General features: G+C 58.0%; 1 protein-coding gene across 1 annotated transcript; it reads right to left on the bottom strand.

The window, feature by feature from the left end:
* Positions 1 to 7,301: 7,301 nt before the first annotated feature.
* On the bottom strand, positions 7,302 to 36,554 carry LOC116863050 (adhesion G protein-coupled receptor B2-like). Its single transcript, XM_032850541.1, is given in 30 exon segments — positions 7,302 to 7,775; positions 8,345 to 8,443; positions 8,785 to 8,820; positions 11,111 to 11,727; positions 12,353 to 12,392; positions 12,724 to 12,819; positions 13,091 to 13,262; positions 15,368 to 15,466; positions 15,760 to 15,845; positions 15,991 to 16,057; positions 16,444 to 16,513; positions 16,694 to 16,844; positions 17,507 to 17,609; positions 17,713 to 17,816; positions 18,268 to 18,394; positions 18,627 to 18,670; positions 18,837 to 18,942; positions 19,274 to 19,604; positions 19,943 to 20,051; positions 20,129 to 20,197; positions 20,347 to 20,541; positions 21,348 to 21,454; positions 21,628 to 21,729; positions 21,807 to 21,974; positions 22,067 to 22,231; positions 22,838 to 22,913; positions 22,915 to 23,003; positions 24,210 to 24,374; positions 24,627 to 24,710; positions 35,741 to 36,554. Coding segments are annotated over 30 exon segments (4,677 nt in total). The 3' UTR covers positions 7,302 to 7,589.
* Positions 36,555 to 61,762: the final 25,208 nt, after the last annotated feature.

A 61,762-nucleotide genomic window follows, 5' to 3' on the forward strand; every position in this document is an offset into this window, starting at 1 on the left:
GCCGAAGGCAGACACTTAGCGACTGAGCCACCTAGGCGCCCTCTTGGTATCCTTCTTAAAGACTATGTCTTCCTCATAATCATATCATCAGTTCCCAGCACAGGGCTTGGCATGAGCTGGCATCAGACAATGTTTGCTGAATGAATGAATGGCCGGTTCAGGCTGTCCTGACTCAAGGCTTGAATGAGTGAGTGGCTCAGAGTGGGTGAGCTGGGCCACTGGGGAGTCATCAGGCAGCTCAGATGGGAGTCATCTGAGCAAGATTAATATATTTAGGTGCCCTGCCCACTGAAAAGAATCTGGTATTCTTCATACATAATTCATAATAGAAATAATACTATTCTGTGAAGCATAATACTTACAAGCATGCTGAAATGGAAACAACTTCTTTTTGGGGATTTTTCAATTGCAAAATTCTGGATAAGTTCATCGAAGCAGAATTTCTTCTCTCTTTCTCTGTGTGTGTGTGTGTGTGTTGCTGCTGGCTTGCAGGTGCCCCAAGCTGGATTATCTGACCCTTGGGTCAACCATGCTAGAAGGCAGGCCTGACCCAATGGTCCCCTCAGTGATATGGTCTTGGCTTTGAGCTCAGGACAACGTCAAATGCCAAAGTGGCCCCAGTGGCCCAGGCCTGATAGCAAGTGGCCCACAGAAGCACTATTGGCAGTTCCTCAAGGCTGTGCCTGATGTGGCAGGGGCTCAGTGCATGAACCCATGCCACCCCCTGGGCCACCAAGGCTTTGATGCCCCTGCCCATTTCTGACCCTCTGAAAACTGTACAAAGTAACCAAGGCACCGAGAGACTTCTTAGAGGAAGAATCTAGGGCTCAGAAAGGTTGTTTAACTTGCAGTCACTCGGCAAGTGGAGATCAAGTTGCAATTTAAGCATGAGACTGGCCCCCAAGCCGACTTCATTCCCCTCCTCCTCTGGGTGGGCCAGACAAGGCAAGAGCACCAAGGGGCACAGCCTATCTGTCCAGATCTGATTCCCAGAGATGAGAAGAATGAACTGTGGTGCTGAACCCAGCTCAGCCTTGCGGTGGGCTCTACAGTGGGCTCATCCTCTTTGGATGCCCAGCTGATCTCTAAGCTCAAAGCACTCCTAAGCCATTCCCAGGGCTTATCCTTGTCTCCAGGTCTCCATGTGGATCCCACAGCATTATATAGACACAGTGCTAGGGACCCAGAGGGGCTCCAGAAGCTTGAACAGAAGCTCTGGGCTTGGGCTCTGGGTCCCAGGATTCACTCTTACTTCTTACTTACTCCCACAGTGGCGGACTTCACAGTTTCTATCCATCATTCAATGCCAACCACACCTGCTCTGCTTATGGACCCTGTAGGGAGTTAGACTCAGTTCCCGAGGGGGAGGAAGGTTGACCTCCCTTCCCCACCTCAATGCACTCCCTGGAGACAGGGCTCTGGAAACTCAAACAAAGCAGATCAGAGATTCTCAGGGAGAATGGGAAGGCGGGTGGCTCAGGGCAGCACCCCCACGTGCAGTCCAGTTTCCCCAAAGCAACCCCGGAGTAAGCTCTGCCTCCACTGGGCTCTAGCACACTCCACCCGCACAACCCCCAGTGGGTGGGAAGTGACAAATGAGCCTGAGGAAGCGGAGAAGGGGAGGCAGCGATCAATAGCATTAACATGATGCCCAAATTAAATATTGACTTTCCTGGTTGACTCTAGGGATGCCTGGATTGATGGCTGGGGCTCTGCCATGCACTGCAGGGAATGGGGACATACCAGTCTGGAGCAAGCCCAGTGGGGAGCCCAGTGAGGAGGCTTGCTCCCCCTGACCAGGCAGAGAGGGCTGCAGAGAGCCCCGGGCACGTGCCTGTATCTCCATCTTGTACCCTGGGAACTCCCCGGGAATCCAAAGTTCCCTCCTCCCAGAGGTCTTAGGGCTGAGGTTTTGTTGAACACCCACCTCTACCCTCCATCTGCTCTGCAGGACTTGCCGCTGGCCTGCAGCCCAATAAATGAGTAGAATCAATCTCCATGATGATATCCATTCCCGGTCTCAGGACCCTGCCTCCCCGAATGGCAGAGCTGGTTATTTTTGGTCTGTTATTATGTAGGAACTTGGGGACGGGGTAAGGATGACCTCTTCATTGCTTGGAAATATTCCATCATCCTTGACAGCTAATTTACCTTCAGACCCTACAGTGGACCCTAAGCTTCCTGTCCCTTTTCGTAGCCCCACTGCAAGAGTTGTCTATACCGTCTTCATTTCTTTACCTCCTGCTCACTCTACAGCCTACTCCAATATGGCCTCTTGCCGCACCCATGACCCTAGTACAGCTCTGTGTTCCACTTCCGTGAGTCTGACCACCTACTTCCTACTTGAAATTCCCCTTTGACTACCTCCAAGGTATTTCCAGGTTAACACATTCAAGGCCAAAGTCATAATGTGTCTCCCCCAAAGCTGGTTCTCTTCTGGTGCTCCATATCTAATGGCACAATTGTCCATCATAAGAAAGAAGCCCATGAGTTGTCCTTGGCTCCTTCCCATACTGTCCTTATCAGGGGCCGACAACTCCACCCACTACATACATATAGATTCTGTGCCCCCTCTACTCTAAGTTCCCTTCATGTATGGTCCCCTCACTGGTCTCTCTGCATCCATCCTTACTCTTTGTTAATAACCCACCCCCATCCATTTCCCATCCACTCAGTGCAATCCTGTTAATAAATAAATCTGATCATGCTGGTCCCTGGCTCTACACTCTTCTTGACTTCCCACTAGCCCGCATGCCAAAGCCCTTGTGGGAGGCTCCCCTGTCCTGGACATTAAGATGTATGTTGAGGGCCTGAGAGGGTAGGGATCTTCCTGGGGTTGGTGGCCTTGGAGAAGTGCAGGGAAGAATAATAGGGGGTGCTAGGGACTGGCCCTTAAAAGCCCAACTGTGGGACCTCATGAACTGCCACGGTAGGCAAGAAGCCTTGAGGAAACTAAGTCCAGAGAGGCAGAAGTTCACAGCATCCTGCATCCAGGGTCTCCCTCAGGCCTCCTTGGTCACCTAATTTCTTTTTAATTGGTGCCTAATGGAAGCGAATTAAACCCTACTGAGTTTTATTATGTCTGTTCAAGTGCCAGTCCTAACCTGCCTCCCTTCTCCCAGGGTCTGGGGCTGCAGGTAGAAGGAAGGAAGACAGGCTGTGGGGTGAGGGAAAGGTCTCCTTGGGACACCCCCCTCCCTGTCCACCTATATTCCCTGAATACCTAGATTCTAGGAACACTGACTTAGGACCTACTTCATGCTGGTACTGTGCTGGGACTCTTCCCTGCGTCACCTTCTTGAACCCTCACCATGACTCAGTGAGGCAAGTGGTACTTGTGACCTCCTTTCCACAGATGACACTAAACTGACTTGTCCAAGGTCAATGTCTTTATTCTGTCTAGAGCTGTGCCATCCAGTATGGTAGCCACTAGCCACACATGGTTACTGAAGACTCAGAATGTCACCAGGCTGAATTGAGATGTGCTGTTCATGTGAAACAAACACTAGATTTCAAAGACTTAGTATGAAAAAGAACATAAAGCATGTCGTTGGTAATTTATGGAGTATGTGTTGAAATGATGTCTTCTACATATTGGGCTAAATATATTATTTTTTTAAAATCTCGGGTGCCTGGGTGGCTTAGTTTGTTAAGCATCTCCCTTTGGCTCAGGTCGTGATCCCCGGGTCCTGGGACTGAATCCCCCATCAGGCTCCCTGCTCAGCAGGGAACCTGCTTCTCCTTCTGCCTGATGCTCCCCTTGCTTGTGCTCTCTCTCTCTTTGACAAATAGGCAATAAAATCTTTAAAAACAAACAAACAAATAAAATAAATCTCACCTTTTTTCTTTTTAAAAATGGCTACAAGAGAATTTGAAATTTACAATTGTGTATGTACATTTCATTTTCTTGTTGGACATTGTCCCAGGGTCTGTTCTTACAAAGGTAGGGCTGGTCTGCTCACCCGTGACCCTGCCATGGCCCGGAAGGCAAGGGAAGCTGCGGCTGAACTTGGGTGAGCCTCTGGGGCTGTCCTATCTCTCGGGAGGGCGGCATGTCCCCTTCAGCACCCCGGACAGCGCCCTGGCTTCCCTCTGAGCCTGGTACTGTGTACAGGTCACTGGCAAATGCTCCCCAGGAATAATACCAGCAAGGAAGGCTGGGTAGGAATTATAGATATCTTCATTCTGCAGATGAAGAAACCAACGCTGGTTTGTGCATTCCCTCTGTTCAGTTAGTAAAGATCTGCTGATGCCTACTCTGGAGCCCTCGACTGAGCTCACAAACATGAACCACATCAACGTGACTATCACCAGTTCTGCGAGCAATGTGACAGAGAAAGTGTGTGCCAGGGCTGAGATGGGGAGTTCAGGGATGGCTTCATAGATGGGCCACTTGGGCTGGATCTAGAAGGGTGAAGGGATTTGCTGGTGTGAGCAGGAGGGGAGTTCCAAGCAGAAGAAATAGCATGTGCCTAGGCACAGAGGTGAGAGAGACAGGTTAGGAGAGGTAGACAAGGGTCACATCACCAAGGGTCTTGCATTCTAGGCTAATTCTAGGATCCCTAGGAGGCTTCTGGGCAGGGCAATGGGCAGGCCAGGTGGACAAAATCCTGGAGACAGGAGGCAGAGAGAATAAGGAGGATGATGAGCAGAGAGATTCAAGTACAGGAAAGAAACGATAGGTTGATTGCTATCAGCCCTGAAAGAAGGACTAACAGGCCTACAGATAAGGAAACTCAAGGCTGATAGGGCTTTGCTGATAGGGGGCAAGGCTGTCTAAGGTCACACCTGCTGCTGCTAGTCAGTGCCTGGGGGAGTGAGGACTGTGGGGCCAAGAAACACAGAGCTTCAGCCCAGGAAAGCTCTGGCCCTGACCACAGATGTGAGTTTCTTGCCTCGGGAGCCTCTGCGCTGCTGCTGTGGTTGCTGCTTGAGCAGAATCAACAAGGTGAATACTAAACTGCCTTAATCCAGATGCACAGTGAGAAACCGCGAGAGGGGAGGGGAAAGTGCATGGTAGCTCAGCCCCAGAGAACCCCGTGGTGGCCAGCGAAACCCAAGGCCAGGAAGAAAGGAGATAGGAATATAGGAAAGACACTGAGAAGGCACTAGGTGGTAGCTCAAAAGAAAGCCTGGCCCGTGGCTGGGGGCGGGGGTGGTGGTTGTCACTGCTGGCCCAAGGTCAAGACCAGGGCCTTTGTTTATGCTAATTGCGCCCATCACAGCACCCAACCTCTACCTGGGCCATACACAGCCCTTTCTTGGGGAGTTTCTGATTGGAATTTAAAAGAAAGTTTCTTGGGGTGCCTGGGTGGCTCAGTGGGTTAAGCCGCTGCCTTCGGCTCAGGTCATGATCTCAGGGTCCTGGGATCGAGTCCCGCATCGGGCTCTCTGCTCAGCAGGGAGCCTGCTTCCCCCCGCCCTTCCTCTCTCTCTGCCTGCCTCTCTGCCTGCCTCTCTGCCTACCTGTGATCTCTCTCTGTCAAATAAATAAATAAAAACTCTTAAAAAAAAAAAAAAAAAAAAAGAAAGTTTCTTCCTCTTTGGGGGCAAAGCCAGTGACAGGAGCTAGGAAGCCTAGTTGGGGGCAGTGAGGAAGCTTGCCTAAAAGAATGAAGCTGACACAGAGCAGCTGTAAGGGACAGATCATCTGGAGGCACCCTCACCCTGGGTCCCAAGACCTATGGACAACCACACATGCCCACCGCTATCTTCCCTGAAGCTTGCAACTCCTGAATGAACAAAGTTCCCTTTTATGCAGGCTGGCTGGGATCAAGAGTCTGCCCCTCACAGCCACAGGCCCCAGTATAGTCATTTACAAGGTGTGTGTTTGGGAAAGTCATGTCCCCTCTCTGAGCCCTGATTTTCTCATCTGTCAAATGGGGGAGTCACAGTACCTACCTTCAAGTCTCAAATGAGGTCGTTCCTGAGAGAGCCCTGTGCACTGTGCGTGCCTGGGCTGCCGGGGGGGTGGGGGGTGGCAAGGAGGCCTGGAAAAGCCCAGGGCCTAGAGGCACAGGTCTGAGGACTCTGCTGCTGCTCCTCTGACCAGGCCCACAGCAGGCAGGATTCAGAGAAGACTGGGGGAGCCTGGACCTTGTGGCCAGCCCCTCTTCCAGGGGCTTTTAGCTGTGACCCCTGCCGCAGCAGCCAGTCCCTTCCCCCTTCTCCCCCATCTAGGCTCCCACAGCACCTAACCCCTCCCTCTGAAGGGTCAACCACCCGAGACTGGGTCCCTGGAGAGTGGCCCAGGGGTGCCTGTGCTGCTGAATGACCAGGCCGGCAGCCGCACCTGTGGCCCTGCTCACAATGCTGCCTGACCACAGGAGCGCCACTGCCCACCCTCTAAGACATTTCCATGTGCCAATCCTACACCTCTTCTTCCTGGGCGCCACCATCCACTCCAGCGTGTGAGGAATACACCCCAGCATAAGCCTCCCACCCTGGCCCTCTGGCCCCTCTCCTCTACACCCACCCTGAGCCCTGGACCCTGAGGCTCCATGGCCATCCAGCGCCCTGCTGCTCCCCTGCTGCCAGGAAGCTCAGGTCCCAGGGAGCTGAGCTCCAGCTTCCTGTCCTGTCAGGGGGAGGCTGATAAAGACGGAGGCAGGCAGCTCCACTGCCCACCGAGCCTGGGCTGCAAATCCCAGCTCTGACTCTGATAGTGGCCTTGAGCAAGTCACTTCCCAATTCTGGCCTGATTTTCCCACCCACAGACCTAAAACCTTCCAGTTATTCTGAGGGATCAGGGGTTGTGTGTCCAAAGCTCCTAGCACAGAGCACAGCTCGAAACCAAGTGCCAAGAGATAATAGATAAAAGCCTTTAGAAGTGTCTCCCGTGCCAGGCCTTCGCTCAGCACTTTGCTCATATTAACATGCCTCATCCTCTCAACAACCCTGTGAGGTGGGTACTATTACCAGCCCTATTTCACAGAAACCAAGGTCACTAAGCTCTGCCTTGGCTCCAGCCCTGGCAGTCTGGCCTGTGAGTCCCAGGGAATAGCAACCATGACCATCACAGCCAAGGGGGAAGGTCAGCTGCCAGGGGCCCCCTCCCACATTCCCAATCTGCTTACCCCAACCCAGGCCCTGACAGGAGACAGGATGTGCCCAAGGTCACCCAGGGAGTCAGGGGCAAAGACAGAGTCAGAGCCCAGGTGCCCCCTCCCAGTCAGGGTAGGCCTGACCCCATTATACAATTCGAGGAGACCCAGTGAGGTGAACCAAGGAGACAGGGGAACAAAATTGGGGTCCCGGGGCTGGGCCTTCACCCACGGGAAGCAAACAGCTCAGCAGCAAAATCCACAGAGTGAAGTTTATTCCCGACAAAGTTTCCCTCCCCCCTCCCCAGCCCAGGACAGGGACAGACAGCTGGGGTGAAGATGGGGGGCCTCTGAGAAACAGGGAAGGGCCCTGGCCCCCCCCAGGCCATGCCATGTCTGGCTCCCCCAGCCCGGCTGAGTCCACTGCGCCTCCCTGCCCAGCCCTTGGGAGAGGGGAGGGGGCGCCGGCTCCTGGGTGGTTCCAAAGTGGAGTGTGAAAATAGAGAGATATATATATTTATACGCAGTGGGCAGTCCGGTGTGCACTCACACCTCTGTCTGGAAGTCACCATCAGGTGGCTCTGCGGGCTCCCAGGCGGCTGCTCGGTGCAGGCCCAGCCGTTCTCGGGGCTTGGGGGGAAGCGAGCCCAACGTCATCGACTTGAAGGTGCTCCAGCTCTGGTGTCTCCGCTGTTGGGACAAGCCGGGATGCTCCCCAGGGCTGGGCTTCTCCTGTGAGAGGCAGTGGGAATGACCCGTGGAGATGGACCCATACCCTCTCGCTCATTGGGCAGGACAAGCAGAGGAGGCCCAGAGAGGACCAGAAAAGCCCAAAGTTACCCAGTATCCAGGTGCCTGAGTAGGGTTCAGACCCAGATCTGCTTGGCTCCAGAGCTGGAGGAATGAGCCCTGTGCACTGAGAGGCCCCTAGGGTTCATGTCTTCTATGTGCCCATCCTCCTCGAGATCCTGCCGGAGCCCCAGCAAGGCTCCCCATGCCCAGGCAGCCCCAGAACTGTCACTTATGCCATGGGTAGGCCCGTGGTGAGGCGGGCTGAGGTTGCCCAGGAAGGGGAGGAGGGCTGGGAGGGCAGAAGCCCCTCACAGCCCGCCTGACCCTGACTCTGACCCAGCCCGGGGGACTTATACTACACATGCTCCACTCGGCTGTCCCACCTGAGGACGCACTCCACTGCTTCTCCCTCTGCAACGGGGGCCACGGGTCCAGGTCCGACCCTTGGGGGCCCTGTGTCGGGTTGGGCCCGGAGCTGTGGACAGGGAACACTCGGGAGGGGCCCTCACCTTGGCTGTGGACTGGCTGCGGTAGCGGTCGAAAGTGTGGAATTTCTGGTTGAGCTCGTGGTAGAGTTCCGAGTGCCGCTTCCGGGTGTGCATCACCTTCTGGGAGCCACAGAGGGTCAGAGGAGGGGAAGGGCACTGCACCGGGCAGCACGGTGAACTAGCCTCTACCCCTGCTCCCCAGCATCCTGGCACTCCACATCTCTGCCTGCCGCTGGCCCCCTAGGACAAGGCCCCACTCTCCCTCGACTTCCCAGATCTGAGCTTGGGCTCGGACTGGAGAATGGTAGGAAGATGCCCACGGAAGCCATGTGCTTGTGGTCCTTGGGTCAGGCTCTGCAGGGAAGCTTTGGCTCATGTTAGGAATGGACCCTCTGGGGACAGACACCATGGAACAGATGCCCCCCAACACACTCACACGCACACACACACGCACCACTTACCTCAAAGTCCAGGTCTGAATATCGCAACTTCTTTCGCTGGGAGAGGACAACAAGGAGACAGTGAAGGAGAAGAAAGTGTTTTAACTGCACGTGGGGGCTTTAGAGCAGGAGCCCTGGTACTCCACATCTGCCCTCACACCCCACTGCCAGCCCGGGCCCAGGAGCCAGGAGCTCTTAAGGGGAGCCCTGGGACTGGAGCAATAGGACAGAAGCCTGGGGGATGAGGAGCTGAGGTGTGACCCCACTGCAGCCCCGCATTCCCACCGCTCCTGCAAGGCCCACACACACCCAGACCTGCAGACAGACACACCACAGACACCCCAGCCAAGTGTCACCGAAACATGGATTTCTACATGGGATCACAGAGTAGACCGTCCCTCCTCTGGGCCCCAGACTTTACCTTTCACCCCATCCTGCCCCATTCTCTGCCAGCCATAGGCGCCCCTCTCCTTGGAAACTTCCACTTGCCCGGTGAACACAAGGACTCAGTTTTCAGTCCTTCCTTGGACCCCGCCTTGCTGACAAACCAGGTCTTGCCTCCCTGGCCTCTGTACCCCTCCAGCCCCTCGCTTGCCTAAGAGCACGAAACGTTCAAGGCCCTGTGGACCTATGCAGTGTACAGTACTGTTCAAGGATGAGGCCTGAGAGTCTTAGTGTTGGCACCAGGAGTACTCATGAAAGCAAGGTCAACTGTCCTGGGTTACCCTGGGGAAACTGGGGTCTGGGGAGGGGAAGGGACTTCCCCCAAGGCCCTCAGGGATGATGCTAAGACCACCAGCTAAGATTTCCTAAGTCCTGGGCCCAGCAGACATGATCATCGCCACTGGCCTCCATGACACCACGCCCTCCTGATCTTCCCACCATCCCTGGCTTCCCCTGGATGAGGCCCTCCATGCTCAGCCCTAGACTTTCTCGTGCCCTTGACCAAGCACCACCACGCGTGTGCCCTCCCTGTTCTGGCCACATCTCTCTTTCTGGAGGCAGCAGGACATCTCTTCCTGTCCCCTGTTGCCCACAGGCACCACACACACAGCTGTGCCCAACTAAAAAAACTCCGAATTCCCCACCCCAAACCCATTCCTCCGCCTCCACTCCACTGCAGTTGTCTGCACCAGAATCCTGGACGTCATCCTTGACCCCTCAAGACACCACCACATTTATTGCTACCTCCCACACACAGAGCCCAAAACTGGCCCCTCCTCCGTGGCCCAGCCCCGGGCAGGTGTCCACAGAACAAAACCTGCCGTGACGCCGACTGAGCTCCTCCCTGGCTCTGGTGTCGTTTTGTCTTTGTTATGCCTTCCTGTTTCTGCCATCTGCAGCAGGAGCGGGCACCAAATGTTCAAGAAACATTTTTGGGAGAGAAACTAAACTTGCAAACCTCTAGCTGCTAACTTAATTTCCTTTGTGCGGAGGATGAGGAGAGATGTCGGAGGCCAAACACGAGCAGCCTACGGTGTCTGAGCTGTGACTCCAGCCCATCCTTATCTGTATTTCCATCATCCCTCCAGAGTTCTAGAATGTCTTAGAGTTCTACAGTGGCTCACTGCTTGTCACCTGCTTGTTCCCAGTAATTCCCTGAGGAAGCTGGAGGGAAGGTGGGGCATCCACAGAAAACACACAGGCAGGGAGACAAAGGGGCTTTTCTCAGGAAGAGAGGCTTTTCTCAGGGGCGTTTTTCAGGAAGAAAGGGTCCACGACCAGAGGCCTAGGGCCAGTGCCTGAGGCTGATTTCAGGGATGTTAACAGCATCAATTTCCAATTATCTAGCACTTTCTACTTGCTCCACAAATACACAAACATTTATACCACTCAATTAGTCCTCGGAACAACTCTACAATGAGGCTGCCCTCTTTACAAACAAGGAGACTGAGGCCTGGAGAAAGATGACACTCGGGACCTCACGGCTGATCGGTGGTGCTCAGATCCAAACTCAGACCTGCCAGACTCAGCGACCTGGGCTCCCAGCCCCTGATGTGGCTTCCCTAACAACCCAGCACTGCGCCCCTCCAAGGAAGACCCGTCCTAATCAGTCGCCTCAAAGGAGGAACCGAAGCAAGCAGGAAAGCATGAAAAGTGCGCCCTCTGCACACGGAGTCCCAGCCCATCTGAGTCCAGAGAAGCCAGAATTCCTTTGTGCCGGTAGGAGCAACAGCGAGGAAGAAAGGCATGGTGTACACACTCCCAGCCACTTGGCACAAAGGAGCCGCTTGGCAGGGGGCAGCGCCTGCTGTCCCTCCCTGGCTGCTGCCTGCTACTCAGACATCATCTGGGGCCCATGGGGGCAGGCCTCCCCCAACCCACCCCACGCCCTATGGCCCCTCACCTCCAAGGAGCCCAGCTTCATGGTGGAGCCTGGCACAGTACGGGGCATGGTCCGGCTGCGCTCCCCTGGCTCAGGTATTTGGCGAGCACTGGGCGTCGGCGGGGGTGGCTGGAAGGTCATCCCGTAGGGGTTCTGTAGGGACCCATAGGCAGGGCCCAGCCCCAGGCCTGAGTGGTCCACAGACAGGAAGCTGGGGTAGCCTTCAGGGTGGGGCAGCGTCTTGGCAGCGCGCCGAGGGGTGCCCTCGGGCCGGGCCCTTGGGGGTTCTTCGCCAGCTCCACCCCCGCTGCCGGGCTGCAGGCTCAGAGTCCGCCGGGGCAGCACCATGTAGTCCCCCTCGGAGCCCGGCTCGGGCCGCAGCCATGTGAGATCCAGCTGCCGCAGGCCGCCTTCACCACACATGTACACGGGGTTGGCCTCCTGCGGGGGCGGGGGCTCCCCCAGCCCTGGCGAGGCCGCCATGGGCACCAGGATATTCCCGGGCAGCGGTGAGAAGCTGAGGCCGCCCTCAGGACCCACGAGGCAGGACTTGGGCTCCTCGTCCTCGTCCAGGGACAGGCGGGAGAGTGTGCCCGTGATGGTAGATGGGTTGCAAGTGTTGACCTCCTTGAACAGAACTGAGGGCAGGAGTGGGAGAGAGGTAAGTCCTGAGGAGGAGGGGTCCCCGATGCCCTGGCCCAGGCTGGATGGGTTCCAAGCTCCTGAGCTTGGACTGAGTCCAAGGAGAGGAAACAGTCCTGGAGAGATGGCTATGCGGGAGGCACTCTCTCACATACCAGATGGGTTGAGAAGAGGGGTCAGACCGGCCCAGAGCCCCACAGCAAGGCAGGGCGAGGGATGAAGCCAAGGCCTAGCTCCCACGGTCAGCTCCCAGTGCAGGTCCTGACCTCTGACCCCCACAGCCCCAAGACTGTCAAAATGGCCTTGCTCCTTTCCCTGCCTTGGCCCGGTAGCTCCTCCCCAGGAGCCAGAAGTGGAAAGTGGATTCTGGTACGAAGCATGGAAATGATACAACAACGTGACAGCCACTGCATACCAACCATCCTGTTGGGCATTTGATGTCCCCTAATTCAGTTAAGGCTCCGAGAAATAAGCCCTTTGCCCAAAGTCACACAGTAAGTGGTGTTCACAGCTTTGACTCCAACTTCGGGCTCTCTGACTAAACTCCACAACCAGACCGTTAACAGGCCCTCCCTTCCTGCCCACTCTCAGGGGCCATTCTCGGCTCTCAGGCAGACTCACCTGTCTGACAGGCCAGATCCACATCCTTTTCAAAGTCTGACTATAGGCAGAGAGGAACAGAGCAGATGGGCAGAGAGAGGATCCATGTATCAGGGTGGGGGCAGGGGGCTCGCCCCTCCCCAGCCACCCAGAGGGGCTGCCCTTGGCATAGTGCCTGACAGAGCCCAGACGGGGTCTTCTCCAGCCTCACCCAACAGGTGGGAAAACTGAGAGGGGAGAGGACCTGCCTGATGCCACCAAGCTGTCAGTGACTGGGCCTGACTCAGACCGGGTCTCTGTCCCCTCCCTGTCTCTCATCCCGGGGCAGGAGGACTGGAGCGGGGGAGCATGTTCAGAACCCACCCACAGCCTGCTTCAGCCTCCTCGCTCACCAGGATCTGCAGCTGCCCGTTCTTACAGGAGTCCGGGGAGTCTTCACTTTCATCCGCCCGGCACACGCCCATCTGGCACTTCACCACGTCCTGGACCTGGGGGCAGCGGGCACCTGCTGGGCTTCAGGCCACCACAGGCCCCCTGGCCACAGCTGGCTGTGCTTCCCACCCCAGGCACCCAGGTGGGTGTGGAAGGTCAGAGGGGAGAAGGAGCCCCGGAGGCCCAAAGGCCAAGGTCAAGACCTCCCCAAGCAACCAGCTTCCGCACCCAGCTAGGAGCGCCCCCTCCCCAAACCTTGGGGCTTGGCTCCGCCCCGTCCGCACAGGTGAGGCGGATGGGAAGGGGCGGGGAGAAGCCCAGCCCCACCTCCCGGCGCAGGAAGCAGTGCACTGCTGTGATGACGAAACCCTGCGCGGAGTTGAAGACCGCAAAGAGAGCCTGGAAGAGGACGGAGCGCCGGTCTGTCATGGCCAGGACGGCCGACATCCAGGTGAGCGCCAGCAGCGGCAGCACCACGCAGGAGCTCCAGAGCGAGGCCCTGAGAACGGCAGCAGAGGGCCCATCAGAGTGACCCTCCGGGGACGGGGTTGCTGAGTCCAGGCCCGCGCTCGGCCTGGGGCCCGTAAGACGCCCAAGACTGGCAGAGGGCCAAACTCCAAGACCTCAGCCATGTCCCCAAGCAGACAGAGGCCAGGAGACCACGGCAGAGAGACAGAGACCAGAGACAGAGCGGAGAAGGGCTGCAGCGGGGGCCAGAGCGTGGCGGAGGAGAGGTGGGAGGGGTCGAGAGGGCGGGGCTCAGCCAGAGCCAGCGTCCCGGCATGGAGACCCGAGCAAGTAAGTGGACAGAGCTGGATGGGAGAGAAGACCGGGAGGGAGGCAGATGCAGATGCTGTTGACTTTCAGCCCCAATCTGCGTGGAATCACAGGCCTGGGATGCACCCCCAGAGATTCCAGGAGAGGCGGGAGGGGGCCGGATACGGAGAGACAGCAGACGCAGGAGGGAGAGAGCATGAGGCAGGCCGACACAGAGATCTAGCAGTCAGAGAGCACGGAGGACGTGAGCGCACACATCTTTGGGGATGGGCCCAGGCCCGGGGCAGCAGAGCCTCTTCCCCCTCAAGGAGGCTGTGCCAGGCTGCAGGGGGGGGGGGGGGCGGTGCTCAGAGCCCTGGGCAGAAAGTGCATAGCTGGGGCTGGCCAGAAAAGCTGGGGTCATGACCAAACCCACACCCCCCCACACACTCCTTGAGCAGGGACAGCCAAGGAAAGAGGTAGACGTGCCCTGGCATCCAGGCCCCAGAGCCAGCCCACCCTCACCAGCTAGGGCCCACGTGGGCACAGCAGGGCAAGTTTGCCCTACTGGGCCAGGTGCCACGCCCAGCCTACTCTGCCTCGTGAACACCCCGGCAGGAGAGTCAGGCAGGGGTGGGAACAGCCCCAGACAAGGCAGAGAGATGGGCAGGGGGCCAAGACCTGTCCTAGGAAGAGAAGCTGGGGGCTATTCAGCCTGGCAGGGGGCGGGCACAGTGGTCTCCACAGCCCCTGGGGGCGCAGCCAAGACTCAGAAAGGGCCTAATCACAGTCATAAGAGCTACCATTGATTAACCACCAATCCTCTGCCAGGCCCTACACTGAACAATTTACATACATTAGTTCACACTGTGATCAAAACAACGCCAGTAAACAGGCATGGGGATTATTATCCCAATTTACAGATGAGGAAACTGGAGTGTGCCCAACTGGGAGAGAGAGACAGAGCTGGAATGCAGACCCAGCCTGGCCGCCTCCAAAGCCCAGACTTTTAACTGCTAGTTCTGAGAGACTGGGTCAGGGAGGCAGACGGAAGCCCGAGGGAGAGGGAGCTTTCTACCACACACAGCTTCCCAGAGATGGTGCCAGCTGCTTCCAGAAGCCGTGAGCTTCCCTGACCCAGGAGGTGTGCAAGATAAAGCTGGACCCCCACTGGTCAGGGAGGCTCCAATGGATTTCTGGCCCTGGGTAGGAGGAGGTTGGGCCCAAGGCCCCTGTGGATTCATTCATTCACTCATTCTGCTCTTAAGTGGCTCTGATTTTAGGATTCTCCGCCTCCGGGGGTTATGTTGGTGAAATAGTTCTCCGTCTGTTAGATTCTCTGTCCCCCCAATTGATTGTGAGATTCAATGTCTCTAAAATTCTAAACCTCAGATTCTGTGACAAATGATAAGACTATGATTCACTCATTCTAACATTCTTAGCTTCTGATTGTCTTATTCTAAGATTCTATCATTCTAAGGTTCTATGAGCTCAAGAATTCTAAGGGCCTAAGATTCTAAAAGCCTCTGTAGGTTGGGGGGGTGGTGTAAGGAGGGCTCTGCAGCTGTGCCTGGATAAAACATAAGCTGGGAGTGGGGGGCAGGGGTGGGAGCAAGGGGTGGGCACAGGAAACCCAGCATTTTCCAAGAGGCACAGACATTCACTCCCCGTTGCCCTTTGCTGCATCAGTGCCAAGCCCTTGAGAGTGTGTGGCAGTTGGCAGGGCAGGGCAAGCTTTTCAGGGCACTGGGCTGATATCCCTCCTCCCCCCCAACCATGGGCACTGCCCCCCATTTCTTTTGCCCCCGCCCGCCCCCACCCCCTCCCCCCCCGGGGGGCACAACTAACATGGCGTTCCTGGCCGAGGCTGAGCTGAGCAGGGGGCTGGGGACCGCTCCACACGCTGAGCAGGGGAGGAGCAGGCTGGCCCAGGGGCACCGCTCCGACCTCGGGGGCGGCACAGACACGGGAGAGGGGGGGGAGACACATGGGAAGCGGGAGGAGACGGGGCAGCATGAGCCCCAAGTGGGGTGGGAGGGGGGAGGGCAGACGAGAGAGAAAGAGGTGGGTTAGGGTGGGTGAGGGGATGCAGTGGAGCACTCCAGGTGCCCACCTTGCCTGCACCCTTGATGCACCAAGGTCAGGGAGCCCCGGCTGCATCGGCAAGCCCTGAGTCTCTGAGAGGCCCGGCCTGCCCTCCCTGCACCATTTCCCACAAGGCCAAGTCGCAGCCCCCTTACCCGGCCCTCTGCTTCTTGGACTTGTCGGAGATGCCATCACGTGCCATGAGTTTGTTGAAGACGATGATCCCAATGAGCATATTCACCTGGGGGCCCAGTGAGGGGTGGGGGGAGAGACGGGATCACCAGGTGCCCTCCTAGTAGGGAAACCCCCAGGTGGGAGCTGGAGTGCAGGGAGAGGATAGAGCCCCTACGGCCACACCCTTCCCAGGAAGCTAACGGGGCACATACCAGGACAATGACAGCTGCAGGGCCCACAAAGGCATAGAGCAGGCCGCCCTCCAGGGAGAGCCAGCAGCTGGGGTGGAGGGAAAAGAGGGGGCGTCAGACACACCACCGCTCAGTGCCCCCTGGGCTGTCGGTGGGGCAGAGCCTCCAGCTGGGTGACAGTGAGCCTTGGGCTCCTGCTGAGCCTGTTTCCTCTCTAACAAAGACCCAGCCCTGAGCCCACCATGGGTATCTAACGGTGATCTGACCCCTAAGCTAAACAGTTCTTTGGATTGGATTATCCCCAATCCCAGCATATCCTTCTACAGTCAGGGATACAGAGGCTCAGAGGCAACATTTTGCCCCAAGCACAGCAGGCAAGGGCTAGGACCGCGGCCTGAGTATACCCCACGCCCAATGTGATGCGCAAACAGGTCCACTCATCGCCCTGCTGCCCACCGCAGGAGGCCCACGTACTAGCTGGATGTACCGTATCCTTTGGTGCGGGTAAAGCCGACAGACACAGCCACCACCAGGGCCGGCAGACCTGGAGGAGCAGGGGAGGGCCACAGTGAGATGGCTGCGGGTTCTCGGCGTCCTCTCAGCCTCCCAGCCCCAACACAGCTGACCCTGGGCCCAGAGAGCCGGGCCAGGGCCAAAGCTGACCCTGTCCCGTTGCTCCTGCCCTCAAAGCCCAGCGACAGAGTCCGGCACAGGCCCTGCTCACCCCAGCCCAGGCAGAGGAAGCGCTTGCGAACGAGGCGGGTACGCATCCGTCCGATGACAGCCAGGTAGGATTGCCAGGCCTCCGTGAGCACCCAGCAGAAGGAGGAGAGGAAGAAGAAGTGCAAGAAGGCGGCAGTCATGGTGCAGACACCCTGCAGGGAGACGGGAGGGAGGGAGTGGCCCTGAGCAGCCACCAGGGCGGGAGGCGCCGGGCTTCCCACATCCACCGCTGGGCGCTGCCATGGCCGCCCACCTGAGCTCCATTCCGTCCCCCCACAGAGCCCTGTCAGGCACCCCCGCCTCTCTGTACCCACACACAGCACGACACGGGCCCAGTGACATGCACACAGCACTCGACATCCGGGAGGCGGGCGGGCAGGCCACCCACACGCAGACAGGGCTGGCAGGGAGGGGACAGGAGCCGCTGCCACGTCATAGCCAGACGGGCCCCCGCCTGGTGCTTCGCAGAGCCGGCCGAGGGGGCAGAGGGGACAGCCAGCCAAGGTCACCCACAGGCAGGTGGCATGAAAAGCCCTGCTCGGGCTCCCGCAGACCCAAGGCGGCCCAATGCATGAGCACAGGAGCTCAGCTCACAGACGTGCTCCCAGAGGCACAGGGACAGTCACCCCTCGGGTACACACCCCTCTCCAACGGCCCCACATACACTCACACACACTCCTTCCCGCTCAGTCCCTCCCCCAGCACAGGGCTCGGGTGTTTACAAACAGCTGCCACTGCACGGTCCCCAGCAAGCGCTTTCTGCCCTCAGCCCTTTCACTCCTCCCTCACCCTGGCACCCGTGACCTGCACCTGCCTTGCTCAGCACCCGGGACTGGCCCACGAGGATCAGGATGTTGGAAGCCAGGATGGACAGGCAGAAGTTCAGCAAGATGATGGAGCGCTCGGATTTTATGAACCTGAGAGGGCATGGCAGGCAGGGGCAGAGGAGCTAGCCACCGCGTCCAAGCGAGGCTGGCTGGCCACCCCCCACCGCCTCACCCCGCCCAGCGTCCCACCTACCTCCAGAAGGCGGCGTAGATGGCAAGGAGGGTGAGCAGTGCCATGCAGGACACGGCACAGCCGATCACGAGGGGGACCGAGGGGGAGCCTGCCAGCTCCAGGGTCTAGGGAGGATGAGTAGGTGGTCCATGAGGGCACAGGGCTGGGCAGCTGCTGGGGGGCCCGCCCCTTCCCCACACCCTGTCCTGCACCAACGGGCACCTACACCTTCACCCACACTCACACACGGGATGGAACTCCCCACCGCATCTACGTGTGCACGGGCAGACACAGTCACACACGCGGATGTGCATTTAGGCTCGGTCACCCACACTCTACTACACACAACCAGACATGTACGTGTGTGTACACACATGCAGTTGCCCCCAGGCACATGTCGTCCCTGTAAGCACCCTCCCAGTGGCACGGACTTATGTGTGCAGTCCCCCAAGTACACCTGCTCGGACCTGTGTGCGGGATCACCCAGGTCTCCGCCGACACCGCCACATACGGCTCCTGGCAACCCGGGAGCATCCCCTGCCGCTCTCCCAGCCCAGGCACCTCCCTCCTGCTCACCAGGTCCTTGGGCGGCTGGGCCAACACAGCAAAGGTGGACAGGTGCTGGCACTGGCAGCGAGTGTGGGCTGCTTGTGTCTCCAGCGTCTGGCAGCTCTCGGTGTCCCAGTCCCCTGAGCTGGCATCTCTGGAGTCAGGGGAGAGGTGGAGTGATACCCAGCCCAATTCTGTGGCCCCACCCCCAGAGCTAGAGGAAATCCAGGGTGAGGCCAGTGGCTGGGAGCCCCAGGATGAACCCTGGATCCCTCCAGCCAAGGACAGCCCCAGAGAACTCTCTTGCTTTCCAGGAGAGACAGCCCCCTGACAGAGAGGTGCTAGAGCTGCACCCCCCACCCCAGCAGAGCCCCCACCCAACTCACGCTCTGGAGTAGTCCCAGCTGGCGCAGTGGGGATCCGTGGTACCCTGGGGAGAAGTCATGAGCACAGCATGGGGCGGGGAGCTCCCCCAGACTACTACCCATCCTGCCACAGCAGACCCCCCACAAGCCAGAGGTTCAGACTGCTATCGGACAGGGCTTTGGCTGCCCGCAATGGGGTACCCCAAGGTTACTGTCTGGACCCCCACTCACGTTGATGATGTACGAAAGCTCCACTGTGATTAGGGGCTCAGCTGGTGGCTGGGTGGGTGGCCGCACGGTCACTGTCATCACCCTGGATGTGACGGCCAGTGGGGGTCTGGGGACAGGTACTGAGGTCAGCTCGTGCCAGTGGGGCCCAGACCCAGGCAAGAACCCCGGAGGCGCTCTAGATCAGGGGCAGGGGGCTACCAGGGAGCCATGGCCCAGGAAAGGCCTAGAGTTCAGTGGGGCCCGGGACTTCATATGAGCTCTAGAGCTCAGTCCAACAGCCCCAGTCCCCATAAAGACTCTGGGAGCCCCTGTGTCCCTAGCCAGGCAACAGTGACCAAGGTCCAGGAGGCTGCGGAGGGAGCTCCCCGTGGCCAGCACAGGCTCAGTCCTCCTTCTCTCACCTGGGTGGCCCCATCCACCCTTCCCTGGGGACTCACCTGGGGGGAGGCAGGATGAGGCCAAGCGTGCGGTAGAGCACAGCACCGATCACAAAGTAGGAGGACGACTCCTCGGGGTCTGCCGGCAGGAGGCGCTGGTGGGAGTGGCCGGGGCCAGGGGGCACGGTTCCTGGGCCCCTCCCCCTGCCAGGGCTGCCCGCTGGGCCAGAGACAACTGGCTTCCCCGGGGAGGAGAGGCTGAGCACCTCCTTAGGTAGGAAAAGGCGGTCCTCCGAATGCCGCACCCAGTCCTTCATGCCCCTGCGGCCGCGCATGGGGAATGTGATGTCACTGGACACAGCCGAGACTGGTTCACGCTGAATGCTGATCACTGCGACCGGCACCAGAGACAGAGGGACAGAGGCGGCCAGGAGAGTCACAGGAAAAGAAACAGAAAGGGGAGAGACAGATGACAGGAAGGCAGACGCAGACACCAAGGTTGGTAAAAACACGCAGGTGGGGGACACGCGCAAAGAAAAACAACCGGGTCGGGGTAGGGAGAAGGGGAGAAAAGACAGGGACAGAGATACAAAGAAGGGGTTAAATGAAGGAAAGAGAGGACCCAGAGAGACAGAAAAGTAGCAAGAGACCCGCAGAAACCATCCCTCCCCCACAGTGGCCTGGGTTCTGCCTTCTCCAGCCCCGGCTCCCTAGCCTGCCTCCTGGTACCCAGGTTGTCTGTGACAATCAGAGAGCTCTGGAAGGCCTTGAGGGCATCGCCCACCAGGTGAATGAAGTCCTCCACGACACGCAGCAGGTGCACAGAGCCAGGGGATACCTGGAGACAGAGAATATATAAGGGTCCCAGGCAGGGGTGGGTCCTGGGGGGTGGAGCCTGCAAGCCCCGTCCCTCACCTGCTGAGCGTCATCCCACTTCTCTTTGTTCTCTGCGTCCACCATGAAGCTCACCACCTGGAAGAAGCGCTGGGGACAAAAGCCACAGGAGTCAGGAGGTCCCAGCCCCAGGGACAGTGGCTTCCCCTGCCACCCCAAACACAGACTCTGCCATGAGGTCCCAACCCCCCACTTCAGTCTAGGGTGCCCTCCTTCCTTCTGGTGGGGCAGGGTGGCACCTGCACGTCATCAGCCGAGGGCACATAGGTGGCCCTCTTGAAGGTGTCCGTGACGTTCCGGAGAATGTCCACGGAGAAGAGCAGGTCCCCACTGTAGTAAGTGCGCCGGGCCAGCAGCTCCTGCAGGCTGCGCACCACCTGTGACATGCCCTCGCCTGCCAGCATGCGCTGCCCTTTGGCCAGGTGCTCCCGAAGCTGCGGGGGACAGGCGGGCTGCTGTCACCACGGGGTCAGGAGCTGGGACCGGCCACGGGCCCATCCCACTCAGGTCCACCCACTGCTTGCTTCCAAGAGGGAGAGAGAGGGGGGAAAAGGTCAGAGAGAGCTGCTCAAAGGGGCTCATAGGAAACAGAGTCCAAGAAAAAGACCTAAAGATACTTGAAAAAGACAGAAATAGAAACAGCTAGAAAAGGGAGGTGCTCAGATGTGCACAGAAAAGATGACAAGTATGGCACAGGGACGAGGCGCCTCCCCATCTCAGAGGGGTCAGGCATGCTCCCAAGCGTAACGCACCCTCACTATCACTCTCTCTCTCAAACACGAGCTCTGAGTGCAAACACACAGGTACCAAATACAGTCAGACACACGCGATACAGAGGCCACATTCGCTACCGACATTCTTACCCCCCCAGCAGGCCCTCCTGGGCTGGGCACTGGGGACACAAAAATAATCCAACTTTGTGCCCGCCTTTAAGGAACCCTCAGTCTAAGGGGACACAGATACTTTGATGAACATTCACGACACCTCATGACCAGGAGGCTCGGGGGACCAGAGGAGCACAGAAGGAGCCGCCAGGAACAAGGGAAGACACTTGATGGTTGGGCCTTGAGATGTGAGTAGGAGTGTGCTGGGCAAGGAGGGGCACAGCCAGGCAGAGGTACAGCCAGACAGCATATGTCTGCCAAGGCACATGGGCCAGAGCAGGAGGCAAGCTCCCCCCACCCCCTGCCCGAGCCTGGGACAGATCCTGTGCCGCCCCAGCCCCATGGGGCACACTCACAGACAGGTACAGGTAGCGGTACTCGTGGGAGATGCAGCGGGCGAAGCTGGGCAGACCCCAGTATGCCACGCCCTGGGCACTGAGGAGACAGCGGCGGCTGGCAGACCCTGCAGGGGGGATAGGAAGGGACACGGGGTTGGGCGTGGGGGCTGGACTCCTACCCACTTCACTCCACACCCGAGCTCGCAGGCTCAAACGGGTGGGGGGGTGGGAGCAGCAAAAGGGGGTGAGCAGAAAGGGCAGGGGTGGGGGCTTTGGGGAGAGCCACCACAGCCCTAACCTGAGGCGTTGGGGGGGCACTTGTTGTAAATGATCTCGCCAGCAGCTGCCTTCTTCCACGTCATCAGCATCACATACTCATCCCTGCACATCTCATGGAAGGCTGTGGGGGCAGTGTAGGGGCTCAGCCAGGCCCACAGCCTTGCCCCTCAGCCTCCCGGGGGGGCCTGCGACCAATACCTGGACACCTCTTCTCGCTGCAAGGCTTCACCTCCTCTCCGGTGCCCTCACAGGGGTAGCCCTGTGCACCCGAGGCCTGGCACATGCGAAAGCGGCGCTGCCAGCCCGTGTCGCACGTCTTGGAGCACAGGCTCCATGCGTTCCACGGCCCCCACTTGCTATCCGCGGCTGCGGGAGGAGGGGGGGGGGGGGGGGTGGCCCCAGTCGCCCCCCGGAGGTGGGGCTGCCACCTGCCCCCGGCCCTGGCAGTGAGCACTCACCCGGGCATTCGAGGTTGCTGCACTCACGGGTGTCTGTGAGTGCCCCTGTACACGTCGCCCAGGCTGGGCCTGCCACACTGCACTTCCGGCTGCGCTGCTGGGTCCCATTGGCACAGGAGGTGGAGCACGGGCCCCAGGGACCCCATTCTAGCCACTGGCCTTCCACTGCATGGGGAGACACAAGCAGGGGTGGCCGTTGAGCAATGGGCGTGGGGAACAGTGGGGGCAGGGAGGAGGCAGAGCCTGCTAGGCATTCCATTTGAACCAGGTCAGACCCACGGGAGAGGGGTGGATGCAGGGGGGGGCTGCGGTGAGTAGATAGTGCCTGGGCCTGGGCCTGCCTGCCTGTCACCAGCTCCAGGAACACAGCATCCCTCTGCATTCAGCACCATAGGTGGCACCTGCCCTCTCCTGATTAGGGAAATGGGCCCCAGGGATGCCTCTGGATCTCTGCCCACTCTTAAGCCCAGATTTGTGTCACCTCACAGCCAGGCTGGCCATGAGCACCAAAGGGTGACAACAGCAAGGGTATCCCGGGACTTAGGGAAAGGGGCAGTCTTCTTTCCATGGAGTTGCTGTGTGCCAACTCCAAGTCTGGGCCGGGACACATCACCTCCCACGCTGGCCAGTACACTTCGCCAGTCTCCCCATGCTTGGTTCAAGTTCATGGGCCCCCAGGGGCAGGGCACTGGACCTGACTGCCTCCCCTGGGTCTCCCGACCCCCACCCGGCTGGGCAGCGCCCGCCTGGCAGCCCACGGGCACTACTGACCCGGGCAGGCAGCCATACTGCAGAGCTTAGTCTGCAGCTCGGGACCCTCGCAGGCCTTGCCGCCGTGCTGGGGGGGGCACGCAGGTCCGCATCCGGCTCCGGGACCCCCGCCCGCAGCTGCGGGAGCACAGGCTCCAGGAGCCCCACTCCTCCCACACGCCGTGCACTGCAAGGAAGCACGTGGCCCGTGGCTGGGCGGCACCTTGGCCCCGCCCACTGCCCATCCGCCCACTACCCATCCGCCCACCAATCAGGAGCTCTGGCAGCTCTGCGACAGCTCCTCATTGGCTCTACACTGGTCCCCAGGACTCCGCCCTTGGGGGGGGGGGGGGAGCCAAAGACACAGGCTTCTAGTCCCAACTCACACAGGATACCTCCTGCGGACACCGGGACAGGGAGACTAGGAATGACCCAGGAGGGCTGACGGGCTCCTCCTCTCCTGGGGACACAGGAGAGCCCAGGAAAAGTCTCCATATCCGCCCCAGCCTATCCCACCCCAGCCCTCCCGATCCCCAGACCCAAAGCAAGAATCCAACATGACAGGCCTGGGGCAAGAGTAGTGCCCCCTCCGGATCCCAAGCACATGGACAAACAAAGAGACACAAACCTCTACACGGACACTGACACAGAGAGCTCACACTCTGGAACACAGCTTGGCCCCAGCCTTCCGCAAGCTCTTGCCACACCCCGGGTGCCAAGACCCCTTCCCAGATAGCCCTATTCTAAGTCCCTGGCCAGGAGCTGGTCATGGCCTAGGCACCGCTGCGCTCCCTCCGGGAACAAGGAACAGGACTGGCGGAAGCGGTCCCCCACCTCCCCCTGGCGGACCACCTGTCCCAGGCAGGCGCATGCAACATTCTCAGTACTCCATGCTGGACTGAGGAGGCTCCCTGGGGACTGGGATGGGGAGTCAGAGGAGGGAGGGGATGGTCAGGCAAGGTTTCATTTAGAAAGAAAAAAAAAAAAAAAGAAGTGGCATTTGTCTTAGATCTTAAAGGGCAGGCTGAATTGTAACAGCCAACGTGGGGATAGGATGAGAATAAGCCAATGCTGGGAGACGAGAGTGCAAGAGGCACTGGTATGGCCAGAGCACAGGGAACACAGAGGGCAATGAGGGTAAAAAGATGAGCCTTGATTACCGGGACACAGGCATCAGGAGAGTTCGGGGCCCAGAACTGAGCCCACCAGTGTGGGCCCTGGTCTGATTCACCTGTGTCCCCAGTGCCCTATGTAGGGCTGGGCATGGTGTGGGGGACAATCAAGTTTGCTGAATTAAAAAAGGAGGCGACCCACCATCTTTGGCAGATAAATCTGCCCGAGCCCCAGGCCGGACCTACCCCTGCAGGCCGAGCGGGTGGGAGGACGGGCATACCTGGGCAGGTGGCCGAATTGTTGCAGGGCCGGGTCTCCCGCAGGGGCCCGCTGCACAGGGTCCCATAGGGGGAGGACACGCAGGAGCGGGTCCGCACCTGCAGACCCTGCCCACACGTCAGAGAACACACGCTCCACGGGGACCACTCCTCGGCCGCCGGGTCGCCTACGAGAGAGGGACAGCGTCGGCGGCAGGGGGCACCTCCCAAGCACTCAGCCTCCTAGGGATCCTCCTGCCCTGACCCCAGGGGACAGGCTCGTAAGGAGGCCGCCCAGCCCTGCCCACAGGCCTCACGTGGCAGAGATGTGACTGAGCTCTAGGACACAGACACAGACGGGCACACGCCAAGCACACATGCCACCAGACACCACACCATCGGGCCCCCGCCGCAGAGGAAGGGAGGCGGGCCCGAGTTACCTGTCTGCGCCATGTATAGCCCAGGCTCATCTGCAGACCTTGGCCACTGGGTTTTCACCTTGGGTTCCTCTTCCGGCTCCTCACCTGGAACACGGAGAGGGTGGCAGGGGCTCAGCAAAGGGAGCTCTGTCCTGCTGGAGAGGCGCAAAGAAGGTGGCCTGGCTTGCCCTCAGCCCGAGGGTCTGGAACCGACAATAGGCGAAGCAAGTCATGGCCCCTGCCCCACCACCACCATTTAACAGACAAGGCAACTCAGAAGGCCACGCGGGACTTGCCCACAGTCTTACAACTTCCTCTCGCCTCAGCTGGACTGAGGGAGACCGGAGAGGAGTGGCTGCTCACATCAACAGGCTCCAGGAGGCTTCTGGACCATGTGCTACCCACACCTAGCTCCCCTAGTCCTCCTCCGGGACGCAGGGACCACCGTCTCTGTTTAAAGATGAGGACACTGAGGACCAGAGAGGGGACGTGACTTGTCTAAGAGCACACAGCTGAGGGAGCCTGAGGCCCAGGTGCTTTCCCCTGGGAGTCCTCAGGCTGACAAACCACAGCCACCCCCACCCCCCACCCCCCACCGACACCAGTCGCTGGGACATGATTCATACCAAGCCAGGGGCTGAGTGTTAGGCCTGGATTCTGCTCCCATGCGGCCCTGGACTGGGACCCGGAGGCCCAGGTCAGAATGCTGCTCCGCCAAGACCCCAGGGCCTCAGGCAGGTGCCTACAACCCCATAGACCCTCCTCCCCACTTCCCCTGCGGTTGGGAGAACAGCAGGTGCTCATGGAGGCCGCTGCCAACTCGGCCCCAGCCTCACCAGGCTCTCAGCTGACCACCCTGATTTATGTGTCTGGTCTAGGCCTTGGAGGCACCACCAGTGCCGGAGGAGGGGCTGGGAGCTCCCATTCTCCAAAGCTGGCCCCTCCTGCTCAGACATGAGCTCATCCAGGCCCTCTCCCACAGGCTAGGCAGTGCGGATGGGGGCTGACACAAACACAGAGGGGCAAGACCCAGCCCATATAGAGGCTACTGAGCAGGGAGGAGCAGCATTTGGGATAAGACTCAGCCCAAGCTGTCACTGGACTAGAAGGTATTGCTGGCCCCCAGACCCAGACCCTCTTCTATATCCCAAAGCCAGGTCAGCACCAAGAAGGCCTGGTGTCTGAAGAAACCCAGGAGGGCTATGCTCTTCCTGCCCCCTGCTGCCCAGTCCAGGCTCTGCGTCTGAGAGAAAGCTCTATCAGACCAGGCAGGAAGAGGGCCACCTTGAACAAACCCACTGGGCAGGGGGCCTTGAAGTGCCACTCAACCCAGCTTCTGGTCTCATCAGCTCCGGGGCCCCTACCTCCATTTCAGCCACAAGTCCCAGAACTCAATCTATACCTTCCCCAAAACTTCTCCACCAGCTCAGAAACCTGGGCCCCCAGGACAACTCTGGAGTCAGACAATCCTGGATCCCAACTGCGGCACGGCCCTGACATGCTGTGTGACCTTGGGCAAGCGTCTTTGCCTCTCTGACTCTGTTTTCACCTCTGTAGAACAGTTCTCGGAATACTGCCTCCCTTGAAGGCTGACTTGAGGACTCCCTGAGAGGGGGCCATGAAGCCTTTAGCACCCTGCTTGGCATGGGGTGAGCACTCCAGAAGGCAGGACCCATCTGGCTTATTTTTACCATCTCCCCCTCCCCTCACAACCTGCCTCTCTTCTGCACCCTCGCTTGCCACCCTTCCGGCCCCCGGGCCTCCTCCCTTCAAACAGCATCTGCGACTCCTCCCGGCCTCACTTTGCACCCTGCCTCCAGTGGGACCACAGAGAGGGTGCCCGTGCCATGCTTGCACACTCCCAAATTCCCTCACCCAGCCCTTCCACCACACCCGCTCAGCCAGTCCCCAGCCTCGGAGCCTTGTGACAAGCCGCCTTCTCCACGCCCACCCCCAGGCTGCTGAAGAAATCCACAGCTGTGCCAACTGGCACCAGGACAGATTCAGGGCTGCATATCCGTCCGGGCGCCTGGGGCTTCTCAGCAGCACTCCCCAGCTCCCTGCCTTCCCCTTTCCCACCTTAGCTGTGCCAGACCTTGACCTCTCTCCTTGAGCTCATCTCTGCCCCCTTGCTCTCTGCAAGGAGCTCCTTTACAGAGAAAGCAGGCGCCGTGACCTAAGAACCCCTCTCCCAACCCTGGGCCCTGACTTTTTGTCCTACCTCTCCAACTCCCAAATTCCCTGCAGTCCCTCTTACAAAGGCCAGCCCCCCACCCTGGCCTGGCCCAGCATTCCCCGCTCCTACCCCATCCCACCCACTGTCCAGGAGGGCTCCAACTATGACCCTCTGGCTCAGCATTTGGTCAGCGCGGGCTTCTCATGGCAGCCCCCAAATGGACCTCCATTCTGGGAGAGCCCTACTTCAACCCTCCTTCCTCCACTAGCCACTGTGCCCCACCCCACTCCTCCTCCCCATCGATAAGTGTTCCACAGCTGGCACTCTGGTTTCTCACCTGCCACTCATATGCTGGCGCAAAATGTCACCTCGCCTGGTAATCCACCGCAGTCTGGCTTCTGACCACATCTTTATGCTGAAACTGTTCCTGACAAAGTCATCAGCACCCTCTTTATTGCTCAGTCCTACGGCCGCTGGCTTCGTCCCACTTGACCCCATGCCAGCATGGGGTCCCATTGACTCTTCCTACCTGGGAACACTCCCATCCTCCCCAACTCTCCTGGTTCTCTCCTACCTGTCCGGCCTCTGTCCCAGTCTCCCTGACCGCTCTGTCTTCCTGCTGCTTCCCACATGGGGCAGCCACGTTTCGTCGGGTTTCCGCTGCACCCCCCAGGTTTGACTTAGCCCCTCTGAGTGGCTGTTCCCGGGGCACCCCTGCAGCACCCCCACGCTGGGCTTCACTCCCCTGTTGCCTCCTGCCTCCTGAACAGGTCTCCTGAGGAGGGGTCCTCCAATTCAGCCCATCCAGAATCGGACCACCATTTCTTCTCAAATATCTACCTGCTGGTTTCCCACCTTTTTCACCTCGAAAGCTCCTACCTGAGGTTCAAAACCCAGCTTATGCGGCCTCTCATTTGTGAAGCCCTCCTCGTCCCCCACTCCCTGGGCAGCGTCAGCTGTCCCCTCCACTGTGGGCCCTGTCCCCACGGAGGATTTTGCCTTCCAACCGTCCGAACCTCCCCGCGCCCGTGGACCCCTTTGGAGGAAGGTCTTGGAAGCTGGCTCCCTGAGCACAGTGCATGCTGGCCCCGGAGAAGGCCCAAAGGCATACCAGTGAACACCAATGAACATGCCACTCCCAGCTTCTCCCCCCAACCCCACAGGGGTCGCTGGAAATGGTCCCTTGTAAGCCTTGAGTATCAGCCCCACCCAGCACTCCTTTGCCTAGACCAGCCCCCATCCTGACACCCGTGTCCTAGTAAACACTGCAGCTGCCCGCCCTATCACCAATCCAGCTGAGAATCCCCTCATTCAGCTCCTGCTTTGGTGTCTAGACCATCCTTCTGGGGCCAGCAAACCTGGACGCAATGAGAGAGCTGTCTGACCCGCTTGCCGTGGACCCCCACCACTGCCCAGGGTCTCCACGGCCTCTACAAACCGGGCGCCAACCCTTTGCTGGCCAGCCCCAAGAAAGAACCAGAGGTGACGGTGGTGGTTTCTAGAATGCACCCGATTTGAAAATCAGAACATGTCCCAGGCCCAGCTCTTGAGTCCCTCTTGTGGCCTTCTGCGCTTGACCAGAGAGGGGAGGGGACAACCCCAAGGCCACGGGGCCTACGTGGACTGCCCTCCCTTCCATCCCCACCCCACTTCCCTCCAAAGGGAAGCCAGCAATTCATCCCCACAGGTGAGAGGCAGTTCTACCGGAAGGGGAGGAACACAGGTAAGACCAGAGAAGTCACTACCGAAACCACGTTTACTCAGCCTATACTGTGGACAGGCCCAGACGGCTCGAGGCCCACCACCGGGGGAATCTAAGAGGCCGCTGAGCCAACAGCACAAGAAGGGGTCCAGGAGGAGGTGTGAGTGCCCTCCGGAACTCCCAAGTGTCTTGTCCATGGAGCAGCACAAGCTTGGAGGATCCGGGGCTCAGATGCTCACAGCCCTGCAGTCTGTGGGCTTTGTCATACAGGAGCCTGCCCTGGGCAGGAGGGACCTACTGCCCAGAACCCACGTCCCTGCTCAACCCCTGATGAGCTCTTAACTGTTGTGTTTGGTTCTGAATGAGGCAACGTTTACTACACATCCCCTCCCTGCCAGTCACCGTGCACCCATGGACCCTCACCTCATCTCATGCTCACGAGCGTAGGTTCTCCCATGTTACTGACAGGGACCGCGGCTCTGAGGTCCCATGCCACAGAGAGCCTGAGTGCCATTCGAACCCAGGTCTGCCTGACTCCTCCGGCGGCCACGCTCTTTCTTCTGAACCACGCTGGCTCTAACACAATGCAGTCCAACTGGGACCTCCTCAGAGACGCCTTTCTTCATTCCCATGGGCCCTCGAGTCACTTCCGCCTACCTACTCATTCCCCAAAGCCCCTCACACTTGCTACTGTGATCCAGTCTTCACACCACCTTCTAATTGTTCCTTTGCACATCCATTCCCCACCCTCGAGCCTGATTCTCTTCTGTAGCCTCCAAAGTGATCCTCTGGGAGCCCAGCTCAAACCACCCCCACCGCTAAGGAATCTTCTTTGGCTCCGTACTGCTACCAGTGTAAACCTCGGGGCCCGGCACGTGCTGGCCCCTGCTGACCTGCCCAGTCCTATTTTCCTCTCCCCACCAGGCAGCCAAGCACGCTGCAAGGTCATGTGGGCCAGTGTGAAGGACACAGCTTTAAGAGCCAGACAGACAGATGCAGATTTGATTCCCAAATTCACTCCAGAGGCTTGCTGTGTGCCCTTGGGCAAGTTGCCTCACTTCTCTGAGCTTAAACATCTTCGACTGAAAATAGAAATGATACATCCTATCACAGTTCAGAATTAAAAGAAACAAGAAATATGGACTGCCTGGGTGGCTCAGTGGGTTAAAGCCTCTGCCTTAGGCTCAGGTCATGATCCCAGAGTCCTGGCATCGAGCCCTGCATTGGGCTCTCTGCTCAGCAGGGAGCCTGCTTTCCCCCACCCTTGCCTGCCTCTCTGCCTTCTTGTGATCTCTGTCAAAAAATAAATAAAATCTTAAAAAAAGAGAGAGAGAGAGATGGACTGCCTGACTACAATAAGAGCTATGTGGAAAGGGAGTGCCACCTCCTTCTTGTCATCCACATGCTTTCCTCTCTGCGATTGGTGTTTCCTCCCCTTCGGATGCCTCTCCTCCACCTCAATCTGCCAAAATTTTCTACATGTTAAATGCTGCCTCCTCCAGGAAGCCTTCCTAGGTTGACTACACAAGAGTTTGGCTACCCTGGTCCCCTCTGTGGCTGAGACCCTAGATTGGTGCCCCCTGCAGCTGTGAGTATCCTGGACTTGTCCCTCTTGTGAGCACTACAGGAGGGTCTCAATCTCCCTCGCTCCTCTCGCATTGAGGACCTAGCTCTGAGCCGCTAGACAGAAGACAGGCCTTTGGGAAACACAGGCCAGATATCTCTGAGTGTTCCCCCAGCCCAGTGATACAGGAGCCGCTCTTGTTTCCCCCCTGGTGCTGGCAGGCAGGGTGGGTGCAGGCTCTCTGCCATATGAGCAGGACTGCAGACACCTGCTCCCCCCATGCTCTGCAGACCCTGCCCCCAAACCCCACATAGTACAGCCCCCTCAGCCTCCTTTGTCATGAATGTGTTAAAAATAACCACGATAATCATCACTTCCACGGGGAGAGCAGTGCGATTTACAAAGCGGTCCTCCCTCCCAGGGCTCTCTACATCCTCCCTGAGGCTGGCCCCAGAGCCCTGAGTAGGCACCAACAGATCCCCTTGAAACAGGGCTCTGTCATGTCCCTCCATGGCTTCCCACCACCAGCAGTGCCTCCCAGACCTGCAGGGAGGTTGCACTGGGAGATGGCTTTGAGAGCCCCAAGCTCTTCCTCTGCAGTCCAATGCAACTGGGTATCCCCATGAGAGCAGATGCCCAGCCACAATGCCAGCTCCCCGCCGATGACTCCCTCCCCCAAGCTGCGGGCCTGTCGGCCCAGCCTCTCACCAGAGCAAGCTGGGGCACTGCCACCTCCCCCACGTGGCCAGCGGCTCCTGGAGAGCAGGGACCACATCTGACTCATCCAGCCTCATCCATCCTCCTGGCCTCCCCCATGACACCCAACTTCTTGCTGCCTTACCACCCTCGGCCAGTGGGGGCAGGGTCCCAGGGTCTGGGGATGGCAGTCAGAGCCTGGCCCCCATCTCCCATCTCCAAGGCTACTGCCCAGTAGCGCCAGTCTACTAGGCCCCCAGAACCACATGCCCACCTCCACATTCTTGCACGGGCTGCTTCCTCCTGCAGAGCTGCCCCAAAGCATGCAGTAGGAAATGACTTGGGGTGGCTCGCAAACATTCCATTAAACAACGCTGGATCGTGGACTGAGGCAGTTCCCCCTTCCAGGTCTCTTTTAATTAGGGTGAGTTCCTACCAATCTGCCTGGGGTGGTATATTTTGTGCCTGCCCTGATGTCAGGAATAGGACCCCTTCCCCTACTTTAAAACCTCAGAAATGTCCCAGTTAAATAATAAATTATAGGGCTGCTTTACTTTTAATCCTTCCAAACGCACACAAGATAAAAGTCCCCAGCACGTGCTCATTTCTCTTTCTAACAAATCGAGAGGAAAGACAAGCAGCTAGTTAGAATTTACTACCGTCGCTTTGTTTTCACTACGGTTGTCTCTTCCGTTATCTTCTCCTTCAAATAAGTGATACTCCCTTTCTGTTTATGATGTGAAATTTCTTCCTAATACATTTGACTTTAAAAGTGATTCAATTAAAAAAAAATTTCACGGGCTAGTGGATTCCTATCCAGTCCTCAAAACCCAACTCCGAATCACCTTCTCTAGACTGCCTTCCCCCCACTCTGTGGTTGAATCCCTCACTCTTCCTCCTCCCTTGACCTCTGGTCCATGTACATCATACCTACCGAACTAAATTAGGACACCAAGTGGCGACCAACTAGGGATTTACCACGTATGAGACACTGGGCTAAGCACTGACCCACAGTCTCTTGCTTCATCTTCATGGTAACTCCGTGAATAGGCTCTACTAGCAATTTTACAGGTGGTAAAGTGAAGGTGAGGACACAGCTAGTCAGTGGTGGGGTTGGGAACTGAACCAGGGACTGGGCGACTTCAGCCTGTGATCACTGTCCCCTAGTGGTGGCTCTCCCCAATCAGAGGGCAGGTATGTCTGGCTCATCTCGGATCTCATCCACTCAGAGACGCCCCGAGGCCTGGCACACACTCCACTCTGATAAAGACATGAAGATGTGCATGTTGGACAGGCTGGGACTGGGTCCCTGCTGAGATGTCTCAGGAATCTGCCCCCGCCCCCACCATCCTGTAACGGAGCACACAGAGCTCCAGCGGCACGGGTCGGGACTGGAAGAACCTTCTCTAGGTCTCCCTGCCCTCTCGCTCCTGCTCTGAGAGAGGCCCAGCCTCCCCAGTGTCTGAGCCCCAAACAAGCAGTGAAGGCTGCGTTTCCTGCCACCAGACAAGCCTGGCCAAAAGAGGACAGCAGGGCGTGAGCGCTGGGAGGAGAAAGACCAATCGAGGACTGGGTTGGGCAGGTAGAAGTAGCTTCCTGGAGGAAACAGGGCTTGAGCAGCTTTGGGAAGAATGAGGAAGATCTGGATAACCGAGGGCAAAGGGCATTCTAGGAAACAGCCAAGCACAGGTGGGGAGTCCAGCAAGCAGGGACTCCGGGGCCAGTGAGGAGCCCCGGTCAAGGGCAGGATAGAATCAGAAGGAAGACTGAATAGCAGGGGGCAGTGGGGTCTGGGATGGGGCCGGAATGCCAGGTTCAAGAGTCTAGGACGCGACAGGGAGTCTGGGGATTGGATCAGGGAAGTGATATGCAGAGGACGAGAGGTCCTGAGGCCCCCAGGGGCAGCCCCTTGTCCAAGTCACCCTACAGCAATGGCAGAGCGGGGATGTGAACTTTTGCCGCAGGAATGGAGCCGGGGTGATGGGGAGGTGGGTGAGTGGTAACCAGCCAAGGATGGAACAGTGGCTCTGGGGAGGGCAGAGTGTGTGAGAGAGGAGGGGGAGGGCTGCCAGAGCGAAAGACACCTTCTCCCGGGTATCACTCCACACAGCCCTCCCCACTGGCCTGTGCCTCATCAGGTCACGAGGGTCTGCGGGCAGGAACTGCGGGGTGGCAGCTCTCTCTTCCACCCCCCAACTGCGCCCCCGATTCCTGCCCCGGCCTCGGCCGGCATCCGCTGAGCTCCTTCCTGCCTGCCTTCCCTTTCTTCCTCTCTCCCCACTTAACAGATTGCGGCAGCAAGATGGCACAAATTTATGGCTCAACTCACCAAAAATAACAAGAGATCTATCAAAGGCAGTTTGCGTGAAATTAACAGGCGCCTGTACCCTCTTGTCAAGTGCACTCAGCTCTGAGGCGGGCCCCGGCACTCCGCTCCAGCGCTGCCCACCAGCGCCCGGCCTCGTGGCCCTTCCAGCAGCGCCCCAGCCCCACTCTACTTGGCCTTGCCATGCACTCCACTCAGGGTCTCCCAGGGAAGGGGAGCACCACTCCCTTGCTGAAGTACCTGGCAGAGGGGCCAGGCCAAGGGTCTTACTCTCCCTGCTCGCCACCATCCCCACCAATCTTGTCCTCAATCTGGCAGTTCCACGTGCGAGCCGGTTCTCCCCGGGCTGGTACGTGTGTCCAGCTGGCCCAGCGGGGCAGGGGTGGTGCTGCCACCAGGCCAAAGTGCCCTGAGCCCTGATGATGTCTTGGCCCTCCGACGCCCCCTGCCACATGGAACGAACTAAGCCATATGTCCATTGTCTCTTGCCCCGAAGAGATTGAGCAGAATGAAGGAGGTGGCAGAGAGGGAAAGTCTCTTGCCTGCCTGCCGGGGAAAGGAAGGAAGTCTGGGCAGCAGTGTCCTGTGCCAGCCCACTTAGGAAGACAGACGCCACCTCAGCCCTGGCAACTCCCCCCAAGGGCCCTCCCTCCAGGCAACCCAAAGAGCATCCTGAAAACAGGCCAAGCAGGATAAGGAGCAAGAGCTGAGGTCAGGCGTGGAACAGCTGGGAGCCTGAGGCTCCCTGCTCGGAGATGATACCAGGCCTCGTGCCCAGGGACTGGGAGCATCCAATCTCCACGCATCCCCAGTCCCAGAGGCCCCTGCAGAGGCTGTGATGATGATGGCAACCATGGTGGCCTTCCCATAAGCAGCCCTCTCTGACTCCCAAAGACACCCCAACTATCAACCAACTCCTGCTTCCGGCTTCCCCCACCCCAGCTGGCTGCTCCTGGCTCCGTGCTCCACATGGCAGCCTGCCCAGATGCTGCTCGCCCATGAGGGGAGAGCCTTGCTCCGTCCACTGCGGACCACTGGGCCAATGGACCACAGGGAAATCCAGACAAAAGAGCCTGCCCTCTGCTGAGCATGATGGGGGATGCCCCCACAGAGTCCTAGGCAGTGACCGCCAGGCAGGAAGAGCCATAAACCTCCTGATATACGCCTGGCACTCTCCGCCGATGTTCGACAAAGAAGCGAAATTCAATTTCTTCCAGCAGGCACTAAATCCCAGGCCGGCCTCCAGGGCCTGTAACCTGCCCACGGCCTGGCTGTCACTCGGACGGCTTCATCGACCAATGTTAAAGGCCAAGCTGGCCAGGAGAAGAGGCCAGAGCAAGGCCACTGGGCACTTGCCGTGGATAGGCATGGTGCCAGATGTCTCCTGGGGGAGGCTGAGGAGCCTCCCCCCACCGCATTGGGAGAGGCCACGGTCACGATAACTAGCCCCTCTAATAGAGAGATATCTCCCCATTTTACAGATGAAGAAACTGATGCCAAAAGATGGGATCCGCGGAAGGGGACGGTCAAAAGCGGTGCCCAACTCCAGGGCTCTGGCCTCCAAAGTAGGGGCGGGGACAGGTCATACTCCAACATTCCTAGTGGCCCTCACACAAGACCCCTTGCCTCCCTGTAAATACTCGCAGGCAGATCTAGATGCTTCTTCTGACTTCCAGCCCTGCATGACATCCTCATACTGGTAGGCCAGGACCTGTTACCCCAAATGGGGAAACTGAGGCCCGGAGAGGGAGGGAACTCCCTCTTAGCACCAGAGCTGGGGACCGGATCCCAGATCTACCTTCCTCCCAACCCACTCCCTGCCAGGTACCCTGGCCAGTCTTGGGACTCGGGATCCAGACGAGGGGATGGGGGGCCTTGAAGCTGCAGGAAGGAGGGTGGGCTGAAGGTGGCTGTGCTGAGGGAGCTGTTGTGGGAGCAAGAGCCGCCAGGACTTGAGGGCTCGCAGAGCTTTTGCCCAGTCAGCAGGAAGCTCTAGCAGCTGGCAGCCTCGGTCCCAGAAGACATGGGCCCAGAGGGGGAGATGGGGGATGCTGGGAGCTGAGCCAGTCCAGCCCTCCAAGGCAGCCTCGAAGCCGGGGCCTCTTCACCCAGGCACATTCTTCTGCACCTCCCTCTGCCCTGACCCTGGGGCCACTGCCAAAAGTCACTGACCCGTTTGGACAGGAACAAGTCCCTGCTCCCTGCTGACTCTCTGGCCTCCAGGCAAACTTGTCAACTTGCAGTGCCAGAACCTGCCACGCTCACTCCCAGCTTGGGGCCTTTGTTCGCACCGCTCCCTCTGCCTGGAATGCCCTGACCGCTTCTTTGGCTTGGCTGGCTTCCACTCGTCCTTCAGATCTCTGCTCCTGTATCACTTCCTTCAGGAAGCCTTCCTTGATTGCCCAGTGTGGAGCGTCCTCTCCCCAGGTTCACCACACCACACTGGCCGATCTCTGCCCCCCATTCACCCTGCCCAGACTGCAACCTCTTCGAGAGTGAGGTCTAACCCAAATTCATTTCAGGGACCCCAACATCGGAACAAGGCCGGACACAGAGGGGACGTGGGTGAAGGACCACACGAATGGCCTGGGGGATCTGTCCAGACAGGCATCAGAGGGCCCCCTGGGCCGCCTTGACGTACCCACCCCACCAGGGCCCTGCTCAGACTCACCATATCTCATCTCGGTGGTAAACAGGTCATTGCTGCTCCCTGAATGTAAATCGGCCTCAGCGGGAGGGGCCGGGCCCCCAGGCACCAGGGCATTGGACAGAGTGTGGGCAGCAGGAGGGCCTGGAGGCGTGGTGGTGGCGGGAGCGGCCCCCGCCTCCCCGGGGCAGCTGCAGCCGGGCTGGGCGAAGCCACAGGCCCGGCCGGCCACGCGGCCGCACTCCTCGCTCCAGCGGCAGAGGACGCCGCAGGTGAACTGGCTGGAGTTGTTGTTGTTGATGAGCAAGACCTCGACGAAGCGGAAGGCCAGGGCGGCGGGCGCTAGCAGGCGTGGGGCCTCTGAGGGCTCTGCCGACAGGCACAGCTGTACGAAGTTCTTGTCGAAGTGCAGGAAGGTGAAGGGGCCCGAGCCGCCGCACAGCTCCAGCCCCGCTGCCGCCTCCTCTTCCTCCTCTGGCTGCCCCGCCTCGGCCTCGGCCTCAGCCTCAGCCCGGGCCCCCGCCGCCTCCTCGGGGCTAGGCCGCAGGCAGGTGAAGTTGACCAGATAGTGGTCCAGGGGCAGCAGACGGGGGGCGAAGTGAGTGCACACCTGCTCCTGGCGGTTGAAGCGCAGGTAGAGGGAGTACTTGGTGGGGTCGGGGTTCTCCAGGGTCCAGGAGCAGCCCGAGGCGATGGTGGGGAAGAGGTCCTGCAGTGAGAAGGCCCCGTAGAGCACGCCCGAGGCCAGGGCGGAGCAGGCGCTGGGGGCGGGGTCGAAGGCGGCGGCCAGGCGCAGGGACAGAATCACAGATAGTAAGAGGGGACAGGCTGGGGTCATCCTATGTCCCTTGCCCTGTGGAGAGAGATGGTGGTCAGCGGTCCCAGGCACGGCCAGCCTGAGCCCTCAGTCTCCTGTGGCTCACTCCTGGTGAGCCTCGTGGTGACGACTCTGAAGTCACCCATGTCCACCTGTGTGGTCTTAGATGGGAGGACTCCACTGCGAGGAGCCTCGGTCACCTTACCTGTACAATGAAAGCATGTGGGAGAGTGCCTGACTCTGGCAGCCCTTAAGAAAACACATCAGTTGTTGTCTCTGTGATTGTCTCTGTTGTCTCTGTCACCCTGTGATTCCTCGGTCAGTCCCACCAGCCACGGGCACCTGGCCTGACTCTTGGATCTAGCCCCGTCCCCGCCACCCAACCGGAACTCTCCAGAACCCTTGCTCTCAGTCGCAGTGTATCGTGATCAGCTGTGAGGCGTGTCACGCGTAATCCAGTGGCAACTGTCAAAGGAGCAATGTTTGACAACAATTTGCTTTTTTATAAATCAGAGCAATTCAAGGTTATTCCCGGAACAATATTCTCACTTGCTTTACTGAGTGGGTGGGGAAAGGGGAGAAGTTACTGGCGAGCCAGGGGCTGGAGAAACCTGAGCCACGCGCATGGAGGGGATGTAGCAAGGATGAATGTCATGAGTACTTATGGGGTGGGTTTCCTAGTGGAAACAATGGGGGGAGGCATCTGCAAAATGGGTGCACTCTTCCCCTTACCCTTTCTTCCCTTCCTGCCATGGGGTTATCTTCCCAGGCCTGGCTCAGGGCCCGCTACTCCCAGTGAGACCACCAAGCCATCTCCCAGCTTGCAGCTCCTACAGCCCTTGCCTGCGAGTCCATAGCCCTGGTCATCACCTCTATCCCCTGCTGTCCCCCCAAGGCTAGCTCATTCATCTCAAGGAGTCTTCAATCTCCTAGGAGTGGAGACAAGAGTTCACCGATGTCTCCCTCCCGGCCAAGTGCTGCACGGAGCTGAATGCCCAGCAGGTGTGAATGTACTCCTGGTGTGGGCAGGCAACCAGGACCCAGGCCACACCCTGACAGATACGCAGGGTGGTCAGGCCCAAGTGGACAAAAGCTGGTGGGCAGGGCGCCTGCAGGTACCCTCCCACCCACCAGGCCAGGCCAGAGCCACTGCCCACAGCCCGCCCAGCCTCCACCCTAGCTGTCCAGAAAACAGAGCCTGGCACCTAGGCTGGCTCAGTCCTGCTTCCAGCCCTGCCCCCGAGGTGATCCACGATGCCTCCCTCCTCCATGCCAGCAGCATAGCTCACAGCACTGGATGGGCCCCTAGAGCCTGGTTGCTCCACATTAGAGGAGAAAAGATGAGGCTCCAAAAGGGGCAGCAACCTGCTCAAGATCACACAAGAGAGATCCAGCTGGGAGTAGAAGCCTGGATCTGAAGCCCCTGGCCTGCGGTTCCCTCTGGTCCACCAACAACCTCTTGCTCCATCCCCTTCCTTGCCCAGGCTTCAGGCCCAAAAGACAAGCCATTAGCTCTGGGAACTTGAGTCACAAACAGAGAATAATTCACAGGTGTAGCCAGATGTTCCCAAGACCCAAAGGCTCCTCAGGCACAGATTTCCCCTTGGCTTTTTGGGAGCCTCAACAGAGGCTGGCAGGGCAGGGGTGGGCGGGCAGGAATTAGCACCCCAGAATTCCAATCCCTGTGCAGCATCCAAGGAACGCCTCACTGCCCCAGATCCCGCACCTGCCCCTCCTCAACTATGGGGGAGAGGGTGGGTAGAGGGACCAGCTCAGGCAGGCTCATTTACTGGGGAGGAGCCACCCCACCCTCTTCCAGAGACCCGTGTGGAGTTATTCAGCAGAAGTCAGAACAGGCTGCATCTCCACTGCTCTCGCCAGAACTGACAAAGGGACGCAGGAGCCCTGCCATCCCTGCCCCACATCATGCCTGTCCCAAACCGTGCAGCCCGCCCGGCCCGCTGCGGCACCAGCAAAGCCAGGAGCTGATGATGAGTGACATCCGATCCCCCCCGCTGCCCCCAATTATTTTTAAGCAGGCTGCAAAATTCAGGCCATAGCTACAGCTCAGCAGAGGGGAGGTGGGGGCTCATTATAACTGGCCTCGCCTCCCCCACTTAGAGCAGGGTGGGGACTACTACACGCGTACACACACACACACACACGCACGCATGCACAAGCTTGAACATTGCTTTGCCGTGTGCACCAAGGCACATATGCACAGACTCATGAAAAGACAGGTGTTCACAGGCATTCTGCACATGAACAGATACCCATGCACACAAACACACACACAGATCAGTGAAGCCACTGTGAATTCACACGCACACTAGGGTACAGGCACTCACATGTACAAGGCATGAAGAGCCAACCACTTAAACACTTGCACAGGGAGGCAAATGTACTCTGCTCGTGTGAATACATCCAGGTAGCTGGCTCTTTGAGGCTTTAGCTCATGACAGCTAAGTGTCAGGCAGGATCTGACTTGCAGCTCCTTCCTTTGTGTGCAGTTCCTGAAGATGGGGGGCTCAGACCCCGCCCCCAACCCTGCCTCCTGGGCCTCAGCCGCTCCCTCCTCCACAGCCCTGACCAATCAAGAAGACCTAGGTCTAGACCCTCCGAGGTGCAGCCCAGCTTCTGCACAACTGAGCCACCTTGAAACCCTGCCTAAGCCCCCTCCTCCGCTCAGTCTCCTTCAGACACCCCCTTCACACCAACTGTGAAATTTCACCTGGGGTCTCTATAACCCTCGTGGTTCCTTCAGTGACATAAGACTTCTGGGGGCCCTTTATTTTAACATCATTCCCCATCCATAAAAAAAAAAGCAAAAAGCCTAATTCCAAGCTAAGTCAGAGAGAGCCTCTCCTGGGAGGGGACCTAGAAGAATCCTTATGTCACAGGCAGCCCGGGTGGTCATGGGCCATGATCACCCTCCCTGAGCCTCAGTTTCCCCCTCTGTGGAATGGAGACCATGACCCCTGCCCTCAGGACTGGGCCACCCTTCTCATTCAGCCTCCCGGTGAGTTCCTAGCACGGAGCCTGGCCCAGGCTGAGGACTCACGTGCTCACTTCCCCTTCTTCCCTCCTTCTGAGAACCTCACAAACTCCCTGATTCCCTACTGAGGTCCACCACTATCTCTGGGAAGGCCCTTTGGGCTGAAACACGGAAAGTACTTTGCTACCTCCAAGCCCAGCACGATCACAAACGTGCCCAAGAGCTGTAGAGGACAGGTATGGAGCTCAGCTCTGAGGAAGAACTTCCTGGGTCAGGAGGTTAATGGAGAGGATAATCAAAAGTCCTCCTCCCTCACTCAGGATTTCAGTGGGCTGAGATGGGTGAGCTGCCGGTTGGCATAATCTCAGTCTCCCTTGGGAGACTTGGGCTACCCCCTTGGGCTTCTTCCACCACATGCCTGTCACCCGCCAGCAGAACTGAGAATCCCACCCTCTGCCCAAGCACACTGAGACCCTGTTCCTCCCCAACCCGACAGGCCGCCGGCCTCGGGCTTCCCCTTCTGTACCGAAGAGGGAATCGGAGGCTTTCGCAGCAGCTGGCAGGGACAAGACTGGAGACGCGGGGTGGGGGGGGGGCACCTCAGGGCAAGGGCTGGGGCTCTGGGATCCCCGGGATCGACCCCCTTGCGCCCTGCGGGCTGTGAGCAGCGGTGCTGGGCAGCGGAGCGCCAGGAGGCGGGGCCCCGGGCGGGGGAGGGGTGGCGGTGGGGGAGGGGGCGAGGCGGTGCGCGCATGGGTCGCGTTTATCCACCTGGCAGCTCCAATTCGCCGGCCCGTCACTCACCCTCCGCCTCCCAGGCACTCGCTGCGGGGCCGAGCCCAGGCCGACACGCGGGTGGGGACCCTCCACTCGGGGCCTTCGGGTCCCCTGCCCATGCACCGGCCGGGTGGCAGGATCCTTAAGACCCTGGGCGGGGGGGTTCTCCCGGAGCTCTGATACCCAGGAGGGCGCCCACCTCCATCCAGTTTCTGGAGCTGGTGGGCAGGACCGAGGGGAGGGGGCTCTCCGAGTGCGGCGCCGCCTTCTCCACAAGGCAAAGAGGGCCACTCCTCCTCTAGCTCTGGGGTCTTTCGGCTGGGGGAGGGGCCCTCCCGCACAACACTTCGGGGGGGTGGAGGGGGCGGGGCCGTGAGGGCGGCGGGGGGGGGGAGGGGGCGGTGACTCAGCCGCCCTCCGCCCGCCTCCCCGGAACTTTGCAGCAGCTGGAGCCGCCGTTGCTACAGGAACCGAAAGCTTTTGTTCCCCAATGTCAGGGCTGCCCGGGCAGACTGGAGGCTGGGAGGCTGCAACTCCCCGGTGGGACCCAGACCCAGCCACACTGCCCAGAGGGCTTCCAGCAGCCAAACGCCACAGATTCGAGCGTTCTCTCTCCCCCTCACCCGCCCTTCCTCCCGGCAAAGCCAGGTTTCTTCGAACTCTTGGGGTCCTCAGGCCAGGTCGCCCCCTAACTCTGACCTGGAGCATTAACTGTCCTGGAAAGTTCCCGATGGCATCTGACCCCCTGGGGAGAGGTAAGAGGTTCCTCTGTGCACCATGTACTCTTCTGTGGCTGATTTCCCACGTGGGCCCCCCTAACAGGCAAGCCTACCTTTGGGGACCTTGTCTTGGGTTTCTTCCTTGCATTTATCCTACCTCCCCAGACCCTACACTTGAACCAGAACCTCAGAAGCCTTGGCCTGGCTTTCACTGATGAGCCTGTGGCCAGAGCAGATCCCAGAGCAGTCCAGTGGGATGGTGAAGGATGGGTGAGGGAGGGGAGAGGCTGACAGTCACAGGCTCCCTGGACCCTCTCTGGGAGCTGGGTGGTTTCTGGCTTTATGATCCTGGGGGTTAGAGTGAAGTCACTAGAACCTGTTCTGCACTTTTCCTCTGGGAATAGGAATGGTGTGGAGAGGGGCCTGACCTTGCTCTTAAAGACAGCCCAATAAACCAATCGTTGTTGAGCATTACTAGGTGCCAGACATTCTATACAATCTAATTTCATTCTCCCAGCAACTCTATGAGGCATTTATCACTGACCCATTTTATAGAGGGCCACCTGAGGCTCAGAAATGTTACACAGCCTGCCCAGGTCACAAAGCTTTTTGAACCCAGGTCATCTGGCCAAAAGCTGACTTACTATCTACTTACTCAACTCCGTTACCTGGGTGTTGGGAGGGAGAGAAGAGGGCAGAGACCAGCTGAGACTTCACTTGGGGTTACAGAAATGCCTACCGCACGCGCGCACACACACACACACACACACACACACACACCTCAGGCTAGACCTCTCCCTTTCTCAAGAGTGATGGGGGAAGGGGGATAGAAGAGGGGAGAAGAGAAGGCAGAGAAGAAGGGGGGGGGGATCTGTCAATCTCAGTCCAGGGAAGACCCTCCCTCAAGCCTCACCACCACCACCATCAAGGCATAACCCATCCAGAGTCCCCACTGACCCCTATGGCAGCAGGGCGACAGTCCCCAGGTGCCTGCTCTGTCCTAGGGCCAGGTGGACTCCCCCACCGCCTATGCCATGCCCAAACAGGACTAAGCCCACCTTGCCCCCACCCACCACCTAGTGGGGACTGCCATAGGGTAGACAGAGGCTCCCTGGGGACACCTGCCCAAGCCTAAAAGAGCCCATCCAGACCATCTCAAATCTAGCGGTCATTACTGCTGGTCTGTCCCTGCTAGCTCAAAGGGCTCCTGAATTCCTGCTGGGATAAGCCTTCTACCCCACCCCACCCCACCTCACCCCACCCCATCCCCAGAGCAGAGGATCTGACAACCAGAACTGTTCCCACACGGCTAGCACGAGGGGGCACCCGGCCTCGCCCGCCAACCTCTTCTTCCCCAGGGACTTCCCAGCGCCAGTCCCGCAGCCACCACTGCTGCTCCGGCTGCGGAAACCTGGGGCTACCCGCGGAAGGAAAAGGGGCGGCAGGTCCAGGACTGCGGGCAGGGGGCGCCAGAGGACGCCCAGGGGCCCGGCGGCAGCTGGCGAGGCGGGCAGGAGGACAGTATCTCTGGCCCGGGAGCCCCTCCCCCCCGCGGGCACCAGACCCTTCACCCGCTCTGCACCGGCCGCGGCGCAGAGGACTTCCCTCGTACCGAGCTGACTGCGGGAGTGGCCGCCAACTTCACAACCTACACCCCCCCCCGCCCCCACCCCATCATGCCAGTCCCCGGGGCTGCGGGAGGGTGCGTTTGGTGCCCGGCTCTATGCCCCAGGGGTGGGAAGAGAAGGATGGGGGATGGACAGACTCCGACCAAAGATGGACACGGGAGCCAGGGATGCAGGGCCAGTCGAGATCCTGGCCGGGGAGGAGGGGGCTCGGAGCAGACATGGGGTACACGGCCCCAAGTCCAGGCTGAGGGGGAGGAGACCTGCAGCAGAGATTGGCGAGGGATAGAGAGACTCCAGGCAGATATGGGGGAGGAGGCATCGGGACAGAAATAAGAAGGGAAGCATGGTCGGGGTACTGGCGCGGGGAAAGGCAGTAACTATGGGCAGACATGGATGGGAATAGGAAGGACTCTGGGCAGAGATGAAGTGGAGGGGAGGAGCAGGGTCCGGCATCCAGACGAGGAGGGGCGATTAAGGGGGAATACACAGTCGAGCTGCAGGTTGGAGAAAGGGGCTCTAATCAAGGTGGGGGGCGCACTGCCAGGATCCAGGCTAAGATAAGAAGAGACTCCAGACAGCAATGGGGGTAAGGTCTGGGTCAGGATTTGAGGGGGGGGGCTTTAGCAGAAATGGGTAAGGGGAAGAGGGTGGAAAAGGGACTTACCAGAGATGAAAGGGGCTTCGGCCCCAGGCTTGGAAGTTCCCAAAGAGATGGGAGTGGGTAGATGCAGAAAGAACTCAGTTCGGGAGGGGGAGGATTCAACAGAGATGGGGCAGGGGAGCGCCCGGAGTCCAGGCCGGTGCGGAAACTCGGGACCGCGCCGGGAGGGCTCAGTGCGGGGCCGAGTCGAGGTCTGGGACCGAGCACTCACCTGGGCGCCGTCAGCAGCAGGAGCGGGGGCCGGCGCTGGCGGAGGCAGCCACGGGGCGCAAGTTTGCCATCCCTAAGGCGGGGGCCTGGCCGGGCTCGGGGCAGTTCGAGGCAGCGGCGCGGAGGGGCCGAGGCTCCCGCTCCGCGGAGCGGCGGGTGCAGAAAAGGCGCCGCGGAGCAGCGCGGGGCGGGCGGGCGCCGGGCCGGGCGCGGGCTCCTGCCGCCGCCTCCTCGCCGCCCCCCCCCCGCTCCCCCGCCCCGAGCACCGCCCGCGCCGCGCGCCGCCTCCTATTCGCGGGCGGCGGCCGCAGCCCCGGGCTCCAAAAGCCGGCGCCGCATCCTCGGTCTCTGAGCGCTGCCGCCGCCGCCGCTGCCGCCGCCGCCGCTGCCGCCGCCAAACCCGGTTCCTCCGGCCGCTCCGGCCGCTGCCCGCAGCGCGCGCCGGGCCGAGTGACGGCCGAGGCGGGACGCGGCGCCTGCGCGGGCTGGGCCCGGGAGGGGGCGCGCGCCAGGCCGGGCGCGAGGAGCCGCGGGAGAAGGGGCGGGGGGCGGGGGCGACGCGCGCCGCCTCCTGTTAAAGGGGGAGCAGCGCCAGCCGAGCCAAGCGCACCCTCCTCCTCCCCGCCCTGGGCCCCAGGCGCCGGCGCGGGAGAAGCCCCGGGTAAGCCCCCGCCCCGCCCGCGGCCTCCTGGACCGCAAGATGCGGCGATCCGCGACGCCCCTCCGGCGATACCCCAGGCCAGACGCAGCTCGCGCAGCCAGAGTCTCCGGAGCCCCGGGGGGCTGAAACATTCGCCCCACCCTCCCCCCTGTGCTTTGCAAATTGCATATTCCTGTGCATGCAGGTGCCACTCCCGTGCGCTGAACTTTGCATATGCTTGTGCACACAGGTGCCTGTGTGTGCACCGCAATGTTGTCTGGCTCTGTGCATGTAATTGCTACACACGTACACGGTGTGTTAACATGTGTTCAGGTCTTGTATGTTGGCCGTTCATGCGGGTAGGGATACTATATGTGGACAAGCTTACAAGTGCCACCTATGTGCTGAGTGCTCTGGGTCACTTGTATGTAGGAGCCACATATGGACACTGCAGTGTGGTCCCCTTGGTGCATGAAACTCTAGTGTAAACTGCAATGTCGCATGTCCCAAGGCACGAGGATGCTACACGTGTGCAGTGTGTTACATGTTTTCCTGAGTGCCTGTATAGTCCCACAAGTGCCTTTTCCTGTGCCAGGGGCGCCCCCATGTTGCATCTGTTTGCGTAGAAGCAGCCGGAATGTACGGACCTGCCCCCTCCCCAGCCTGGCACCGTGAAGTTGGGTGGGGCCAGAGCCCACATGGTGGAGGTGGTTCCCAGGGAGATGCCTATGTCTTGGGGCCCTGGTCCGGTGGTTTTGTGGCCTGGGGCATGTTGCCACCAGGAAGGTGGGCAGAGCAGGGACACACCACTTTGGCCAAAGACAAGTAGGTTAATCGGATGACTCTGCTCAGAGGAGGAGCCAGCAGGGGGGCAGCTTTGCAGTGAGGGTTGGGACCGTTTCAGGAACCCTACTTTTTGAAGGTTCTGTGGCCAGGAGGGGGCTAAGCCTGGGAAGCAAGGAAGTCCCCAGTCCACCCAATCCCAAGCCCACCTCTCCACTGAAGCCCCTTGAGTTGTCACCCCGGAGACCATGACAGGACGAGAAGATTCCGCATCCCCCCAGGGGCAGTACCAGGAAGAGGCAGAGAGAAAAGCCCCCTGTTCACTTCCTCTCTCTCCCCCCACCCCCAGTAGTCTCGATGACGTTTGTTGTGAGTGATTGTGAGAGATTATCGACTTTAATGGAAGGAGGTAATAAGGGACAATGAAGGAATCTCACCCGTCACCTTAAGGGAATTTATGAGGCTGTATGAGGCAGGGAGGAGGGCTGGCACCTTTCCTTTCCCAGCGGGAGCCCGAGGCCTGTGCCTTAAGCCTGGCACTGGCAGGCAGGGCTCCTGGGTTTCTGCTGGGCAATCTCAAGCAAACCCCGGTTCTCTGGGTTTGGAGGCTCAGCCGCTACTGTGAAAGCCAAGAAAGGCCTTGCCATCTACAGAGTGTGTCGAGCCACCCCAAGGGCAGTGGGAGATCCCAGGCTGCCTTCCTTGGGCATTGCAAAGGACAGTGTGTGTGTGTGTGTGTGTGTGTGTGTGTGTGTGCTAGAATTCAGGCCTTAAGGAGGTGGGCAAAGGTGGGGAGAGTGGTCGGGACAAGAGGTACGCACAAGGATGTAAGGACAGGTCCTCAGAAGCTTCCAGGACCCAGTACTCCAGAGAGCTCCAGCCCCTTCCACTCCCACAGGGAGCCTGCCTCCTTCTTTATGAATATTCATTGCATTAGCATACTAGAGACCCAGAGCCCAGAGAAACCCAGGCAGGTCTCTCTCGCAGATGTAATGCAGCTGGATCCTTGAGGCCCTCCCTCTCCCCCCAGGATCCAGCTGGGTACAGGGGTAAGGGGAGGGGCTGGCTCTGGAAAGACAGCAGCATTTTGTCTGTCTCTGTGTTCCTTGGTAGCCCTCTGACTTCTCAGCCCCACTCTTTCAGCCACAAAAATGTATGCCCTGGGAAAGACAGGTGGTCAGACAGAGTGAGGGACTGACAGAGAAGGTACCCCGTCCTTGGGGGGCTCACAGGGCGCGGTGTCGAGGTCAGCAAGGCAGCAAGGGCTGTGGGAGCTGGGTGGAGAGAACAGACCTCCAGGGGATGTGCAGGAGCAGCCTAGATTAGGGCCAACCTCTAGAAGGCTCTCCCGGAGGTGCCTCCCCACATGAGGGCTTCCCCACCTCCTTTCCCAAGAGCCCCTGCCCTTCCAGACTCACTCTGGTGATAATGCCGCCCCAGGAGGACTTGGAGTAATTACAAATCGTTTCCATATTCAAATCCAGCCGGTTGAAGAGAAATTACTTCTCTGACAGCCCAGGAGGGGGTGGGAAGAACAAGTCTAAGCCCCAGGAGGGGCCTCTAGGGAGCCCTGGGCAGAGACTGGGCAAGGGAACAGGCCCCAGCCAGAGCCTGAGCACCGAGGGGTTAGGCAGAAGAAAGGCATACCACCCTCCCACCCCTCTGCTGAAACACAAAGACTGGGCAAAGGACAATGACCCCCCAGCCTTTTAGCCTCATTTGGGGCTCCCTCTGGGAACCTCTGATGGGAGGTAGGGGACTCATCCCCCAAGGGCAACTAAGAAGTCAAGCTGCCTCCCTAGGTGACCTTGAGAAAATCCCTCCAGCTTTCTGAGCCTCTGTTTGCTTACCTGTGAAATGGTATAAATGGTCTCACCAGGGCTCCAGGGAGATAATGGATACGGATTAGCAAGAGCAGCATTCCTGAAAAGGGCCTTTTTAAGTCATTGTTTTAGTATCAATCAATTCGTATTTTGATTAACAATGACAACCACCAGCGGTTCATTCCGTAGGCAGCAAGCCCTCAGCGGGGTGGTTCAGGAGAGGGTAGTGGGTCTGGGGGTCGCAACCCTGGCCTCCCCGGCCTGGCCTCACCCGCCTGGCCTCAGCCCTGCCTCCCATTGGGCCAGCCACTGCTGTGCTTCGTTGCCCTTTAAACAGATGAGAAAATGTTCTTCTTCTCTTCCCAGTGATTATTTGGCCCAGAGCCTGTTCAGGTTTCCTTCCAGTCGGTGGGACCTGGGAGTGTCCCTCGGTCAGCCCCTACCCTCCCCTGACACTCAGCCAGGCACCCATGGCAGCCCAGAGCTCTGAGTACAAGGTCCCCTTTTAGTCCCCCAACCCCACCCCAGATACCGATCAGAAGCTCATAACATGTTCCCAAAGACACCCAAATCCATGTGGCAATCTATCAGGGTCTGTCCCGGAGCTCATGTGACAAATACCTCGCTGCTCTAGATGTCATGGATCCTGGAGCAGCATCCTGGAAAAGGCAGACTGGTCCTCTCTGCCTGTGGGAAGTCCTGCATGTCCAATTTCCATCCTTCCTGCTGCAGATGCCAAATGGGTTAGGAGCCTGGAGCAGCCCGGGCTGGGTGTTCGCTGCTCTCTAGCCAGATCCCCAGAAGTTTAGAGTCTGGTTCGAATGCAGCCCTCTGGGCAGTTCCTGCATTCTTTGGTTCCCGGGGCAGAGGGGAAAGAAAACCGTTAGGGTCCTACGCCTTACACTGGAAGGTGCACACGAGAGCCTGACACAAAAATGTGCCTTTGCTCGCGCATTCAACAAATATTTATTGAGTGTTTACTATGTTCTAGGCCCTGGGATCCAGGCCATCAGCAAGTTCCATTGCTTCTACCTCCCAGAATATCCCAAATCTATTCACTCTTCACATCCCCACTGCCAACATGGGAACCCAAGCCACCAACATCTGGTGCCTGCACCTCCCTTCTTTAATCTCCATGTCCCTCCTTCTCCCTCCCAGCCCCAGTCCATTCTCCTGGGGCTCACTGAGCCATCTTTTTAACTTATAAATCAGAGCACCTCTTCCTAAACCCTCCAATGTCTTCCTGCTGCACTGAACACCATGACCTTCCAAGCCCCATGTGATCTGGCTCTTACCAGCCTCTCCAGAGCCATTTCCACTACCCATCTTCACACCATCTCCACAAAATATGGGAGTAACACGAGTCTTCTTGAAAAAGTCCTAATCTTTCCTCCCCCTGGCACTTGCCCCAGTTTACCAGGAAGGTCTCAGTGCCAACATCACCTCCTCTAGGAGGCCTCTGAGATTACACTTCTAAAGCAACCCCACCCCCCCCCCCCCCCATCGCTCCAAATCATGGCCTTGCATTTCCATCACAACATCATTATTTGAAAATATGTTGTCTGTTTACACATGTGTCATCTGTTTCCCCTCTGGACTATGAGTTCTGTAAAGGCAGAGACCTTGTCCCTCCATTCACAGTGGGATCCCCTGGCACACAGCATTATGTCAAGTACAAGGTAGGTATTTGTCAAGGGAAAGAGTGGTCAAAGGGCAAGGAAAGATCTTGCCCTCACCCAGCTTCCAGTCTGTGATCCTCGATCTGTGTTTGTCTAATAAAACAGTGTTTCGCATTTTCCCATGTGGTAAACGAGGAAGGACTTCTGCCTCTATCTCTCACTGGTTGTGTGACCTTGGACAGGTCACATACGCTCTCTAAGCCTCAGTTTTTCTTCAGTAAAATGGAAATAATAATCCCAAACTAGCAGAGCTGATGTGAGTCACAAGAGATGATAAAAGATGAAGGCCTCACACCATGGCAGCCCCTGGGAGGGGTCAGCCGCAGGCATGTGGCCCCTTTTGAGACCTACTGAGGGCTGCAGCTGTTCCAGGTTCTGAGGACATGAAGATGACTCAGAATGGGGCTCTGACCTTGAGGCCTTCCCAGCGCCCCCTCCCTCCCACCCAGGGAGCGAAGAGTTCTTATCTGCTGAGATCACTGCTGTGAAGGAAGCCAGCGGAGTGAACCAGGACAGTGTGAGTGTGGGATTCCCGCAGAGAAACTGAGTCTGAATCCACTTCTCTGCAGCAGCTCCTCTCCTTATTTGGAAGTCCCTCTTCCTCTCCTGCCTTCCCCGTCTGTGTAAACACACGCGCACACACGGATGCATGTGCTGACAAGCCCTCATCCACACACTTACACAGTCACTGGCCCCCAGACATACATGTGCCTGGGAAACACAGGTGTATAAATAACCACACGCACACACAAACACGCAACCCCAGGACTCACACCCCCCTCCATTTTTCTGGCCACTGGGGACCTGTCTGGCTCATCCATCCATCCTGTCACCTCCTGCCCTAGGCTAGGGTTAGACGTGACCCTTCCAGGTTGCCAGGTGGAAGCCTATGCTCTCCCCCTTGGTCAGTTCTCCCTGAGGCCTAATTCCACACTCCCCTGCTGTAGGCCTTAAGGACAAGGAGCCCCCACAAGCACTCTGGACACCCAGAAATGACAGCATGGTCCCCTGCACCCACACCCCCCGGCTGGTGACAGGCAGACGGTGGAGGGAGGAGATGCCTGAGAGGAGCTGCTTTTCCAGGTGGAAAGGGAAGGGGAATCCCTCAAGGAGGGTCTGGGCCACTTGGCAGGCATGGGGCACACCGGCAGTGGGTGGCCAGTGTGTCCCCACCATCTGGGATGCCCCATGTTCTCTCCCCCGGGCTCTGTGCCACCTGGATCCAGCTGGACTGGGCTCATGCCAAGCAGGATACATTGAGCGTAGCAGACAAGGGTGGGGGCGACCTAGAGGTCTAGAAGGACCAGCTCATACTGCTGAGCCCCTCTGTGGGCCTGACGCCATGCCAGCTGCTTTTAACTTATTGTCACAACAAACCCTTCTACCGGTATGGTCACCCCCATTTCCCAGATGAGAAACATGGCTTAGAGGGAGGCAGCAGGAGAACCCAAGCCCCCGTCATTCAGAATGGCCCTGCCTTAGTTTTGCCTCTCCCTCTTCCCCCTGCCACACCCTCCCCAGGGGGACAGACCAAGCACTGACTATGGCAAACAATTGAGCTCAGGATTAGAGCTGATCTTCCGGGGAGAACCAGCCCCCTCAGGATGAGAGATCTGGAGGGGTCTGACTCCCAGGGCCTGCCCGCTTTAAGGAAAGGCTGAAGCAGGACACCCAGATTTGGGGGAGGCAACTGACGTGGCTGAGGGTGCTGGGAAGGACATCTCACAGGACCATGGACAGGTACGCAGACACCTCCCAGGCGGGCACAGCCGTGCTCCTTGCTGACGCGCCCCAGGAGGATGTCTCCTTTGCTAGAACATACGTCACCTCATGCAGGCAGTCAAGCGGTCACCGCTGGATGAGAGGGTGGGCCTTCTAGCTCTTACTGCCAAACCTGACACAACTCTGATCTCTGGAGGGGGGTCCCCAGCTTGGGGGCCAGCCCTGTGGAGGGGGCAGGGGGTTGGGGGGTAGGCTCTGAGTGTTGCGGTTGGAAGGGCGAGGCCCCGGGGTGCATCGCCAGCCAGTGTTCTGCGTGTCAGAGTGGGAGTGAGTGGGGCTGAGCTCGGGTACACGTGTGGGTGGCTGTGTGCGTCAATGCGTGGGGAGAGAGTCTGTGTGTGTGTCTGTGGTGTGCCTGTGCGCAGGTTTTGTGTGTGTCTGCTTAGGCCTCGTACGTCAGAAGCCTGGGCCTGGCTCTGGGATCTCTGCTCTGTGTGTGTGCGTGTGTGTGTGTGTGTGTCTTTGTCTTTGTAAGCAGGGTGTGTGGTGTTTCACGCATAATTTTTCTGTTTGTGTATACGTATGGCATATAATGCACACAGGCACGGGACGCCCGCGTCTGTGTATCTGCTCGGTGTCTGGTGAATGTGGGGTGCGTTGACAGGGCTGGGTTTAGGGTTGTTGGAGTGTGTGTGCAACCAGAATGTAGTGTTTCTTTGTATTCCGTGCTTGAGCCTGTGGTTGGGGGGGAAGTGTGTTTTCAGGCGTGTTGTCTGTGCCTTTTGGCGGAGTATGAGTCAGGGCACACGGCATTTGCTGGTCTGTGTGTGACTACCTCTGTGTGTCGGTGTTTGGAAGGTGTCTGTGCCAGCCTGTGGTGTTTCCCTGTGTGTATTTGGGGGGTGTTGGCAGGCACAGGTGGGGTGCGGGGTAAGCACTGTGTATGGCATTATTTGGTGTGTGGCTATGGGTGGTTGTGGCCCTGGGTGTCCTCTCTAGGTGCCCAGATGAGGGTGTGGATTGGTGCATAGTGTGTATCTACAGATCTGTACGGATAACCCTGTTGCTCTTGTCTTTGGGCACTCTGTAAGCTAATGTCTCCCAGGAAGCCTCCTCCTACCCCAAGGCTGAGACCTCTGGCTTTCTCCACTCCCAGCCATCTTGGCCAGCTCAGCCCTTGCCTTTGGGGGGAGCGGGGGTGGGGGGTTGGGGGGTGGGGGGTGGGGGGGGGGGGGGGGGGGGGGGGGGGGGGGGGGGGGGGGGGGGGGGGGGGGGAGCAAGGGAACCCAGAAACTGCCGGCCACAGGTCAAGGTCGCCAGGCAGGAAGCACAGGGGCTCCTCCTCCTGGGGCGCCCGGCTCCCCTGCTCTCTCACAAAGACCCCTACCGGCGAGGCCGCCCAGGTCTCCCCTGAAATGAATTTTAATTTCCGCTCCAGGCGGGCGGCCGTAATGAGGCTGGAGCCAGCAGGGCGGCGGCGAGGTGCGGGGCCGCGGGGTCACGGGGCTGAGGGAGGGAACGCGGATTTGAATTTCAAAGGCTGCTGGGGCCCAAGTGCGTCTGCGTTGTGCGATCTCGTGTGTGCCAGGCTGGTGTGTCGGCCCAGCCGCGCCTGCGTGTGTGGTGTGTGTCTGGGTGAGCGTGTTTTGTGAGTGTGCCTCTGAAGGGCGCGCGCGAGCCCCCGCGTGGGCTGCGAGTGCGAGTGCCGGGGAGCCTGAGCGGCCGGAGGCTCTGTCACCGCGTGAACGTCCACAGCCGCGTGTCTGCGCGGGCTTGCGGGGCCGGCGCTGCATCTGCGAGTGTGTATTTTTAGGACAAGTCTGCATGACCATGTGTGTGTGTGTGTGTGTGTGTGTGTGTGTCCTTGCCCCAGGTCCTGCGTGTGGCTGCGAGCATGGCCACGCGTTTGGGCGCTCCTGTCTGTGTCACCGAGTGGACGTCCGCAGGGCTGTGAGGGTGTGTCCGGTGTCTGTGCCCACGTGTGTACGCGCGTTTGCACCTGTGAGTCCATGCGGGCGTCTGTCCATAGGAACGCGTGTCCATCTGAGCATGACCGCGTCCAGCTCCGCGTGAGGCTGCGAGGGTGTCCGTGCCTCCGTGTGCCGGGAGTCTGTGTCACTGTGGGTCCCCCAGCGCTGGCGCGAAGGAGAGTGCGGGTCTGTGCGAGTGTGCAGCGGCCCCGGTGCGGGGCAGGGGTGGGGGAGCCGGGGAGGGCGGGGAGAGCCGGTGGGAAGGCGCCCCCACCCTTTTCCGCGCACCCGCCCGCCCGTGGGCGCTCAATGGGCTCTCGGGAGGCAATGGCCGGAGAGGATGGGCCGTGAGCCGGAGGGGCGGAGGGGTGGCACCTGTTTCACGCTCTCTCTTCCCCCGGAGGGCTTGGGGCAGCTCCTCCGTCGTCGCTGGCCACCAGCTTGTGCCGCTGAGAGATCGTCGCTGCCCTGTGGCTGCACTGCCGACTCAGGCCAGGACCACCAGGGACCCTCCCCCCCCCACTGCCATCTAACAGGCACCAGCACACACAGACCCTAACTCAGACACACCGGACCACGCTCTCGGGCACACTTAACACGCACGGGAGTGTGGGCCAGGCCACTGACACGCACCCCAGGGGTCAGGCCCACTGGTGCAAGCCAGGAAGGCACGCATGTGAGTGAGCATGTGTGCGCACGTGTACACACACACACACACACACCCAGAGACACAGGCAAGTTCATGGGCACATCTCGCACTCACAGGAACAAACTCACCCCTCCCTGGGTTTTGGACCCTGTGGGGTGAAGGGGGCAGAAGCTCAGAAGTCCTAGGGAAAAGGGGCAGCCTGAAGTCACTTCGTTTTCCCTTTACTCTGTCAGGCCCTGGGTTGGGCCCTGACCTCACTCACCCTGCACCCAGTCTCTCAGAAACCAAGGGTGGAGATGCAGGCATAAAGACCCCGAATCCAGTTATTCCTGGTCATTCCTATAAGGTGCCATCCTGCAGCCAGAGGCAGGCAGGAGCCAGGGACTGCCTTCTCATGGGAGGTCCCCCAGGGTCCTGGCTGGAACAGGCAGGTGCTGTCAGGATGCCCAGAGGACAACAAATTAGGAACTAGGGAGGGATGCCAGTCTCAGGTCCTCCTTTTCTGCAGGATTGGGAGCGTTTTGAGAAGGGGTACGCACTGACTCCTCCCAGGAAGGCTCAGTAAGGGGCCTGGCACCAAGGGTGGCTCCAAAAACACTATCAACTCAATTAAAAGAAAAAAGAAAGAAAGAAAGAAAGAAAGAAAGAAATGAGTCAGAATGTAGAAGACCACCTAAGGGCTGAAAGAGCACCATACAGAGGCAGAAATAGTATACCCAGGCTCTCTGCATGTCAGTGTGTGTGTGTGTGTGTGTGTGTGTGTACGTGTGTGTGTGTGTGTGTGTGTGTTTATGTTGGGGCAAAGGACACAGGAAGCTGGAGGTGAGGCAGGAAACACATCCCTGTGGGCCTTGTAAGCTAAACCAGAAGTAGGTTTAATTCTGAAAGCAACCGAATTCTATGGAGGGTTTCAGATAAGAAACATCATAGTCAAGTTTGTTTAAGGAGAAACAGATGGGCAGCTGGAAGGTGGATTTGAGGAATCCAGGACTGGAGAAGAGGAATGGTGAGAGGCTCGTTCATTCTTTCATTCATTCATTTATTCATTCAGCAAATATTTATTGAGAGCTTACTAAATGTGTCTGGCCCTTGGGCACCCGGCTGGCTCAGTTGGTGAAGCATGTGACTCTTGATCACATCAATGGCTGTGAGTTCAAGCCCCACATCAGGCATAGAGACTACTTAAAAAAAAAAAAAAAAATAGAACTGTCTGGCAGAGAAAGGGTGAAATGGATACAAGCTAGGACCTCAAGGAATTTCTAGAACCTGACCACTTAACTCCTGAGTTTATGTGGAGTTCACTGCCTAGTGGGGGAGGGGAGGCAGACACAAAAGTGTAAATAAATGGAAGGTTAATGTTGATGAATACAAAGAAGGAAAATAGTGTCTGGTGTTAGCAGGGGTGTTAGAGGAGAATGGGGTGGTGGGGGGATTCTAGGTGAGGTGGTCAGGAAAGCTGTCTCTGAGAAGGTACCATGGGAGCAGAGACCTGAAGGAGGTGAGGGATATGCAGAGGGAGAGCAGTCCCTATAGTGGCAATGGTAAGTCCAAAGGTCCTGAGGGGGAGTGCGCCATTCCCTCACACACGGAAGACTTATGGGAAGTCGATGATTTCTATTTTGGACATACTGCATTGAGGTGCCTTCAGGACATCCGGGGACAGGGCCCAGGAAACAGGAAAGATGTGGGTAAAGATAGAGATGAGGGAGAATGGAGGCGCGGGCGTGGCTGCAGCAAGAGAGATTAAGGATAGATGGCAGACAGGGAGGAGAACGGGGAGGAGCCCACGGTGTGGAGTCAGTTTCTGGGAGAATGGCTGTTGGGGATGGGGAACGGGATGGGGACCGTGTGGCCAAAATAGCATCCCCACCCCCACAATGATCCTGGTACTAGCTTCCCCTCCTTCCCATCTTCCTCAGGGCCACAGTCTCTCCTCACTTGCCTGTCTACCCTGCTGCCTGGGAGAGAGGCAGGCCTGTTTCCATCAGGAAGTCCCCTGGGTTCCCTCTGCCACCTTCCTGACCATCAGAGCCAACCTGTCTACCTTTAGAGCTTCTTTCCTCTCACTTCGGCAGCTCCCGCTGCAGGAATCAGTCCCAGGGAGCAGGGGAGCCGGGACTGAGAGTCTGGAAGGTTGCAGATTTCCCAGGTGGCCTCTGAGTCTCCATTTCCCCCTGTGTTGCCTCGAGGGACAGCCTCCAGCAGGACCTAATGGGATTAGAATTTCTGAGTCTCCTTCAGCACGTTTCAGATGGTTTTGTTGGTGTATTGTTAACTGTCAAACAACTGGCCCTGGGGAGGGGCAGGGGAGGCACAGCCTTGATTTGTAGCATTTGCCGCTTTCCATGGTGTAAATCCTCCCATCGTGGTCAATTTAAACAGCCCCGATGTGAAGTCCACTGGCTGGCAAATTCCAGAACTTTTAACAACGGGCTCTCATAAACTTCAACTGTGTGACATTCTTCCTAGGAGTCTACGCATTGCATTTCCTACAAAAGGTGGACTGGTATCCACAATCTCACCCACTTTCCAGCCTCCTTCTCAGAGGGGGGCCCCCCTTTTTTCTTTTCTTTTCTTCTCTTTTTTTTTTTTTTTTGGAAACAGAGACCAGACAGCCATGGGCTACATCACCCTGACCCGCAACTAGGCTATGGCTGTGGTCATTATAGACAGGTGACATGGATATCTGGTCCGGCTCTGCCACCAGCTCCCAGGGGTTTCCCCCTCAGTCTCCCCATCTGTGAGATAGGCAGCCACTGCTGGCTCTCCAAAGGCCCTTTGAACTGTGAGATTCTGCCATTTCTCTCATTCCTTATCTCAGCCCTGATGGCAGCTCAGGGCCTCGTCTCTCAGAACATTTCCCCAGCCTCCTAGGCCCTCCCTGCTCCAGAGGCCCCCCACCGCCTCTGGCTCCCCAGGCTCCCCGATAAGGGGCCCAACTAATTACATTAGGATTTCATGCCAATTAGCAAACAATTACACGGGCAAAATGGTGCCTAATTTGGAGCAATAACGACAGCTCCAGTGGCCGGGGGGAGATCACTGCACACAAGACCGTTCATCCGGCCTGGGCCTCCTGGAGCCCCTGGAGGTGAGGAGCTGCCTGCTCTCAGCCCCAGTCCTGGGCCAAAGTCTGCAGTTCTCCTTTAAAGATCTTTAATTGCTGTTTATGTTGATGACATGGTCTGCCCAGACCTTTGCTAAGAGTAGGGTAGAGAGGAGGGGGAGGAAGAGTGGATAGTAAGGAGAGGGAAGCCGAAGCAGACAAGACCACCTTCATTGAGGAGATGGGGAGGAATGGGAGACAGGAATTCACTGGTTAAAGGCTTGGATGCTTGAGCAGGTCATTTGAGCTGAGGTCCAATGGAGAAAGCATTTAGGCCAGAGCACAGGCTCATGCAGGGGGTGGGGGCTGCTGAGGCTGCCGAGGTGGGTAATTACAGCCAGACAGGGAATGCCATTGCAGCCGACTGAAGCACGCTCCTGGAGGCCTGGGAGCCACTGAGGGCTCAGGGGAAGAGGAGGCAACTATGCAGAGACTCATGCTGTGTCCTGATCTGGGCCACCAGTAACCACTCATCCCACCTACAGCTGCCATGGGGCCCCCTCAAGTCTCCCCTCTTAACATCACTGGAACCCGCTGCCCTCGTCCAGGACCACTGAGACTGTAGCTGTAGCTGCCAGTCCTGCCCCTCATCCCCTGTCTGTATTTTCCCCCAAGTGATCACCCTAAGGAACAAAGCAAATCAGTCACTTGCTTAAACCCTCAATGGCTCCCCGGTACCCTTAGGATAAGTTCAAGCACCCCACCTCACTATTCACTGCCTTTTCCTATCCGGCCTCTGCAGAACCCCCTTCCTTTCTGCGCCCCCCTCCCCACAGCCACCTGGTGTGTCCTGAAAACTAGACCCCGTTTCCTGATTTTTCCAAGCTCATTCCCATCTCCCAGCCTCTGACTCTGCTGTTCCCTCTGCCTGGATTGCTGTCCCAACACCCCTTCTTTGTTACCAAATGCATCCTGCCAGGCCCCCCATCCTCTGCCTCCTAGATTCCTCCCGGAAGCACCAATTTGTCTCTCCTCCAGGTTCCCTTTGTCACCTTCTTCTGTGCCACTGTTCATTCTGCATCAAAGCTGTTGGTATCAGCGTTGGCCTGTCCCACCGGGCTTGGAGCTGCTCACGGGTAGGGCCTGGAGCTGATTTACTCTGTGTCTCCTTCATCCAGCACAGAAAGCAAACGAACAGAGAAGATGAAGGGATGAGATAAAAAAAAATTTCCCCGGAGGACAGTGGGGAAACTGAGGCAGAGACCCAGAGAAATATTCATGAATCTGGTGGATGCTGCACTTAGAAAGGAAAGCTGGGTCTGCTTTCAGCCCCCTGTTAATCAGTGCCAAGCCCAGATCCCATCCCTCCAGGTTTTCTTCCCGAACACCTACCCAAATCTTGGACTACCTCCCTTCAACCCATTCTTATCCAGCTGTTTTCACCTCTGCTTTCAGCAAATGACGTAAAGGAAACCCGTACTAAGCTAAGGATACCCCCTTAAAAAAAAAAAAAAAAAGGCGGCTCTCATGATGGCAATGGCACAGGAAATGGAACTGCAGCATGAAGGCTTATGGGCAGACTCAAGGAGGGAGCTGCTGACCATCAGTGTTCAGCCCCTAAAATGATCTCTAAAGAAATAAGCAACAGGGAAGGAACAGGGGCGGGAGGTGGGGGTTGGCCTCTCCAAGGGAGACCGTGCAGAGGCCAGGGACGGAATTCAGATCTTCCTGGAGGCAGGGGGATGACCTGGCTGACTTTCCCTGAGAGCTTGGTTCTCTCTTGGGGGGCCGCCACTCCATCTCAAGGCCCATCACTCATGTTAATTACCAAGAAAAAGCCGATTTCTCCTCATTTCCAGACTCGAGTGACAGTATCATTAGGCTCGTAATGTGCAGAGAAATTGTGCGTATCTGTCTTGGAACATGTCCTGAGCCAGAGTGGGTGAGGGCACCCCCAGCTAGGGTTTGTCTCCAAGACACTCCCTGTGGCAGAGATCCAATCTCAGAAAGAGCTGCTGGACCGCCAGGCCAAAGGTATTCTCCATCTCTGTTTAGTGGGCATCTGCCAGGTGTAAATAAGCCCAGCAGTTCCTATCTCAGAGTCAAGAGCACAAACCCCCTTGTCTCAATCAAACTTGAACTTAGGCCTGTCTGCTATCATGGCCCATCCCAGTCTTGCCCAGATACTTTGCTCTGAGCTCCCTGCTCGCCTCTGAACCACCAGGCTTCTGGCTATCATCTCATCTCTGAGAGTGGGGCATTAACTCTTCCTGAACATTCCTTCCTCCCTCAGCGAAGCCAGCATCCAAAACATGAGCAGACCTCAAACAACAGCCACTGCTCACAACACTTTACACGCCTCTTCAAACTCTTCATTTGCTTAATCCTCACTCAAACCCACTTAACATAGGAAACTGAGACCCACACAAGCAAAGTGATTCGCCCAAGTTCACGTCTCAGAGCTAAGCTTGACCCCAGCTCTGCCCAATGTCAAAGCTCAGGCTGAAGACAGAGTCTTCAATTCAATCCATCTAGCACTCTGGGAATGTGTCCTCTGTCCCTGCTCCTGATACAGAGAATTGGACCCAAACAGTCTCTGCCCTCAAGAGCTGAGGTTGGTGAGGGAGAGGCAGGATGTAAAAATATAATTATAGCTCAGTGTGTTCTGTGCGTGACACAAAAGAGAAAATACAAAAGGTTTATCCTCACCAGTAATCAAAGACATGCAAATTAAAACAACAATACGATGTAGTTTTACCTACTGAAATTAATAGTTTTGTGTGTGTGTGTGTGCGTGTGTGTGTGTGTGTGTGTTTAGAGACAGCACCAGTGTTGACGTGAACTGAAATCTGGGGCACTCTCAGACTCCGCTGACAGAGGAGTAAATTAGAACAATTTTTCTTACATTTTCTTTAAGTAAGCTCAATGTCCAATGTGGGGTTCAAACTCACAACCCTGAGATCAAGAGTTGCATGCTCTACCAACTGAGCCAGACAGATACCCCAAAAACAACTTTTCTGGAAGGCCATCCGGCTGTGCTGTCAAGAATTTTAAAAACAGACCTCTTAGGGATGCCTGGGTGGCTCAGTCAGTTAAGCGTCTACCTTCAGCTCAGGTCATGATCCCAGGGTCCTGGGACTGAGCCCTGCATCGTAGGGAGCCTGCTTCTCCCTCTACCTGCAGCTCCCCTTTTTTGTGCTCTCACTCTCTTTGACAAATAAATAAATAAAATCTTAAAAAAAAACAAAAACAAAAACAAACCAAGGGGCACCTGGGTTAAGGGCTCAGTGGGTTAAAATTCTGCCTTCGGCTCAGGTCATGATCTCAGGGCCCTTAGATCAAGCCCCGCATTGGACTCTCTTCTCAGCAGGGAACTTGCTTCCCCCTCTCTCTCTGCCTGCCTCTCTGCCTACTTGTGGTCTCTCTGTGTCAAATAAGTAAATAAAATCTTTAAAACAAAACAAAACAAAACAAAACAGACCTCTTAGTCTTGTTAATCTACTTCTAGGAACTTTATCCAAGAAATAACTGAATACTGAAAAAGAACCGTGCAAAGGGATACTTATTACCATTATTTATAACTGTGAAAAATCACAGCCAACGTAAATGTCTAGCAGTAGAGTTTTGGTTAAATAAATTATGATATATCCATATGTAAGAATATTATGCAACCATTAAAAGTCATGCTCTTGAAGAATTTTTAATAACCTGGGAAAATGCTCACTGTGTAATGACAAGTTAAACCAATCTATACATATAGGATGCTCTTAATTCTATAAAAAAATTTAATCCATTCATTTATAGAAAGTCTGGAAGGAAATAAGCTGGGAGTTAATCTGAGAGGATTGTGGGTAATTTTTTTGTTTCAATCAGTACTTTTCTGTTTCTTCTAAATCTCCAGATTTGTGGAGAGAAGTAAAAAATACATGCAATGTGGGGGGTGTGGGAGGGAGAATGTCACAGGAACATAGAGACTCCTAAGCCCAGTCAGGGAAGACTTCCTGGTAGAGGTGGTGTCGGTCCTGACTCTCGGAATGCCTTACTCAAAGGAAGGTGGACTGGTTCTAGCCTAGGAAACCACATTCAAAGGCACAGAGGCAAGAGATAGCCTGAGCTCTTCTGGAAACTCTTAGTCATTTGTGTGGCTGGGTGAAGGGGACACAGGTAAACCCCAGGCAGTGAGCAGAGACCAGATTGGGGAAGGCATAGAAGACCATGCTGAGGAGCTGGTGCTTTGCCCTGAGAACACAGTCAGTGAATGGTCCCAAGCAGGGGGCCTCCCAGGATCCAAGTTGGGTTTTGGAAGGATCATCCCTGGGGCTGCAGAATGGAGGAGGGGATGGGGCATCGGAGGGAGGGTGAGGCTCAACCTTGACCGGGAAGGCAGGGAGTGCTGGGAGACTGTGGCAGTGCCTGGGTGAGGGAGGGGTTGGCCTGGGCTTCCTGAGGGTGGCAGAGAGGAAGAGAGGAGGAGCGAGCAGGAGCAGTGATGATGAGGAGATCTGACAGGACTTGGTGATTGATTGGAGAGGGGAAGCCAGGTGGGGGAGGGAAGGCTCTGCCTCTGACCAGGACTAGAGCACACACTGGCACACACCCAGAAATTTAGATCACACAGCTTCAGGAGTGCCTTCCCCCACCCCGTCTTCCAAAGGGGCAGATTTGGACCTTATTTGATCTTTAGCTGCCCACCCTGGAAGAGGCTGACCTTGGCCAGGTCACCACACTTGACCTCTGGCTCAACTGGGTGCCCCTACTCCCACCCTCCACCCCCAGCGAGGGGGGGGGGGGGGGGGCAGGGTTAAGGGAAAGCCCACGGGGAGTGGAGGAGGGGATGGGCAGGAACAGACATAAAAGGCCACCCCTAGATCTTTCCTCAGGACCTGATACTCCACACCATCACACACGTGGGCTTGGAAACACAGAGAGCCCAGTCACCCTTGGGGATTCTGAGTCAAGTCACAGGCAGAGACATACACAGAGACAGCCTGACGCAGGCTGTTCGACACAGGCCTGTCGCACACACAGTCACACACACACCATCAGACAGCCACCGACACAGCACCACACAGGTCTCACACTCAGGCCACTGTGCTCTGCTAGAGCCCCCTGGACCTCCAGGTGCTCTTCCCTCCCCAGAAGGACAGGCAGAGGGCTGGCAGAGGGGCCAGCACGGGGGACTGGCACAGGGACCAGCAGCCAAACGGGGCAGCCGGGAGGAAGAGGTTGCCAAGGCAACAGGCTCCTGCGGAACCAACCAGGAGCTTAGATTCTTGACTCTTATTTTTAGAAGTTGGGCCTGGGCTGGTTGGGCCGGCCAGCAGGCCCGGCTCCCTTGGGCGGTGCCTGAAGACATAGACACCAGCCTCAGCCCCGCTGGGGGGGTTCCACTGGGCACGACCCATGTCAGTCTTTTCCCACATGCCCCCAGCCTCCTTCCCCAGGTCACGCCCTGAGTAGGATCTTCTACTCCCTTCTGTCTTCACACAGACCTGGGGTCCCGCCTGTAGTGCCCGTCAACCTCCAGGCCCCAGGAATCACGGACACAGTCTACCCCCCCCACTATGGGCTATTGATGTCGGTAGTTTAATTTACAGTGTGTTGGGGGAAAAAGGGGAGGGTGGACTTTGGCCAGATTTGTGAGGTGGTAGGTGTGATGCTTGTGTCTGAATGAGTGTGTGTGTATGTGTGTGTGTGTGCGTGTGCCTCTTAGAGGTGACACTCACATCAGCTCTGCAGGCGTGTGTTCGTGTGTGTGTGTGTGTGTGTGTGTGAGAATTCTCCCTTCCAGGGGGGGAAAACTAGAGTTCTCCCTCTTCCCCAGCTCCCCTCGCCGCCTTTACCCCTAATCTCCACCCCTGTCTGGCTCTCTTAAAAATGGGGGGGGAAGGGCAGAGATCTCAAGCTGGAGATCATGTTTGGGCCTG

The sequence above is a fragment of the Lontra canadensis genome, unplaced genomic scaffold, assembly GCF_010015895.1.
Source record: "Lontra canadensis isolate GAN:19392208 unplaced genomic scaffold, GSC_riverotter_1.0 scaffold486, whole genome shotgun sequence".
Taxonomy (NCBI): domain Eukaryota; kingdom Metazoa; phylum Chordata; class Mammalia; order Carnivora; family Mustelidae; genus Lontra; species Lontra canadensis.